General features: G+C 44.0%; 1 long non-coding RNA gene across 1 annotated transcript; it reads left to right on the forward strand.

Annotated features, from left to right (window-relative positions):
* The first annotated feature begins 6,486 nt into the window (after nt 1–6,486).
* On the forward strand, nt 6,487–49,841 carry LOC149874930 (uncharacterized). The gene is made up of 3 exons (XR_016440052.1): nt 6,487–6,589; nt 46,151–46,306; nt 49,713–49,841. It is a non-coding gene; the product is annotated as an uncharacterized LOC149874930 (long non-coding RNA).
* The last annotated feature ends 22,248 nt before the right edge of the window (nt 49,842–72,089 follow it).

A 72,089-nucleotide genomic window follows, 5' to 3' on the forward strand; every position in this document is an offset into this window, starting at 1 on the left:
TGCTGCAATCTGCTTGTGTACTGAATGCTGAAAATAGCACTGCAAGACTATTCATTCTCTAGACAGGTGAGTGCTTTTCTTTATCTCTGTACAATTTAGCTGCAATTAATTAGTGTAATGTTATGTATTATCAAGCAGCTGTTTAATTCACTTGCCATATGTAGATATTTAACAGCAGTTCTACTTCTGAATGTCACAACTTTTTCTTTTTGAATATAGATAATGTGTAAGTATAATATTTTCTTTCAAGCTTCACACTGATTACAAATGCTGTAATTGCATATGGTAAGGGGGGAGAAACCACAAAATACAAAGTGAAACACATGAATATTGTGTTTTGAAAGGTGTTAGAAAGAACAAAAATGCAATGTCAAGCAGATAAAATAGTTCTGTCAAATCTCTTTTTAAAACAGTTTCTAATTTACTTTTCATTCCTGTTGGAATTTGAGCATATTTTTTTAGAATAATTCTTGCTTTCCAAAAGTTTATCAAATGCTTTACCTCTATTTTACCCTTCAATCCCTCACCAATATTTTAAATGGAGCTGAAAGTGACATGTATTTTTTTTTTATTTTACAACAAGAAATTCAACTTACCCATGCCTTGTCATACAAACACTGACTTGAACAGGATGCCTGCTGCATTGATTGACATCAGCATTTTTTTAAGAATTGTTATTTAGCCAAGTTCTGTGACAGAGAGTTATTTTTTATTGTGATAAGTGTTAAAGGAAGTACAGATTTTCTTACTAGAATAGTTGCCAGAGAAGTTTTACAGTGTATAATAGTTTCAAGGAAAACATGAATTAATCTGAAAGCCTTGACATTTTTCCCATGTTTATATATTCAAATTGTGTTTCATTAGACTACAGAGGTTAAAATACATATTTAAAAAAATCATACAAATGCATGAAAAATGAGGGAAAACCATCTCTGACTGAAAAACCAGCTATTCTTTAGATTGAAAAGATACACTTCATCTGAGCCAAGCAGCTAAGGCAGCGGTGGGGAAAATGGCAGATCCAGCCAGCAGCCAGATTCCATTTCCCAGCAGCCACTGGCTGCATGCTTTCTACATCAGCTATAATAGCCCGGAAATTAGATATAATATCTAATAGCATCTCAAAAGAATAATGACCAGATTTAAAAAAAAAACAAGAAAAAATTCTGAAGCAGAATTTAGGTGCCTAAAAAAGACTTACAAAGAATTTGGGCATCTAAATCCAAAATTTGCTTTCCAAAATGTATAACAGCCATAACATCATGGAAGTACCTAAATGCAATAGGTACCTTCTTGTTTGATCTGAAAGTTCTTACCTCAATCCTAGGAAAATTCTTTGAGAAGATCATCAAGGAGCACATATGTAATGGGCCGGCTTCAGGGATGATGCTCAAGTGCAACCAGCACAGTTTCATTAGGGGCAGGTCATGTCAAACCAACCTGATTGCCTTCTACGATCAGGTCACAAAAACAATGGATGCAGGTGTTGTCGTAGATGTAGTCTTTCTGGACTTCAGCAAGGCCTTTGACACTGTCTCCCACCCCATCCTCATTCAAAAACTAGGCAACTGTGGCATTGATGCCTGCACAGTCAGATGGATTGCAGATTGGCTGGGGAGAAATGGGCAGGGGAGTCCCCTAGAGCTCAGTCCTTGGGCCTGCGCTGTTCAATTTCTTTATCAGCTGTTTGGACGATGGGGTGAAAAACAGCCTGTTTAAATTTGCTGATGATACCAAAATTTGGGATGGGATGGGCACACTAGTAGGAAGGGAACGACTGCAGCAAGACCTGGAAAGGTTACAGGGGTGGGCTAACAAAAACAGGATGCGTTTCAATATTGACAAGTGCGGGGTGCTTGGACTTGAAGATCTACAAGGTCCCTTCCGACCCTACTTCTATGAGTCTAGGCCCTTCTCTAGGGCAGGCAAAGTCCAGCCTGCAGACCAGCAGTGAACTCCATTTCCCAGCAGCCCCTGCCTGCATGGTGGCAGCAGTTTTCATGTCCTCAGGCTACAGTGACAGCCTGGTCCTGAACTGGGCCAGAGCCGTAATCTGCTGCCTGCATGCCCCTACCCTGGACCAAGCTGACCCCACCACAAGATCCCAGCAGCTCTGGAGCAGCCCCCTGCCCTGCCCTGCCCTGCCCTGCTGTACACCCTACCGTGTTCCTCCCCCATCGCCCTTAAACCTCACTCCTGAATTCATCCATGCCCTGTGACCTGCCTGGCTGATATGAGGTTGTACCCCTTGGGGTGGGAACATCACATGCCTAGGGGCAGGGAGGAGAGATAGCTTGGTGCCAGAACCACCTCCAGGGCAATAAAGTTCAGGGGGTGGAAAATTTGTCTACACAGAACAAGAGGACTGCATCTTGGGATGCTAGAGAAGAGCAATTTGGACAGCTCATCTGCAGGTAGTGGCCACACATTAATGGAACATGAGCTGGGTAACATGGATCAAAGAGAAACTTGTCTTGGGTGGGTGTAACTTTAAAGCACCTAAAGTGTGCTTTAAACTAGTTTCTGGTGTTAATGTGTGGATAATCCAGGAGTTAAGAGCTCTAGGAGCCACCTAAAATTAATGTGTAACAAGTCACTAACAATTTATGACATAAATGTATAAATATACTCTTAAAGTCAAATTATATAAAGTACACAGTGGTCCAATATATTTTGTCTAATGTAGTGGCTAGAGTACATAAAAGGATATCACCTATTAAGGATTACAGATTTTACAATTAGACCATTCTAGGCTACCTCTGGCACATATTATATGCCAGCCCAAGGTATAGAACCCATCCAGGACTGCTCCAGTCCTGATAGTAACAATTACTGATTGTTGGCATCACACAAGGAACCTTGGTCTGATGCCCACAGTGGGTTGTGGGATGGGTGGGTTGAAAGTTTCCCCATGGTGGGGAAGGGGGAGGGCACTCAGCTTTCTCTGACGGAAATCTTGCAACCCTTACACCCAGAAATTTAAAACTACTGTCATGTTTAAAATGCCAGGTTGGTGGTTTGGATGTTTTACTGAAAAGTAGATGTGGAACCACTCAGGGTGAGGTGGGCCTATAATCCAGATCTCCTATATTTTATAAAATGTTTTACTGAATGGCTGTTATGCAAAGGGTTAATCATAGTGTGCTACTTGCATTTTTTCTGCAGTTGAGGAATTGGGGATTTATGCAAAACGTCTGTGATTTTCAGATAGAATAGAATAAAAAAAGAAGAAGAAGAATTAGGCCTCTTTGAATAATTTCTGAGCAGATACAGTAGACCAAGTCTTATCCTCTACAGACTTCTCAAGGTAATATGGGGACACATAAGGAATCTTGCATACAGGGTGGATTAAGCTTTCATGTAGTAACTGAAGGTTCAAATTCTAATCCATGTATTGGGCATCTAAAAGTACATAAGTGCAATTCTATTCTACTGAAAAATGTATTAATGCATCTACTTTGGTAATACAGCAACATTTTCACCCTTAAATGACCCTGAATGACAAAAAGTAGCAACAAACAGGAGGAGGACTCACCTACCTTTTGCATTACATATTTTTCAGGGACACAAGTAACATAAAATAGCTTCATATGTGCAACAGACAGTGTGTGACAGGCTAGGGAGGAGCTGGCACTGCTGATGGCCAGAGGTGACATAGCTGACTGCTCCTCACGGGAGAGTCTGGGAATATGCAGTGACTGAGGCAGCCTCTGGCCAGGGATCCCTGAGCTGCTAGTGGATCTAGCAGCTGGGAAGTTGTATGGGGCAGGGTGCTGGGCACCTGAGGGCACCTCCTGTGGTGACATGTCACCAGAGGGTCCAGGGTGGGATGGGAGCCCAGGCAGGCTGCCTCTGATGATATAAACTGCAAGGTTGTGGCCTGCATCCCAGGGCACTGCAATATAGGACAGCTACCACATAAAGGACATGGTCTTGCAGGGACAACTGGACTGACGACTGTGGTTGGTCATGGACACCCACTGTACCCACAAGGGCTGGAACTTTATGTGGCACTGCCATCCTGACCAGGAGTGCCCTTGATCCCCCATCCTGCCTGACAGAGCCACGTAATATGTGGGCATTCATGTTCCCACTCTGCTCAAACTGCCTCTGGACCTCTGCATCACCCCAAAGCACCATGAAGTCTCCCATCTGAATCAGGCTCAAGTTGGGGTCCTGAGTGTATAGCACAGATGTGTACATGTGGGTAGGGTTGGGCCTCAATAGGGAAAAGAAGGAGGAGGATGACATGCTGGGTATTTCACCGGCTCTCCGTGCTCCCACACCATGCCAGCAGCATCCATTGCAGAGGCATGGCAAAGGACTGCAAGCTGTGCGGCAGAAGCTATGCCCCACAACACCTGCAGAGCAAGCTGTGGGTAGGGGGTGGTGAGCAGCAGGGAGCTGATGCTGGCCCTGCTGCCAGCAGCCCTGGGAAGCTAACAGAGCTGGCCAGCAGTTGCAGCAGCCTGCGGCCCAATTCAGCACCCACATGGCCCAATAGGGGTGCCCTGGCAGTTGTGTTGCACAACAGTGGCCAAGGAGCAACTCAGGCTTGCAGGCAAGGCAGGTAGAGGCAGCCGGTGGCCTGTCCAGGGGGTACAAAGGGCCTGTAGTGCTCCTGTACAATGTGCAAGCTCCCTCAAGCTCCTGTAAAGTATGCTCCAGGGCACAAAATGGTAGGAGGCTTTTATAGCCTGCAGCCAGGGGCTGCCACAGAGGTAGCTCAGCCCCAGGCAAGGAGAGACCTGCAAATGCAGGTATCAAATTTAGACATGATTATTCATTTTTACTGCTCAGTAATCACACGCATGTGTAGATGCACACCTATACCACACTGTCAACTAATGTGCAGTAACACTTCCTGTATAGATGCGCCCAGTAAGGACAAGCATGGTTTCCAGAGGGCTGGGGCAACATTTTTGGCCACCTTACCGCCTACCCAAGTACCTACCCTCTCTCTTCCACGCACACATGCTCATCAGCCACAAGAGTCTGAAACCTCCATCCTTTACATCACATGCATAAGGATCATCCTCACAATGTATCCAGTATGTGGACCTTTTGGCCCATTTATTTTCTTTAAGTGAACCAAAATACTTTCTAACCTAAATATCCTGAAAATATTTACTTCCAGTTAGTACTCTGTCCATCACATACAGATCTGTCCACTCAAAAGATACTAGTCAAGAAAATGTTCCAGTTATTCTGCTAAAATGAATTTTAAACATTTTTAATTACATTTTAAGGACTTTTATGACTCAGACTATAACTGTATGGCAATAGGGAACCACTGTAGTGCTGTTCAGATTGAGGATTCCTTATTACCATGTGTGACCAAAAAGGATAATGGGCTGGGTTCTGCCTTACATTTCTGGTGGGGAACATCTTGGGTGCTTGGTGTGAGCACATGCTAATGTAAACAGTTGCTGTAAATACTTTCATAAGTACAGCATCTTTTCACACAAGGGGAAAGTGGCAGTCTGGGCCTGGCACTGAGCCTGAGACTGCTCCTTGATTGGCTACACTCGATGTTTTGTTTAATTTTATTGGCTGACTCTTAGTCCCTGTGATGACTGCTACTGTTTTGTAACAGTTTTGGTGTGAGTGTAGCTCACTGCACCAAAGGAGAAAGAGTGAGGTTCTGAGAGAGGAGGACAGAGGGAGTAGTATTCCCAGGGAGGACAGAGTAGGGAAAAAGGAATAGTCTGGGGTGGAGAGAAAAGAGTGAAGTCTGAGGAAAGACAAATGGCACTGCAATGGCCCAATAAAGATTGTTTGGAGAGGTGAGTGGTCTGCTGTGCTATTTGGGATGTCAAAACTCTGATCCCACCTTTCAAGGGAACAACACCGTGCCTCCTTCCCAGGACTTAAGGGGAAAAAAGGAGTGTCTTTGATCATTGGAGTGCTATGGATCATTAGAGAAATCAGGGACAAAGAGCCAGGGCCTCACGTCACAGGCTTGCCACTTGTTAAGTCATGCCAGAGCTGGTTTCAGAAGGTCCTCAAGGACAGAGAGACTGAATAAGGCCCATTCTTGGGGACTCTCAAGGAAGAATGTGTGCTGAAGTGGGGTAGTATACCATGAAGTATACTCGGAGTTTGCAAAACAAAGCAAAATATAGTATGTTTTGTCTAAACTCAAACTACCACTGAACAACTACTGACTTTTATGTGGTTTGCAACTAAAACCAGAACAGCCTAGGTTTATTTAAAAATGAGTCAGGCTTTAGCTTTTTTCCTACCCTGGAAAACGCATAAAGCAGCAGTGTGTCCCAATGCCTGAAGGAGGGTGTTTGTGCCCAAAAGCTTGCAAAGAACTTTCCCCCAACTAATTAGTCTAATAAAAGATATCATATTTACCCAAAGAACCCTGCCATCAGGCTAATTCAGATTCTCTCAAGTCTCAGCAAAGCTCAACAAACCCCTTTGTGCATCTGGTGTCAGATTTCTCTTCAAACTTCAAACTGTAAGTGATCAGACTGCAAGTCAGTTGGTAAGAAGGCACAATACTTTTGTGAACCACATGAACAGCCAGTTCAGTGTGCGAGACTCTTCCAGCTTCTGATGAATACTGAGCTCACACAGGGTATGTGAGACTTACTGCATGTAGCAGCTAAGTCATTCCTTTGTTTTGTCTCATTAACATAAATGTTCACGGACTAGTAGTGTGATGCCCATCCTTACTACAACCAGGCAAGTTGTTATAAGAAACTATTGGGTTGCTGCCAAGATGAAGAAGAGCCATGGGAATGCAGCTGCAAATCTCTCACAGTGAGAGTGCCAGCAGTAAAAAATAAGTACAGAGCACAGGGAGAAAAAGAGCAATGTAACCATGCCATAACAGAAGAGAGATAGGGGAGAGGGGGAAAAAAGTAATCTCACAGAAGTGAATACAGAAAAAGGGGAATGGAAGAAAAATAATGATTCTATCATACATATTTTATTTAGCTGATTCAAATAATTGAATAATTATTATTAAATTGTCAAATTATTAAATGTAATAACTTGTCAGTAAGCTATTAAATTGATTATAAAGTATTAAATTAATATTATAATTTTCCTGTTTTCTGGAGGGGGGGGCAGTGAGGAAAGGAATCAAAGTAGGGGGAAATGGTAAAATCAGGATCTGGGCAAAGAAGGTAATGAAGAATTTTCTGGCTAATCATTACCATTGGTAAGAGAGAGCATTTTTTAAAAATCTGGTGAAAGCACTACATGATACTATGATGAAACCATAACAGCATGTGGCCACAGAAATGGGTAGAATGTTGTATACTCAGAGTGACCATGGCTGAAGGTTCAAGCACAAGAAAGAGAATATTAATTGTGAGAAGTTTAATCTTTTGATTCAATATCTAGGTCTTTGCTTCTTAATTTAAAAAAGTAATAGCCAAGGAGATTTTGAAACATGCATTACATCTAATGGGTGACTCAGACCTTGGGTCTGAGAGAGAATTACTGAGCATGCTCAATATTCATTAAAGTTAGGTGACAGATTCTTATTCCAGTTTTATACTAGTGCAACTTCACTGATACCAAGAGAGTTACTCCAGCTGAAAACCAAGTAAACTAGATGCAGAACTCTTAGAGTTATTTTTATACTCAAGGACAAATTTACTCGTACCTTCCATATTCTTTACAGCACTTTTGCAATCCCAAGCAAGGCAAAAGTTCATATGATCATAAAATCAGCAGATGCAGCTGGTAAATCTAGACTGTAGATATTACAGCTTGATCTAAAGAAGGGACTTAAGAATTTGATTCCCATCCTTTAATCCACAGGTATGAGTTACATACCCAGGCTCTCTAGACAATGCAGGAGGAAAGTAAGATCCACACAATCAAATAGACAAAAGAGCAGATTAACTAGGCAGCTGCCTAAATTAGTCAGTAGGAAATGCTGTGGAGAAGCATATATCTATAATCCCACACACTTCCGGATTTTAGAGGCCTTTCTCAGCCTGAGAGTCACAACCCATTACCTTCTCCTGGATTTACATGCCTATACCCTTTCTTTCAAAATCTGAGCAGAATTCAATCTTTCCTTTCAAGGTATAGAAACAGAATCTACCCTCTCTGTAGCCAGATTTGGGTTCTGTGAGTGGTTGTGATGCAACCATAGCCTTAAGGGCTATTCACAGCCTATGACCTCCCTTACGGCCATGGCCATGTCTTACAAGTGTTACTGTACAATCATTCCCTTGTCAGAGCCTCAGCCTTCTTGGCCCCTGCCTCTTTTCTCTAGCTGGGCCTTCTAGCCTAGGCTCAGTGTGCTGGACCTGGCTTTTGGGTCCCAACTCATGTCTCGATTACTTTAGTCCTAAGCCTCCTGAATCTGTCTCCACCCTGTCTTCAGAAGTGAGCCTTCTTTGACTCTGTCTGGGCTGACTAGCTGTTTCCTCCCTGTTCATGGCACTGAGCCACCTTGGCTCTGCCTAGGACTTCTGGGCCTCCTCAGTGAACTGAGCTTACCTTGGCTCTGTATGGGCCCCCTGATTCTGTCTGTCTCCCACCCATGCTAGGCTTTGACTTCTTGCTAGGCTATAACCTCCTTTAGGCTTCATTCTTCTGTGTGTTTTGAGTCCTTAGCCCCAGCAGGACTCAAAACACTTTCATTCCCTCGGGCACAATTGGGACTTCTGCCAACATCTGATAGCCCCATCCCAAACTGCCAGTCTAAACTGTAAGAAAAGAATAAGCCTACTGGCTGTAACACAAATTAAACCTGCTCTATGTCCAAGTGTCAACAGCTGCTTACAGTCAGGGCAGCAAGGCTTCCCCTTATTCTGAGTTGTATCTCTCTATGGGTCATCATCAATGTCCTACTGGCAGCCCTTAGGGCAATTCAAAAGTTAGCCAGATTTTCTCCTGTGGTTCTTCTGACCAGAGACTTCTCCTTCTGGCTTGCAGGGTCAGCCCCTCGTCTTGACTCAGGCTGTATGCCAGGGGTAGACAAATTAGTTGAAAAGGAGGGCTGCTTACTGAGTTTTGGCAAGCTGTCAAAGGCTGCATGGGTAGCACTACCTCTTGACAGGTGCCACACCCCCTGGTCACCATCTTAGAACTGGAAGCCCCACCCCTTAACACATGACCTTTGCCATCAGAAGTCCCTCCCCTTGCCCCTGGAAATACTCCTTTTAGCAAGGGGTTTTGCCATCTCAGAACCAGAAAAATACCAAATTATATGCTAAAAATCAATCATCTACACCAGTCATTAATTTGATTTTGACAACGTAGACAAATGCAAGGTGCTGCACCTTGGGAGAAGGAATCCACAGCATACATACAGGCTGGGGAGTTCCCCTATTGAAAGCACAGAGGTGGAATGGGATCTTGGAGCAATTATTGACTCCAAGATGAACATGAGCCACCAATGCCAGACCACAGCCAGCAAGGCCAGCCATACCTTGTCATGCATCCAAAGATGCATCTCAAGCTGGTCCAGAGACGTGATACTCCCCCTCTATGTGACTTTGGTCAGGCTGCAGTTGGAGTTCTACATCCAGTACTGGGTGCTGCACTTCAAGAGGGACATGGCCAGCCTGGAGAGGGTTCAGAGGAGGGCCACCCACTTGATGAGAGGGAAGCAGGACAGGCCGTATGAGGAGAGACTGAGGGACCTGAACCTGTTCATCCTCAGCAAGAGGAGGCTGAGGGGGGACCTGGTGGCTGCCTACAAACTCATCAGGGGAGATCAACAGCAAATAGGTAACAGCCCTTTTCTCCCCAGCACCACCTGGGGTGACAAAGAATAATGGTAATAAGCTGATGGAGAATAGGTTTAGGTTAGAGATCAGAAGGCAATTTTTTACAGTTAGAGTGGCCAAAAACTGGAACCAACTTCCCAGGACAGTGGTCCTTGCCCTTACCTTGGACAAATTCAAGAGGAGGTTGGATGATCACCTGTCTGGGGTCTTGTAAACCCAGCATTCATTTCTGCCTGTGGCAGGGGTTCAGGCTAGATGATCTGTTCAAGTCCCTCCTAACCCTAGCTACTATGAAACTATGAAACTCTGATTTAAAAAATATTTTTGCTATGATTTACATGGGTTTGCATAATACCTTAAAATGAAGTCCTACTCTTTTATACTGTGGGGGGTGGGGAGCATGGGGATGGGTATAGATTTGTGGGGGTCTATGGGTGTGTGGAGTGAGGGAGCATGTGTGTATATGTGTAGATATGTGTGGTGTGGGTTGCTATTGGGTTTGTGGGGGGCTGTGTGTGGGGGCTGAGGGTGGCTGGAGTGTGTGAGGTGGAGGGGGTGTGGGTGTGGGGGGATCTGTGTGTAAGATAGTGAGAGAGGTGATATGGATGCATGTATATGTTGGCGTGTGCTTGTGGGACTTGCCCTATGAACACACACACATACACAGGCACATGCACATGCACACTCACTCTGTGCCTCCGCCACTACACACAGACACAAAAACACACACACATTGTTCCTGGCTCCAGGTACAGGTGCAGGCCCCATGCTCTGGTAATACAGCTGGGAGCCACATGGTGTTGGCTACAAAGGACCAACTTGTGGGATCATAATAAATTCTAGTTTATTGGATGGGATGTGAAGTGACCAATAAAATCATAAATGCAAACTTTGAGTTACGGGTGGTACTGGTCACCTTAGCACACATGCACTCACTCATTCAAACCCACGTAGCATATTGTATAATAGCTGCTGTAATGATGGTGGGAGTGCTGGTGTCAGTATACCTACCTGTCCAAGGCCCTGGAGTCTGCTGTTGATAGTCAAGGCAATATCTTCTCCAGAAGGGGGTCACTTGCTTGTCCTTCTGTCTTGGTAGGTCAGCTGCTGGATGAAAGGACGCCACTGAGGGTCACGTTTCACTGCCTTTTATCCCTTTCTGGCAGACTTGTGTAATCACTCATTATTATCTTGGCTACCCAATCTGGGGGTCTCTGTCCCACCTGGGTCTTGAGTAGTATCTGACAGCTGTTAGTCACAGGGGTCTCTGCCTGCTGGTACCTGAAGTTTTGGGAGTTCACCCTTGACTTACTGACTTAATGGCTGTATTGGCATGGCTTACAGGTATAGCAGATAAACATTCATTTTCTAAACTTTTTAGGTGCCCTGTGGGCCAGATAGAATGGCCTGGTGGGCCGGATACAATGGCCTGGTGGGCTGGATCTGGCCTGTGGGCTGTATTTTGCCCACCCCTGCCCTATGCTTTTATGCTACCTAAGCCCTGTCCCTTCCAATCAGCTGGTGCTTCAGCCTCACAGGGGTTTCTCCTTAGAGTCTGACAGCCAATTACCATGGCAGCTTATGATTACTGCTCTACCAACCGAAGCCAGGTTCTGCCCTAATGTCCTACTGCATAGCAGCAAACTCTGCAATAGGTAGTCTTGGCCTTTTATCCTTAGCTGCTTATTCCTTTGCAGCCAAATCACCTCAGGCAGAATTCTCCTGGCTGGCTGCAGGTGAGCCCCTTCACTCTAATGGTTGGCAGAGGTCTCTAATGGACAGCTCTCTGTCTAGGCAACAATATTTCTTTGCTCCTTTCCTTCTTGTGGCTAACCCCCCTCAGCTGTCTGGGCTTCATCTGCTGCTCTTTGCCCCCTTAAGGTAGCAGGAGCTCCAGGCTCTCTGTTACGTACCCCCACACTTCCAAATCCCCCCATCCTCCACACACATAAGCACTTCATACCCATGTGCACATGTAATAGCTTAGTAGTAGTGGTCAAGAACTCAGCAAGATTGTGGGGAATTGAATTAGATTCTTTCCTCTCTCTGAAAGATTTCCAACCCACATTTCCCACACCTATGAAGTGTGATCTAACCACTAGGTTGTTGGCTTCTGGAGGGAAACAAAGTGACACATTCAGTTTTGAAGAAACTGTTCCACTTTGCACATATATATAATTAAATGTTCATTGTCCTCGAGTGAGTGCAAGTTAGAAGGATAACAGCTCTCATGCCTGTTGATTATGGCACTTCTGTGGGATCATTTCCCTGTTCCACTGAATCCTTAGGATTAAAAGAGCAAAATAAGCAGTGAAGCAAGGACTAGAGCTCTCCATTTATTTTATGAATATAATAGGTAAGTTTATCTTAAGAGGATTTTCTCTGAGGCTAATAGTTTAGTATGCTATTGCAAGATTAACCCCATTTTACATAAAACTACAATAGATAACTAACACATGTCAGAAGGGTCTTGTTAGATCGAATTGATTATTTCTTTTCAGTGTAAGTTAAGATTTTGGCAAGATGCCTATAGCACATTGTTATCACAGCTTGCTGAAAAAAGACCTCACTGGTATGTTCCTAGATTTATAACTTATTCCTAAAGTTAAACAGTGTTCTCCAATAATAACAAAGAGATTTTGACATGAACAGCTGGGAAATTAAGTTTTAGAGAATCAATAGATAGCGTTGGATATATATTTCTGTCACTTCAACCTTTCACAAAACAAGTTTGCATTTTCATGAAAGTTGAGTCTGTCCTTGGGGTGCACAGATGGTTCTGTAAACCATATGGCACCAAAATTGCTTTACTGTACGTAGTTGACATGGTAACAGCTAGTCATCATCAAAAAATGAGAAGTATTGTGGGTAAATTGTCTGTTCCTAATGTTCCAGTGAGAACATTTTATTTACATCTGAGAAGCATGTTTAACCAAAATTAGATAACAATTTACAGTATCTCTTTAGACCAGTTTGTCCACAGAGCTAGAATAAATGTAAGTACTTAGGTTGTTTTAGTACAGGGTTGAATGGGAGTAACTGACATGGCATTCACGAATGAATAAGAAGTCATCAACACCTGGGAGATAATAAATTTTCTCATGTTTTCAGCTTGGTTTGAATCATATATCATTATGTTGTTTGGGAGAGTTGAGGTTTAAGGTGAATCCCTTAATTAAAATGTTAAAAGCTTGAATGAAACTGCAGAAATTGCTTTGGTTTCCTTGAAACTAAAAACTTGCAAAAAGCAATCTGTGTTTAATACCCATGCCAATATATTTTTTAAAGAGTGTATAAAGTTGACATCCTCAATTTAAAAATGTTCTAATTCATGTATTAAAATAAAGACCTTACTTTTAGACACAGATTTTTGTTAACTTTTGCCCCAGAGTTTTTATTTGAGTATATCAGAAGTAATAGAAGTAGAAATGGTAATAATATGCACCAGCAGTAGTATTTAATCAAAGGTTGAGTAAATTTATATGATAACTTTCTCAAACTTCATCCTTGGCCTGAAATTTTCTCTATTTGGTGTCTGCCCTGTTTATTTTTGAGACTAGGAATACAGGAAAAATATTTCATAGATTTCATAGATTTCAGGGCTGGAAGGGACCTCGGGAGATCATCGAGTCCAGCCCCCTGCCCAAAGGGCAGGAAGTCAGCTGGGGTTATAGGATCCCAGCAAGATAAGCATCCCATTTACTCTTGAAGGTGTTCAATGTAGGTGCTTGAACCACCTCCGCTGGCAGGCTGTTCCAGACCTCGGGGGCTCGGACAGTAAAGAAATTCTTCCTTATGTCCAGCCTGAAACGGTCTTGCAGGAGTTTATGACCATTCGACCTAAACATCCCTTGGGGCTCTCTGGTAAACAAATGTTCCCTCAGATCCTGGTGGTCACCCCTGATAAACTTATAGGTGGCCATCAGATCACCCCTGAGCCTGCGCTTTTCCAGGCTAAAGAGTCCCATGGCTCTCAGCCTATCATCATGAGATCTGTTTTCCTGACCTCTGATCATGCGTGTGGCTCTCCTCTGGACTCTCTCAAGCTTCTCCACATCCTTTTTGAATTGTGGAGCCCAAAACTGGACACAGTACTGCAGCTGCGGCCTCACCAAGGCCGAGTACAAGGGGAGAATGACGTCCCGGGATTTGCCCGAGAATCATCAATGGATGCAAGCCAGTGTTTTGGTTGCTTTACGAGCCGCAGCATCGCATAGCAGGCTCATGTTCATCTTGTGGTCAGTGATGACCCCCAAGTCTCTTTCTTCTGTAGTGCTATCCAACGTAGCACTGCCGAGCCTATAAGGATGCTGCAGGTTTTTCCTCCCAAGGTGGAGAACCTTACATTTTTCAATGTTAAACAGCATCAGGTTCTCATCTGCCCATTTGCTGAGCTTGTCCAGGTCAGCCTGGATCACCCGCCTATCTTCTGGCGTGGATGCTTTGCCCCAAAATTTGGTGTCATCGGCGAACTTGGCCAGTCCACTCCTGACTTCAATGTAGTCAAGATATATGACATCAATCTCTTCTCCCTCGTCCAGGTGATCGGTCACCTGGTCATAGAAGGAAAGGAAATTGGTCATAGAAGGAAAGGAAATTGGTCAAACAAGACCTACCCGCAAGAAATCCGTGCTGGCTATCCCTTAGGATGTTAGCCTGGGCCAGTCCATCAAAGATGGCCTCCTTAATAAACTTTTCTGAGATCTTCCCCAGGATAGAAGTCAGGCTAATGGGCCTGTAGTTAGCCGGATCCACTCTCCTCCCTTTCTTGAAGATTGGCACCACATTGGGCTTCTTCCAGTCTTCGGGCACTACACCAGAGCACCAGGAGTTTTCAAAGATCCATGCCAGGGGCTGGGCTGTGATGCTCACCAGCTTCTTGAGTACCCTGGGGTGCAGATTGTCAGGGCCGGCTGGCTTGAAGGTATCTTGCTTCTCAAGGTGTCCCTTCACGAGGTCAGCATTTATGGAGGGTAGGGGATCCCCACCACCCGGATCTCCCTGTCCCATAGCAGGCATTGGCATCCCATGGGACTGATGAAAGACCGACGCAAAGTACCTATTGAATAGGTTGGCTTTTTCCCAGGTGTCAGTTGTCAGTTGCCCCATCTTGTTTAGCAGGGGTCCAACGTTGCCCTTGCTTTTCCCCCGGCTCCCCACATATCTGAAAAAGGACATTTTGTTGTCCTTGATGCTTGAAGCTAGTTGGAGTTCAGTTGCAGCCTTGGCTTTCCTGGTTTGCTCCCTGCAGGACCAGACCAGTGCAGAATAATCCTCCTTGGAGGTGAATCCCGTCCTCCATCCTTTGTAGGCTTTCCTTTTGAGCTGTAGGAGGTCCGCCAGGTCCCTGGAAAGCTAGGGGGGCTGCTGTGCCTTCTTGCTGCCTTTCCTCCGTGTTGGAATAGATTTAGCTTGTGCATTGAGGATCGCTTCCTTGAGAAGCAACCACTCTTCTTGAACTCCCATCTCCCTGGGGTCATGGTCCCTAAGGGCCTGACCGACAAGCCTCTTCAGCTTGTCAAAGTCGGCTTTTCTGAAGTCAAGGACTTCTGTGATGCTAACTGACTTGTCAGCTTTACGGTGGATGCTGAATGTGATCAGCTTGTAGTCGTTGTCACCCAGCTTCCCATCAATCACTAGGTCGCTGATTAGGTTGTCCCCCGTAGCCAGTACCAGGTCGAGCAGCGCTTTCCCTCTCATTGGCCCATAGACTTCTTGAGTCAGGCAGAGGTCATCCACGCATGAGAGAAAGCTTTGCGACCACTCGGATTTTCTGAGTGATCTTCCCACGAGATGTCCAGGTAATTGAAGTCACCCATGATAACCAAGGTCGTGGAGCAAGCGGACTCAGTCAGTTCCCGGGCGAACTCCTGGTCAAGCTCAGCACTTTGAGTGGGAGGTCTGTAGTAGATTCCCACCATTGTGTCCCCTGTGCTGTATTCCCCATGAATTTTTACCCAGAGGGTCTCTAGCTGTCCATGCCGGTTGCCAACATCAGCTTGCAGGGACATGTAGCTTTCCTTCACATAGAGAGCTACACCCCCGCCCCTTTTGTCAACACGATCCCTCCTGTACAGGGTATAGCCCTCTATACCCATGGTCCAGTCATGGGTGGAGTCCCACCAGGTCTCCGTTATCCCAATGACATCATGATTCTTTGCAATGAGCAGGAGGATGAGCTCCTCCTGCTTGTTGCCCAGGTTCCTGGCATTAGTGTACAGACAGGCAAGTGTCCCCTTGGGAGCTCTCGCCTTGCCCACAGATTGTGCCAGGGCTGGGGCAGGGGTGGGCTCCCTTAAGTACCTTGGTCTGCTGGCTTTGCAAGTTGCTCAGTGGGCCAGCACTGGCAGTAGTCCCCCCATCCCCCAGTGGGCTTAATTTAAAGCCCGGTGGAGCAGGTCAGCCAGCCTGGCTGAGAAGAGCCTCCTCCCCAGGGGGAGAGGTGGAGGCCATCTCTTCCCAGCAGCTCGCTGCCTCTCTCACCAAAGAGCGGGCTGTGGTCATGGAAGCTAAAGCCTTCCCAATGACACCAGCTCCACAGTCTTTGGTCCTCCTCTCCCTCCTCAGCCCATAGCCTGAGACTGGGAGGATTGATGAAAACACCACCTGAGCTCCCAGACCCCTAAGCCTCACTCCCAAATCCCTGTAGCGCCTCATGACCTAGCTGGGGGTGCTCCGAGCCATGTCATTGGTGCCCACATTACTAAGGAGCATGGAATAGTGGTCTGTGGGCCATAGGAGCTCTGGGATCCTCTCCGCAATGTCTCGGATGCAGGCCCCCGGGAAGCAGCAGACTTCCTGGGCTAAGGGGTCATGGCGGCAGATTGACCCCTCAGTCCCCCGCAGGATGGAGCCTCCCACAACAAACACCTTTTGTTTTGACTTGTGGAGAGTGGGAGTGGTAGCTGTGGTTGAGCCTGGGTTGCATGCAGGAGCTGGCAACTGAGCAGGCTCTGCTGGGGCTGCTAGAGGTGCAAACCTGTTGCTAAGCTCTGGCGAGGGAGGGGCCTTGGTGTGGTGGGCCTTAGGGCCCTCGACCACCTTGGTCCATGCCCGTGACTGGGCAGAGCGGGAGGTCCCAGAGTCCTCCTTAGTCCTGGAGGGAGACGGCGCTCTACCCTGCGGCTCCCGGGGGAGAAGGGCCTGGCAGTAGGAGTCTATCTCCTGCTCGCAGTCCCTGATGGCACGTGGTCTCTGGACTGCGGCCTGGAGCTCCTCGAGTTGGCGCGCCAGAGACCCCAGTGGTGAGCAGACCCCGCAAGGGGAGGTGGCCATGCTCCCAGGCCCCAGAGCCTGAAAAAGGGACAGGCAGCCCCCACAGCCAAGAGCCAGGGGCTCCATCTGCATGGAGCCCAGAACCATGGGCTCCGTCTGGGTGGCCGTCTCTGAGGTGCCCAATGGGGGGGCCGCAGAGTCCAAGCGGACCCTCGGGGTGCGGCGCATGCCCATCCGTGTCATGCCTCTGATAGGCTGAGCTGGGACCGACTACTCTGGGGGTTTTCGCAGGCAGGGTCTCGTTCCCTCCCACGCCCTCTCCTGCACGAACACCATGCTAACTCAAGCGCCTGTTTACGCAGCCTGTTCACCCGGCTCCAGTCGCGTGGCTTCCTGGGGGGCTGGGCCAAGTAGGGGCCTGGGCGGGGGCTTGACCCGGGCCAGCTCCATGCAGCCGCCTCCTCCCAGGGAGCGAGGAGTTTTCCCCTTCCCACCATGAGCCCACTTATCTCCAGCTGTGCTGGGGGTCAGCAGGGGGCTCTGTGGCTGCTGAGGGGGTGTCTGGGAGGCTTTGGGGAAGCGGGGGCGGAGCAGGCTTTCACCCGCACATCTCTCACCACTCCGGAGCCTAACTGAGCTTTTTAACATTTTATCCATATTAAAAAAAATCTTACAGTTTTTTCACTGGAACTTAAAATTTGGTTTAATGGATGTCTTTGTTCTGCTTCTCTTTTTTTTAATATGTCAGTTATTAGCCTTTGAAATCGTAAGTCACATATACTTATGATTTCAAATACTTTCTAGAGCTAATTTTTTCAATTATTATTACAAGGCAGCTGGGACTGAATATATTTTTTCTGTAAGTTCAGAGAAAGCCCTTTTCATTAAAAAATTGGAGTAATGTGGGATGGACAAAACCACAATAAGTTGGATAGACAACTGGCTCAATAACCACAGGCAAGGGTTCTTTCATAAATGGATCCATGCAGAATGGAAGGAGGTTTCGAGTGGAGTCCCACAGTGGTCTGTCGTGGGCCCAGTACTGTTCAATGTATCTATTAATGATTTGGTTGCTGGCATAGAAATGTTCTTGAGCAAGTCTGCAAACAGTATGAAACTGGGAAGGATTATGAATATGTTGGAGAACATGAGCACAATTCAAAAGAATATCAACATATTGAAAAGCTGGGCTGGACCTAGCAGGATGAAGCTGACAAATGTAAGGTGCTAGACCTCAGGAAGAATAATTAAAAATACAAATACATAGTGGGGAACATCTGTCTGGATGGCAGGACTGTGGAAAAGGACTTTTCTTGGTAGACCACAGACTCAGTGTAAGTCTGCAGTGTGATGCAGCCACACAAAAGGTGAATGCGGTTTTCAGTTGCATCAATAGAAGCATTAGGTGCAAGACACAGGAGGTGATAGTGCTTCTCTATTCAGCAATGATTATGAATACTTTCTAGAATTTCTAAATGATTCTCAGTATAATCCTGAGCTCCAAATTTTAAAAATACATGGAGAAGTTAGGGAAGGTCCAGAGGTGGGCAACAAAGATGATTGAAGGCTTCAAAAGGAAGTTATACCAGGAGAGGCTGAAGGAGCTAGGCATGTTTAGCTTGCAGAAAAGGCACTATGGAGAGGACATTATAGCAGCCTTCAAATATTTGAAAGGGCTACCAAAAAGAAGAGGGAAAGCACTTTTTCTTTCTTGCCGCAGAGAGAATGACATGGACCAGTGGCTTGAAGTTGCTACAAAGTAAATTTGGATTGGATATCTGGAAAAACCTTTTTCACAGTGAGAATATTGAGGCAGTGGAATAGACGGCCTAGGGAAGTTGTGAACTCTCCATCGCTTGCAGTGTTCGAGAAGAGGTTGGACAGTCCCTAGTCAGGAATGATCTAAGCATAGCTATGCCTATTTTCTACCATGGGTATTTCCCATGCTTCTGGGCTTTGCTGATTGCTCTCCTCCACTGCCCCCCTGCACCGCACTAGGCCGCCTGGCCATGGCACTGCCCACCCAGGCAGCTTCTCTTGGCCATCCCACCCCTATCCCTGAGAGCACTGCCACTGGCCTCCAGCACTGCTGGCTTGGCCACACGGCTCCCCACTACCCCAAAAACCTCCCACTCCCTTCTCCAACTGGAGGGACAGGCACTTCTGGATGAGGCCTACTGGCAACAATGTAGTCCTGAGCTTGCTGGTGGGACTGAGTTCTGTGTCAGAGCCCCCTGACCTGCCACATGCCCAACACCCAGACACCTTCCCAGTGCTGGCAGGCACCTACATTGTGTCACAGAAACACATATCCATGTCCTAAACATGCACACAACTCCACACAGACACACCTCACATCCCCTTCACACACAAATCCTCTCCACACACCCTGGCTACACACACACACACCCTACAAACCCCCACACCCAGCCCCCTGGGCAGTCCCTAAACCCTGGTCCTCCAACCCCTCCTCCTCATTCCATAGATTTACCTGTATCCAGCTGCTGGGGCTTCTCCTACCAACGGCCTAGCTGTATTTCTGGCCACTTGCGTGCGGGCACACATGCACATGAGACTCCCAGCCTCCAATCACCCTCCCTCTACTCCCCTCAGCCCCAAGCATCTCCTTGGAGACTGGAACACTGCCATCCTGCAGGGAGAAGCCAATGGTTTCTTGGTACAAAGGCTAAAATCTGGATTTTACTCCTTTAAAATGGAAAATCTGCATTTTTTTCCCCATGGGAAAACCCAGATCCTTGGTAATCAGTATCACTTTCTTTAAACAGTTGAAATTTGTTTGTCAGTAGTGTAAGGATGACCAGGGAGCCAATGAACAGGGGCTGCAAACAGGGTAAGAGGTTTGTAGGCAGCTTTCAGGCCAGGACCTAGGCCAATTTGTGCCCCACCCCGCTTTTTTGAGAAGCAAGTGTTTCAGCTTGGCATAAGGAAACTAGGGAAAAAAGGAACTCTTTGGGGCCAATGAAAAGTAAGCAGGCCAGTTCCAGGAGAGTTGATTAGAGAAGGTCTGTTTGGAAGAAGGGCAGTTAGAGAGAGAAGGCAGATTAAGAAACCCAGGGAAATGGCTGGAGGACATCACAGTGCCACTGTCTCTGCTTGTACCTGTGATGTTTATGTCCAAGCAGGACTGCTCACCATATATGCTTCCACCAAGGTCCAGGTTTGGCACTGTGGGGACTGCGGCTTGCAGGTTCCTTCTAGTGACAGCCAGGTCAAGGAGTGCCTGAGGCATGAAAAATGCCTTCTGATGGTTTCTGTCAGGGAACAGGCAAGAGAACTACAGATGGAGGTGGCAAGGTGCTAAAGCATCCTCTGCCATGAGAAGAGCCACACGCGTGATCAGAGGTCAGAAAAACAGACCTTATGATGAGAGGCTGAGGCTCTTCAGCCTGGAAAAGCTCAGGCTCAGGGGCGATCTGATGCCCACCTATAAGTTTATCAGAGGTGTTCACCAGGATCTTGGGGAACATTTATTCACCAGAGCGCCCCAAGGGATGACAAGATTGAATGGTTATAAACTCCTCCAAGACCATTTCAGGCTGGACATAAGGAAGAATTTATTTACTGTCTGAGCCTCCAAGGTCTGGAATAGCCTGCCATTGGAGGTGGTTCAAGTACCTACTTTGAATGCCTTCAAGAGAAATTTGGATGTTTATCTTGCTGGGATCCCATGACCCCAGCTGACTTCCTGCCCCTGGGGTAGGGGGCTGGACTCAATGATCTTCCGAGGTTCCTTCCAGCCCTAATGTCTATGAAATCTATGAATTCACTGATTCAGTGCTGGAGAAGACCTCTGAGATTATGAAGGAAGAAATGTCAGGTGTAACTTTAGAGAAGAGAGAGGACATGGATACCCAAGAGGGAGGAAGCTGGAGGCTTGTCACTGCTGGCAGGAAGCAGAGATCTTCACCTTCACCTGCAGTTGTTAATCTGGAGAACAGATCTACAGCCCTAGCAGCAGAGAAGAAGGAGCATATGCCACTGGTGGAGGAAGACAGGTCAGGCCTCACCAATGTGGGAAGGATTGAGATGACAGCCACCAAGAAAAAGCAACAGGTGGTGGTGTCTGGAGACTCCCTTCTGTGTCAGACAAGGGAGCCATCTGTTGACCTGACCTGTTGTCTTGGGAGGTCAGCTGCTGACCTGAATCTCAGATCTGAGATGTCACAGAGGGACTAGCAAGACTCATCCAGCCCTCTGACTACTACTGCATGCTGCTCATCCATGTAGGCACCAGTGATACTGCCAGGGGAGACCCTGAGTACATCAAAAGTGACTATAGGGCTCTGGGTCCAAGCGTGAGATGGTGTGTGGCTCAGGTTGTGTTCTTGTCAATCCTTCCTGTCAAAGGAAAGGACCCAGGCAGGAGCAAGTGCATCCTGCAGATCAACACTGGGCTGTACAGGTGGTATCCCCAGCAGTGATTTGGCTTCTTTTACCATATGTTCTTCCAAGAAAAAAGATTGTTGGGAATAGATGGGATCTACCTGACAAAGATAGGAAAGAGTGTCTTTACAGACAGGGTCACTAGCCTAGTGAGGAGGGCTTTTAACTAGATTCTGTGGGGGATGGAGCCCAAAGCCCTGAGGTAAGTGGGGAAGTGGGAGACTTGGAGGAACAGCAAGTAGGAATGGTCAATAGGGGAGATGCTCTCATACTTCCTGAGAAATCAGGGCAATCAACTAGTTACTTCAGGTGCCTGTACACAAATGCACAGAGCCTGAGAAACAAGCAGCAAGAATTGGAAGTCCTTGCACAGTCACAGAACTATGATATGGCTGGAATAATCGAGACTTGGTGGGATAGCTCACATGACTGGAACACTATCATGGATGCATGCAAACTGTTCAGGAAGCACAGGTAGGGGAGAAGACGAGGAGGAATTTCACTTTATGTAAAAGAGCCATATGATTGCTCAAAGCTCCAGTATGAAACTGCAGACAGGCCTGTTGAGAATCTCTGGGTTAGGGTCAGAGGGGAGAGCAACAAGAGTGATATCATGGTGGAGGGTCTACTATAGATCACCAGACCAGAAGGAAATGTTGGATGAGGCTTTCTTCAAACAGCTAGGGGAAGTTTCCCAGTCACAGGCCCTGGTTTTTGTGGGGAACTTCAATTACTCCGACTTCCACTAGGAGGGCAATATAGCAGTGCATAGGCAATCCAGGACGTTTTTGGAGAGTGCTGGGATCAACTTCCTGGTGCGAGTGCTGGAGTGGCCAGCTAGGGGCCATGCTCTTTTTTTACCTGCAGCTCACAAAAAGGGAAGAACTGGGGGGGGAACATAGTAGTGGATGGCAACTTGGGTAGCAGTGACCATGAGATGATAAGAGTTCAGGATCCTGAGGAAAGGAAGGATGTACAGCAGCAGAGTAAGGACCCTGGACTTCAGAAAAGCAGACTTTGACTTGCTCAAGTAACTCATGGGCAGGATTCCCTGGAAATCCAGTTTGAGGGGGAGAGGAATTGAGGAGAACTAATTGTACTTCAAAGAAGTCTTACTGAAAGTGCAGGAACAAATCATCCCAATGCTCAGGAAGACAGAATGCCAGGTTGGCTTAGCAGAGAACTCTTCAATAAACTAAATCATGGAAAGGAAATTTATAAGAAGTGGGAAAATGTACAAATGACTGGGGAAGAATATAAGAGCACTGCTTGGGCATGCAGGAATGAAGTCAGGAAGGCAAAAATGCATTTGGAGTTGTAGCTAGCAAGGGATGTGAAGGGTAAAAAGAAGGGTTTCTACAAGTATGTCAGTAGCAACAGGAGGATCAGGGAAAATGTATGAATTACTGAATGGGGGAGGCAACCTTGTGACAGAGGATGCAGAAGAGGCTGAAGTACTCAATGCCTTTTTTGCCTCAGTCTTCACAAGCACGGTCAGCTCCCAGACTACTTTACCAGGCAGCACTGTTTGAGGAGGAGGTGAGCAGCCCTTAGTGGTGAAATAACAGGTTAGGGACTATTTAGAAACACTGGATGTGTATAAATGCATGGGGCTGATGTGATTGAAGATTCATTGGCCATCATCTTTTAAAGTTAGTAGTGGTCAGAAAATGTCCTGGATGATTGGAAAGGTGCAAACATAGTGCCTTAATTTAAGGAAGGGAAGAAGGAGGATCCAGGGAACTGCAGACTAGTCAGCCTTACCTCAGTTCCTGGGAAAATTATGGAGCAAATCCTCAAGGAATCCACTTGTAAGTACTTGGAGGAGAAGAAGGTGATTGGGAGCAGCCAGCATGGATTCACGAGGGGAAGTCATGCCTCACCAACTTGATTGCCTTCTATGATGAGGTGACTAGCTTTGTGGATGTGGAGAGACCAGTGGATGTGGTGTACCTTGATTTTAGCAAGGCTTTTGATGCAGTCTCCCACCTCATTCTCGCAGGCAAGCTAAGGAAGTATGAGCTGGAGGAATGGACAGTATGGTGGATAGAAAACTGGCTGGAACATCAGGCTCAGAGAGCAGTAATCAATGGGTTGATCAATGACTGCTGGTATCAAGTGGAGTGCCCCAGGGGTCAGTTCTGAGGCCAGTTTTGTTCGTCAACAATGACCTGGAATATGGCATAGATTGCACCCTCAGCAAGTTTGCAGATGACATCAAGCTGGAGGGAGTAGTAGATATGCTGGAAGGTAGGGGTAGGATTCAGAGTGACTTAAACAATTGGGAGGGTTGGGCCAAAAGAAATCTCATAAGGTTCAACAAGGACAAGTACAAAGCTCTGCACTTAGGACAGAACAATCCCATGCACCAATACAGGCTGAGGGCTCACTGTCTGGGCAGCAGAAAAGGACCTGGGGGTTACAGTGGACAATAAGCTGAATATGAGCCAGCAGTGTGCCCTTGTTGCCAAGAAGACTAATGGCATACTTGGCTGATTTGGTAGATGTGTTGCCAGTAGGTCAAGGAAAGTGATTATCCCTCTCTATTCAGCACTGGTGAGGCCACATCTGGAGTACTGTGTTCAGTGTTCAGCCCCCCACTACAGGATGTGGACAAATTGGAGGGAGTCCAGTGAAGCACATCAGACTTGGTGTGGGGGCGGGTGGACATGATTAATGAGGAAAAACTGAGGGAACTGGGCTTAGTGTAGAGAAGACAGAGATGGGATTTAATAGCAATGTTCAACTACAAGCACAAGTCTTGGGTATTGCCCAAGTGAGTGGCACCAGAATGGAGCTACACTGGTGTTGAATCAAAATTTGCTTCTTGGATAAACCCTAGTCTGGGTAGTAACCTTCTGTGATAATTTAACACCTTTCAGTGCCCAGCTATAGGGCAACATTATGAATGGCTCTGAGGCCAACATAAGATTAACATAAGACTAGGTATAAAAAGCATGTGCATCAGGTAACCAGCAGGAAGGAGGAAACAGAACAGTCATTTCTGTCCCACGCCTGAACCCCAGACTCCTGGTATGAGTGAGGATCGGATCCTGATTAAGGGACCTTCCCCAGTAACCTTCTGACAGCATTGATTGAGGGACTCCTGATTTCACTGGAATCACTTGATGCATACCTAGCATTGAGGGACTATGAATAAGTTGCCAACCCATGTCTATCTATTGTTTTGAACAGCTCAGTGGCTAATACCCTGGCAGTGCCCAGTTGGCCTGCGACAGAATTGATCTATCTGTTATTATTATCTGTTGTTATTATTTACTATTAACTCTTTAATACTGCATTATCTGCTTATTACATTTATCTTTCTGTTAACTGTTGTGTGTGTGTAACCTATAATAAATTTGCCTTTATTTCACTCCCAACTTTGCCTCCACGATCTGAAACTGAACCAAACAGCCCAGTTGACCTGTGATAAAATTGATACACTCACAGTGCCCAGCTGGCCTGTGACAGCTGTGCAACACTAATAAAGTTTGGGTTAAATTTATCCATGAACCTCTTGGGTACAGACAGATGTTCAGACCCCCATTCTAAGTCATGTTGGGTCAGGGGGATAAAGCCTACCTGCACCACCACTCTCCCTTGCCCCACTCCCCCTCGCCCAGCTCCGGGGGTGTCAGTGAGGGGAAGATGAGGCAGAGGGAGGGAGCATTCTGAGCTTCCAGCTGGGGTTTATTTCCTGGCCTGAGCTGGAAGAGGGGTGGAACAGCCCCCCCACCTCATTGGTACCTGAGGAGGGAGGGGGCCAGGAGTTGTCCCCCCGCTCAGCCTGGGCACTAAACCCCAGCCAGCAGCTCAGAGATGCTTGCTCCCTCTGCCTCCTCAATTCCATAAGGCTCTCTAAAGCAGAGATCCTTCATCTAATACCTCATTTGAAGAGGGTTAATTTTTCACATTATCTGCTACTTTAAAAGCATTCTGCAGCTGTCAAAGTGTGTCCTGGCATGGCAGAGCACTTTCAGGGGCCAGATCATGTAAAAAAAGTAACTTGTGTAAGCACCCCTTATTTTAACAGGCCTTTAATGCTGGCTGCTGATGCCAACAATCTAAGTAAATTTTACCCAATCCCAACTAAGATTTTCTTGATAGACCCCTTGACAAATACCCAAATTACCACTCAAACTGAGGCTGGTGGAGGTTTTGGTTTCCAATTAATGTTATGTGCTGAGTTCAGATTCCTCTATCACCCCATAAAGTTCACAAAAAGTAGCAGAAATTATCTGATCTATATTATGCATCTCTTTATTTATAACCTAACAGCCAAATTTGGTGTTCATATCCCATGCAATCTGAGTGGCGTATGTATACAGAATCTGTCTACAAACAGAAGATTCCAGGTAGTGCTAAACTTCTATTTGTCAAGCAAAGTTTAAAGTGGTAGTTAAAAACAGATACTATTATTATTCCCTTTCCCACTAGACAGCCTCAGTTTTACTAAATAATGACTTAGCCATCACACATATGGTTAATTTAACTAAAAGCTCAGGGTGCTGTACTGAATCCATTCATAATACAAGTTCTAATTAATGACAATGATTCATGATGATATTGTAACTCTGGAGTTGGACAGCTACAGAGTATCAGATAGAATTAATATAAGATTCACATAATACAGTCCAAAATAACATTACCTGTAAGGACAATACAGTGGGGCTAAATCTCAGCCATGAAAAAGTAACATTAAAATGTTTTAAAATAAGGTTTCTGTGGAGTGTGTATATTGTGATTAGTTATTTATTTTCCTAGCTAATCTGCAACCTAGTAAAATTGTCTGCACCATATATTTTCTTGCTTAGGTCCATTGACTCTAGATAGATGAGAAAGAATAGTGATGGCATACCTAAATAAACCATATTAATTTAGGAATAAAGCTGAGACTCTAGCTCTCTGCATGCAGTATGAAATGCATTTCCTATAATGCAACATTAATTTGATATAAATTCATGTGAGATGATGATAGTCAAACCAAAGGCAAATAGAAAATTGACTCTATTTTAGGGCTAAATTAAAGAGTGTTTTGAGACCCATTGTTTCATCCTGAAGCAAGATGCTAATTTCATAGAATTCACAAGCATAACAGAATAGCAACTATCTTTTCTTCTGATCTCATCACTCCTGAGTATGAGTAGGTATTAACTTTAATATATGAGACCTTTCACTCATGAAAGTCAAACTATACCTCTGTGTGCTTTAGGAATACAGGACACATATGCTCTCTGTCCAGAACCATAACAACCAGCAAATCTTGATTAGGGAATTTGTGTTTTATATAGTAGATCTGAATACTATATGGAGGGGAGATATTGATGAAAGTGGAACTTAATGCTCACAGATAAATAGCTAATACTTTTCACATTATGATACAAATGCAGGGCTGTGTTATATTATCTTTACTCGTGTAAATTGGCCCATTGATTTTTCAATAAGTTTATCTTCTACAATAAAGGTTTCAGAATCAGGCTTAATATATATATATATATATTAATGACAGTGCAAAAACACAAATGTAAAAAATGCCACACTACTGCCACTGTTTCTGACAATTAAATAAATAAACTCCCATTACTGCTCTGGTACAGAATCAGACTCCTACTGACATTTTTTTATGGAGCTCAGTCTTGTTGGGCATTAACCTGTTTTTCTCTGATCCAGAAAAAATACTTAGAAGAAACTGTGCAAATAGCCCTTTTAGATCATAGGGAAGATCATCCCTGACTAAACTACCCAGCAAAGTATCTAAATCAGTGGAAATTCTCACATGCTTAAAATTAAGCACATTGTATTGTGCTTTGTTAGACTAGGATCAGAGTCTTCAGCACGGGAGGATGTTGCTCATAAAGAACACAAACATGGCTGTGTGTTTACTGCACAAGTTTTCTCTCCATGCTCTCCTTCTACACACCAAAAAATAAAAAAAATAGAGGAATTTCCTTGTTCTATGAACAAGCCTTCCATACTTGGCTCATCAAAATAAACTCCATGGTACATCTCCCTCACCCAAAAAGGAAAATCTATGAAAACATTAATGATAGCAGTCCTCATAACTTAGAAGACATAGTCAGAAACATTTAAGCCCATTTCCAAAACAAATAGTTGGCTTTGGTGCTTCTGATACCCTTTTTGCCAGTCTATAACAGCCCACACTGGACACTTGAAGCTACATTTGAGGTTCATTAACATATTAGATTCTGGTCCTTGTCTAACAAAGCACAATACAATATGCTTAATTTTAAGCATGTGAGAATTTCCACTGATTTAGACACTTTGCTGGGTAGTTTAGTCAGGGATGATCTTCCCTATGATCTAAAAGGGCTATTTGCACAATTTATTTTAAGTATTTTTTCTGGATCAGAGAAAAACAGATTAATGCCCTAGGAAGGTTAGCTTATTTCAACCTGCTCTTCTTTCAGTCATTTTTTGAATACTGTAAAATATAGGGTTTCTTCAAAATGATTTTATGCCAGGTGTTTTATATGTCTTTCCTTACATGTAAATGTTTAATCAATTTTAATTATCTTAGCCTCACCTGAGCTTTCTATATTCCTCTCTTACATTTTAACCAATAGTTTATTCAAATGTTTGTGAATCAGTTTTATGTTACTGGTTTTATAGCAGTCATCAAGAAACACATTTTATTAACCTAGGAAAATTAAAACAAGGGGGGTTTAGTTTGTTTTTCTGTTTGGGCAGCTAATCTCATTGCTAATCCTTTTTTAAAATCAAATCTGAACAAAATAAATTAATTGGATAAAGTATCCTACCACTTGGTTGATTAGCTTCAAAAATGAAATGTTCTAATTCATAAGAAAAGATTTTCCTCATTCAGTAGTTTAAACTCTTTCTTGATACTTCTTCACTGATGCTTACAGAAATTGTCATATGCATTCATGAGGTCGTTTTGTGACAAATGACCTGGAAGATTTAAATTTGCATAAAATCATGTATTTTCCCATAATATATACACTTCACATTAAGTGCAGCCTGATTGGGCAGAGGGATTCCAGTATCTCCCGTAGTGCCAATTCATTAATTCCTTACTCCTCCATAGCCATTTTGCCTTTCTCCTAATCCCACATCAATTAATTCTGTACCCCTCAGCCCCATATCAATTAAATGTATGCCCTATCCTGGCTTGGTTTACCCTATAAACCAGTAGGAGGATTGGAAAACTGAGTCTGTGGGGAAATCCTGTCCATATTGGTCAAGGCTGTGTTAGGCAGGTGACAAGTTGTAAGTACAAGGAATGATTTTTGCCAATTACATCTATGAACTGTTCATTTAAATATTCTATGCTACAACATCCTCTTTGTACAATTAGTTGGTCCTCCCTCCCCATTAGCCATAGCTGCTTGTCTGTTTCATCTTGGAATAGTCATTTACTGTAGTTACATGAGTACAACAGAGGCAAAACCTATTAAAAACCTTCAAATGCTACTGAAGTAATAATAAAAAGAGCTATATTGTATATTATTCTTGCACCTTGCCTCCCAAAGCACATTACAAAGTGTGAAAAATACTGCAGCAACTGCAGAAACAGAATAAAAAATACATCCTTGCTCCAGAATTTCTAACTCTGTATTCATTTTCCGTGAACCTTCATAAAAGTTACATTTTCATCTTCTGCAAGATTGTTCACATAAAGAAAATACCTTGTTACTATACCATGAAGGTTTGTGCTGGAAAGGTTAGCATGGACAGCTTGAAATCAGTTTGATTTCTTCCTTTTTTGTTAATAAAAATGTCTGTTATTCAGACCAGCTGCCTAGCTCCTTGAAGCCAATGGGAATTTCTGTGGATCAGGGAAGCAGAAAGGGTAGCATGGATTTAGAAGATAAAACAAATACAATGAATATTGAATAGTGAATGGCATAATGGAAGCAAATGTTTTGTAAATAATCCATAGGGCAAAATACACACATACAAAAGACACAATCTTATTTCACTTTATGTGCCCAAATGGAAGTTTTCCATCAACCTAACTGCATTTTTGGCACTTATGCACAGTTTGCAATTCTATTACTATGCAGTGTGTAATTGTCTGCATGGCTATCAAGCATGCACAGTAGGTTATATAATGGACAACAGAAGCATAACAAGCAGGGTTTGTGCCTTAAGCAAATCCTGCAAAAGAACAGGGCAGAGGACGTGTGGTTCCATAAGTGGGGGGCACATGAGTGGAAGGATAAGGACATGCATGATTGCAAAAACAGAGGAGAGGCACACAGGTTCTGAGACCAACAGTTGAATGCGGGTTCTGAGTTTGTGGGTGAAGAGAAGATACACCTGGAAACTCCCAAACAGCCCCTGGCAGTGCTGCTGCTAGTACTGCTGCCACATGCTCTATCCATCCCTGGTCTTGCTCTTAAAGCAGTAACACCAGCATGTCCATTCACTGGCTGCTGCTTCTTCAAAAGCAATGCAGACTCTGCAGGGATTAGGGGATGATTATGATGCCTGTCCTAAATTGGTAACCAGAGCTGCTGCCCTTCTCACCCACTCCTAGCTATGCTTCTGCTGGACACAACTGTGTATATGCATGCCTGAGTGGACCAGGTGGAAAACTACCCCATGTTTTAACTTCAACAGCTGAATGGTTAGAGCTTTTGCCCAGGAAGCCAAAGACCTATTTCACCATTTCTTGTGCCAAGGGGGTTTACACCTAAATTTCTTTGACTGCCTGTCACAGCACAGTTGTGACAACTGAAATTATGTCTGTATGATAAAGGTGCTTGCTGAAGGCTCTATGAAGATTAGACCAAGTGTTTTTTTTCTGTATTTGTTTAGATATTAATCTATATGTTGTTGCTAAAAGCCTAATTAAAGTTCAAGATGTAGTGAGGCCTTGTATAAAGTAAGGCCTAGTAAATTTAGGAAAGCCTAGAAGTAGTAAAGCCCTGTGATGCAGTTAAAATTACCTTATCAAAAGAATGCAAGGTTTGTACTGCTATTGGTCAGTGTAAGGACAGCTGAAGTAAAAGGAATCTGAGCAGTCATATGTTATCAGTGCCCTTCAGAAGCTATAAATTAGCTGGAATATCTCAAAACCATTCAGAAGGAAAATACAGCTGTGTGAAAAGGATTAGTTAGCTGTTGCCTGGATCAGTGGGCCCGTGGACTGCCCTGGAACTGCATTCCAGGGTCCTTCCTGGTACCCCTTGGACAGTGCTGATCAGGCATGCCTGACTTTGCTGAACTTTGTGGAAAGAGAAACTTTCTGTGCATCAGAGGGAACGGCCAATACATTACCGACACAAATCTGTCTGTCAAATTTGTCTGTCATTGTTTATCTTATTACTACATGTAGTTGTGTTTTTGTTACATCAATAAACCTTTCTTACTTTTCTACCCCCACCATACTCTCAATCCTGAACCCTCCACAGGCGGCTGTGACAACAGTAACCACCAGGCTATAGTGGGTTACTAATTGGGGTACAATAGACCCTCCCCCATTAAACAGCAGTGTGGGATTGCAACCCGAGGAGAATTATTATCACCGATTCATTCAGTATTTCACTTGTGCTTATAATCTTTCACAGTGTTGGATTTGTTCTCAAATTCCATTGACACAAGCATATAGGTTTCCCCTTCTAGGATTAGGAATCAATATACAGCAGTTTGGAGACTACACCCTGGCTATTAGGTCAGAGAATTAGAAAGAGAAGGATAATTTAACAGTGTTAGGGTGGAATGAGACCATTTATAATAAGACCCAACTTCAAATGAACTGGACTATACAATCTCAGGCACCCCCTGATGTCCTCCAGCCCATTCTCTATAGACCTGTACATGAGTTTTGGTCCTTTTTCTGTTACTTTCAGAATGACACATATAGAACAGACGTGGGATGGGAGAGGAATTGTAATTTTTCATTATCTTATCAAGCAAATATTACTATTTATGCTGGTAAAGGAATGCTTAGTGTTGAATTCTCTGATGATTACTGTAAAACCAGTCTTCCTTAGGTCATTCTGACAGGAATGTGTTGTGCCCCATAACGCCAGTGCACCCTTGACCTGCAAGCCTGGATCGGCATGACCGGCTTGGTGCGAGGAGGGGGATTTATGACCAGGCAGATGGGTGATAACGGTGAGCAGGAGTCAGTGTGATTTAAACACAGCGTGATGGTTTCACAAAAGATTTATTTTACTTACGCTTCTGATGGCTTGCAGCGTAGGCAGAGGAACTGATTGATTTAGTTACAGCATGCAGATATCATGTTACCCAGCATTTACAGGGTGGGTAAGACAGTTGCTTCCGAGCGATTCATATAAGCTGTTGCAGTCTGCAGATTACTAAGAGCTCTTGATAAGAAAGGTATCATCAAAGATAAAGAGATAAATGGACCGGTAAGACGAGATACGCCAGCAAGATAATGTAGGCGGAGAGATGCATGATTTGTTCTTCTTGAGTGTATACACAGTTCTCTGCTCTCTGCTTTCGGCAGAAGTTCCTTCAAAGTTTTATCTGACACAGGTGACCAATTACTATACGCCAATTATAAATAATTAATGAGTTGGCACTTGTGCTTTCTTTGTTTGCTTAGGTTTCATAAAAAAGGGGGGGTTATTTTTAATTGGGTGGTACTGGTTCTGTTTGGTCACAGGATGGCACGCATAGTATATTTAATTTTACAACTTCATTAAAGTAGTTTCATTTTTATCTGGTCACTATGGGTACTGATATCTCTTGTGCAGAACTGTCAAGGCCAGTTTCTCTCTCTAGTGTGGGAACTCAAGTGATTTGAAATGAGGCACAGATAGGGGTGTGTATATGCAACACTGTTAATACAGAGGGATAAATTACAGCCACAGAGTTTGTTGTGTTAGCTTCTGACCCTTTGCCATCTGACCTTTTGCCATCAGCATCTGAAATCAAAGACTTTGATCTTTGACAGAATGTACTTTTTATGTGGGGGTAAAGCATACCTCTAGCTCCTACGCAACTGGACTGGGCAGTGTGGTATCGGTTTTTTAGTACCCGGAGTATGGATTTTGTCTGACCTACCTGCACATGTTTGACCTAGGAGTATAGATCCTACTAGTCTGCCCTAAATTAATGATACATCAGGCATTTTTGGTTCAGCTTTTCCGTGGTACAGGGCAGCTAAGGCTTTATGTGACATCAATAGTGTAACTCTTTTCTTACAAACATTTGTCAATGAGTCTGTTGGGGCCTTGAAAGATATCTCTCCGAAATTATACTCACTCCACCAGGTTGCTTTACAGAACTGTATGACACTTAACTATCTTTTGGCTGACCGCGGAGGTACCTGTGCGATAATAGGGACCGAGTGCTGGACCTGGATTCAGGACAAGAGTGAGTCTCTCCATGCCCACATCAACTCCATTCAGCGGGCCTGGACAACCTTTGAACAGACCAAGGATTCGAACTCTGGTTCTTTATGGAACTGGGTGACTTCCTAGTTTCCTGACTTCGGACTCATAGCAAAAAGAGTTTTGTATATCCTCTTCCTTGTGATGATAATTTTTGTTGTACTGTTTGTTTTCTTGCAGTGCAGTTGTATGTGTTGTAAAACTGTTGTAAACATAGTCCGTGGCTACAGTTATTATTCTATTCCCATATAATTCTCTGACGAGCAAAGGAAAAGGAGGGACTGTTGTGGGGGGATTTTGCAATATAGAAGTAAAGCCATTTCTTTTACCTTTAACCTCAATACATAGAAGCGGACACAGCACGTACTAGACGGGTGAAAAGAGAAGTGCTGTTTAAGGGCTACTGATAAGATATGTAGCTAGCTGAATCCGGTCAGCAAGGAACCTTGAAAGAGGTACAAGGATTGGGTTTTTTTTGAAGTAGACTACTTGGCAAGAGTATATAGAGCATGCAGTCACGAGGGTTAAACTTCGGTGTTCACATGCACAATGCCACCTGATTAGATAGAGTAGCAGTTTAGTTAGTAGTTGATTGGGTATTTTGACGAGCATGAGCTAATGCTAATGTACTAAAGGTATAAAATAGTACTGTATCTGATAACCGGGGTCCCTTCTCGGAGGCACCTTGCTGCAGCGAATAAAGATTCTGTATCTGACTCTGGGTACTTGCTCTGCGTGATCATTGCCCCAGCCTAGAGCAAACTGCATGTGGCTTACAAACATAATTCGTAACATCAATGAGCAACTGTTGACCAGGGCATCCAATTGGAAAAAATCTAGGAGTAATGGCCACAAACTCCTAGAATTAGCAAAAGAATTAGCAAAAACTTCTTCACAGTCAGGATGTCCTGACTGTGGAATAAGCTCCCTCCAGAGGTGGTAAAATCTTCTACCCTGGAAATCTTCAAGAGGAGACTAGACAGTCACCCTGCTGGGATCACATGACCCCCCCAGTTATATTTCCTGCTTGATGCAGGGGGCTGGACCCAATGATCTGCCGAGGTCCCTTCTGGCCTTACAGTCTATGAATGCTTAACCAAGATCTGTTGGGAAGCAGGAGGTACAGATTTGGAGTGGATGAAGGGGGAATAAGCTTGAATTTTCAACTCCCAGGATACGTGCCCTAGCTGCTAGGCTATTGGACAAAATAGTAAGAGAGATCTTCTGCTCCTCCATCCTCCCTCATTCCGGCAGGTAGTTTATGTTCCACCTGCTTCAATGTCAAAAACTGCCATAATACAGTGATACCATTTAGGTATGTTAAATGAAACTGAATTTAGCTCAATGTCTTTGCAAACCATAGGGTAAAATAAAGTAATAAAGCATGACAAAACATTACTTAACATCTAATAAATATACCTTTACTCTCTTTTTTATCTGCATTTTTGCTTCTGTGATTATAACAGAGGCATTAAAAATGAATAAAGCTTTTTAAAGCAGTCTTTGAGTCTTTCAAATTATATTCAAATAATTTGCCAAGGTCTTATAGTAAATGTTAAGACATTAACAAGGGAAAATATAACTAGGATGCATGTAACATTTTGATACACTGCTATAAACTTTCCATCAATATATTCATGTCATATGCCAGTTATATATTGTTTTCATTTACTATGTAATATACATTATATATATATATATTTAACTTATTAAATTCCTTAGAAGAAAGAAATAATGGCCCAGATTCAAACCTGGTATATGTGAGTACAGCTTCACTGGCATCAACCCACTCTGGAAAAACCTTTCTTACCCTCCAATTCAACCTTCCCCAAAACAAGGTGTGTGTCTTATTTGGGAGGGTATAGTATGCAAGAAAATATTGTGTATCAGGTAAGACATGAAACATTCAATCTTTCAGTTGACTTCACATAGGTGTGAGAGTCCAATTGCACTGAGTCAATTAAAAGATCAGGGCCTTAAGCACAGCACATGCCTTTTGTCATGGATTCCAAGAGCCTTATTCAGTCTCTTGGAACAGCACCCCAAAACTAACTCAGGCATAGCTTCTAGGCTAGGGACAGATATTCAAAAAGCTTGCACCTTAATCGATTCAATCTTTTAAGGTTAGTCTAACCTGGCTAGGCTAAATCACTTTTGTAACCAGATGAATATCCCAGAAATGCAAGCACATGCCTGCAGTGGCTCAGGGTAAAAGCCGAAAGGGTATTAGAGCAGCCCTCCCTTCCCCAGGGGTGAGCTGAGCTGCATGTGGCCAGGCCCCAGCAGGATGCTGTGATTAGGGAGGGGGGTCCCCCTCCTTGATAACACAGCATTTATCTGCTCTGTTATCAGCATTTAACACCCCATCAGAAAACAAATGTTCACTCATTACAAGTCCTTCTTAAACAGCTTTTCTCCAAAGAAATGAACGCAGGGACATTACCATCTGAGCTGTTGATTACCTCCAAAAAGCCATAAGTGGACACTGCCCTATTTGCTTTACACAGCATTAGTTAGCATGCCACGTGCTGGCTATGGTCCCTGCTGTGGAAGAGAGGAGGAAGGGATCTCTGCTTAAGCAGCAAGTGGTGAAGAGGGGAGGGGCTCAGGGGATGCCAGCAGACACTGCTGTGCCTGAAAGTCTCTGCCAGAGCTCTGGCCAGGGAGCAGAGTGGAAGAGTCAGTCCTGCTTTGGAGCAGAGAGCCTCACCCAGCTGAGAGAGCATGCTGGCATACTGGAGGAGTCTGGTTTACCTTAAACTTTCAAAGGGTCTGGGACACACATTGCATAAACTTTTTTGACCCAAATCAGTTCAGTTTGATACTACATTCAAACCGGTTTTAGCCATTTTTACACTGGTTTATGTGCATTGAACATCTGTTCTCTTACAGGTTTAAACTAGTGACTGATCACTTAAACTGGTGTATGTGTAATGTCTATCCCTAGCCCTAGCCAATCCTGGAGACTCTAGTTCCTTGGACTCCAAAAGACCCAGCCTTTTGGTTCCTGATCACATCGGTTATCTGTAGTTTCTTCAGAGAAACTTCTGACTTAGCGCCTGGAAAGGGACTTTATCCCCTCAAAGGGAATGTACCCAAAGACACATGAAATGAAGGAGACAGCTCTTCTTAAACACAAACAACATTTATTGGTCAACAGCCATGCACCAGGCAGAGGTCTTGGGCCCCAAAGTCCAGGTTAACTCAGAGATGCCTCCATTTCACACTATTCCATCTCAATGCTTACAGGTCCCAGTCCTCTTAACTTTATCTCTCTTCCCTCTTCCCCTTTTCTCTGGGCATCTCTTTGTCAAGACTGAGGCTTTGAAGTCCCTCCCTGACACAAAAAAAAGCCAAGAGTCTCTCTAGGTGCTGGACTTGGTGTGTCAACATACGCAAATTAGTTCAATGTTGCTTGATGATACATTCCTCCAGAGCGGAATACTTAGGTAGATCCTCACAGATCTGCTTCCAACACCATTATCCCTTTCTTTCCCCAGGTACAAACTAATGAGAAAAACTGAGACATGCAACATAAATATAATTCACTCAGAAAAAATGCATAAAGTAACATCATCTATAACATATTTAATTCTGAAAACCTTGATACACAGAAAACTCATTATATTTGACATAAATTCTAAAAACAGAGGGCTTACAGTAGATTTCTTTAACTGTCAGTTCCCTCTCTTCTTTCAGAGGAAGTAGAATTCACTTCTAAGGGCTCCCATGGGGAAGAATTCTATTTCACCCAATGTACATTTGTACAAAGTTCAGTTTGCAGCTAACTTTGAGTTACCTGACAGAAGTGTCCCTAGTCTAGGAAAAGGGAGACATCTGCATGTTTCTTTTTGGAGGGCAATCCTATTACTATAAAAGAAGTGAATAATAGAATAGATCTTACACTGTTGGATGAATCAATGCTGGTTGCAAGTTTAACTTTGGTCATCTACTGAGTGAAATAGAATTAATCCCTAAATATCTAGTCAGTGAAACAGAATTTAGTTTTAGTCTTTGGTACACTTTTTAAAATGTCTGTACCTTTATGCACCTTCAAAATATATTATTTTAGCTAAAATCCTTCCATACCCTGCTCCCTTTCCTTATCCCATAACAAGAATTTTTGGAATGTTTTAATACCTGGTAGTAACTAAGATCATCTTCTGTTTTTCCATTTTATGCTAACCATCAAAATAAATGCCTCAGTGAATTGCATTACAGACTAGCAAAACAGCTCTCCCTTGTACCATATAGTTTAGAATGAGCTATATTTTGAAGTTCTGAAATCTGATATGTTACAAAGGCAAACAAACCTGTCGCCAACTGTACTCTGATAGTTTTCATCATAGTGAAATCACTCATTTAAATGGATGAGTTTAAAATGATACAAGCTTCACAATACATCATTTCAGGTTTAAAAAAAAAGTGGATATGTCCTGAAAATCAGTAGCAGGATTTATACTTACAGCTGTAAAGCTAGACTTTTCACCTTTGAGAAACAACACAAATGAAACTACCTATGGGTCTCAATTCAGAAGCTAAGAGAAGAAAAAGCAGAAAAAATCCAGGAGTCAAGGGGAGTGAGTGATGGAGAGAGAAGAAATTCATTTTTTTCCATTTCCCCCTGCTGTTTTTACCTCCAGTTCAAATTTCTTTGAACACGGACCCAGCACTACCTAAAATGCTCTTGTTGCCACTTCCATTGCCCAACAATAACATCAGTCACTAGCACTTAAAGTAAGGCATGAATTCCTGCTATTATTTCAATTCCACAATCTTTTGGAATCTTTTGCAGCTCTAAGAGGGTCTACAATCTGGGTGGGCTGCAGCAAGAAATCATATCTGGCTGTGATGATTTTGCTTTGTTTAGTATCAGTTACAGACCTCAGATGTGGAATTATATTATAATGAAAAAATGCATATTCTCGTGGAGGCAAAATATATGACTATCAAAAAAGGTACAGATTTCTTTATAGAAAAAATAATTAAAGAGTAGTTAAGTAGATACATCTAATATAGCTTCAAAATAAGTGTCAGTTGCTGCAGTAAGCATAAGAGGGAGAACTGAAGTGAATGATAATGCATAGCAAATACTATTATTATTTCTATTATTTAAGATTTTTATTGAAAAAGTGTCTAAAAGTCTCTACCAGGATAGTGATCATATTGTGACAAAAAAAGTTCTTAACCATAGACGTTAACGTACAAAGACCTTATTCAAAGCCCATTGCAGTAACTCTGGCACCTTTAAGGTGATAGGAGTGGGAGGGGGAGGACTACAATTTCAAGGTCCAATTTAATATAAATTAGAGCAAATGTAAATAACAAAGGGTGCATCTACACGAGACATTTACTGCACAATTGCTTAATTAACAGTGTAGTAAATGCCTCGGTTTCTACACATTTGTCCCTATTAGGGCATATGAAACTAATAAATTCTACAACACAGCAGGACTTGTAAATACAAGTCCTACCCTGTTCCAGATATTTTTTTTCATGTGCAGTAGCGCACCTGTAGATGCTGACCTGGCTGGCTGGGGTACAAGGGTGCTTCAGTGCAGGTGCTGCCTGCTGGCTAGCCCCACACTGAAGAACTCTTGTGCCTCACTCAACCCCTCCACAACATATTGAGCTTGGTCAGAGCAGCCCCAGGCTGTCAGGCTGCCCCCACAGGCCTCCTGCCAGCTACAGCTGCTGTGACCTGGCTCAATATGTTGCAGTCCCAGCACACATGCAGACACACACCTGGTGGCAATACGCTCAGAACTTATTGCTATGCATTAATAGGCATGTGTAGATTCACCCAAACACTAGAAGGAAAAGAATTAAATATTCAGCTGTAAAGAGATGTACTGTATAGGATAGCTAGGTGCATTATGCAATGACTTGAAATTGTAAGCTTTTACTGTATTTATTGGTGAAATATGGGAAGTGTTACCTTCTGGTGTCAGGTATAAGAATCTCCTTCTCATGCGAAAAAAGTATATATGTTCAACCACTGCTATAGCCAATTGGTAATGGGACCTTCTTGAGAAATGAAAGATCAGGATTTAGATGCCTTTTGGCTATGGGGCTATCACTTAGATCTCCAAATCTCTGGATCTGTCCTCCTGGGTGTCATGTGAAAGTCAGCACTATTACCATTCAGCAGTTAGGCACCTACTCTCAGAAGCACATCAAAGCCATTTGGATTGCAAGTAAATTGAGAAGGCTAATGCATATCCCACAGTGAGATGAACACACTCCACAGAGAGTGTTCAAAAATGTCCCTATGCTTAGCATTTTTTGGGTGTTTCTAGGGGCACCTATACACATGATGGAAATCTGCTCTGATGCATGCTAATTAGCACGCATCAGAGCAGACTCAAATAATCAAATCTGCTGGATTGTGTTAATGTGCTCCAGCAGCCTTCATGTCATGTGTATTCAGCGCCCCCACAATTCAAAATGAGCCTCAGTTCAAGCACCCCCACTGCCATTCGGAAGCACAGGATGCTGAATACATGTGATGCTGTGGGGGCTTGAATTAAAGTGGCTCTGAGAGCTCCCCACAGCCTAGAACACATATACAGATGCCCTAAGTGTCTTCAGGCTTTCTAGACTATTTTTCAGAGTTTCCTGACTTTCCCCACAAACTGTATAGGAGTCCTAAATGCCTAAACCAAGTAATATTACATGAGATTAGCATCTGAACTAAGGCACCTAAGTATAGACACCCGCATAACCAAATTAGATTTGGTACTTAGAAAAGAAGCTTAAGTTTTTCAAGAGATAACTATACATTACTGTCAGGGATAATATAAATAGGAGATAATAGAAATTGGCATGGGAAAGTCATGACCTGGGATTTTTTATTTATTAAATAAATAATTTTAATATCAATTTTATCTTATCAAAATATATTAAACCTCTCTAATGGCCATGTTAAGGTAGCAATCTGTGGTCAAATGCATACAGAGACACTTCTTGTAACTAAAGACTGAAACCAGGAACCTTACTACCACCAAGTCACCCCCTATCTTCTGGAATAAATAAGACTTACTAGGACCAGCCACTAAAGGATGATATACTCACAAACTTAAACCAGCGGAGCATAGCCCCACAATTCATTAATACTTCTATTTTCACCTCATTTTAGTAATTATTAATTGAATAGCTAAATGATTTTCTAAAGGCAATGTTGCATTACAGAAAAATCACATACTTCAAAAAAAAAAGGAAAAAAACCACTCCAATATTAGTTATAGAAATCTGTCATCATAGTGTAGATTTTTTTCACTCCTAAACAACTGCATTACTTCATCTTCACCCACAATTTCAGCAAATATCTTTAAGTCTACGAGCTGCCCCACTCAAATGCTAAAAGTTTTGCTTATTTGTATGTCCTCTGCTGGGTTGGAACTTACATTTTTTAAATGTAGTATATTCAGCTAGCTCTAATAATACTATTTTGCAAACCCACAATTTGCATCTAAAAATAAGATAGCTGAGTCTCCATCTGAAATTTCTAGTGCCTGGAAATAATGTGTAGATACAAATGTGAAGGTGCAAAAATGAAAATAAAATTAAGCTACCTTGCAAGACTATCAGGAACATAATAGTTAAGTCTTGTTCTCCATGTAAATTGAGTCTCACACTTCTGGTTTGCCAAATGCATAATCGTTGTACTGAGGCCTGTAAGCAATGTGATTCAGTCACATCATTATTAGCTGTGTTGAAGGTCACACTGAAAACAGCTTTAACTTGAGCAAAGCCCCTTCAGCACATCCACACAGTGAGGATTTGTGTAATATGGTTTCCCAAAGACAGGAGCAACCAACCATCAGAAAAAGAAGAATAACACTGAAGAGTACTTGACTACTGATGTTTTTTAAAGTACAGTAGTTGTCAGTCATCACTTGAGAGAGGGGGCAGCTTCTAACTGGGAATGTTGTGCTATGTTTTGTATTTTTAACATTTTAAATTTTCCTGTTAAAACTATTATTTAACAGTGATATACTAGTACTATCTACAGGGCACCTAGGTCAGGGCCAGACTCTTCATAGACATATCTAGCCTCCTTATCCTGATTTAATGAATAATATATCATAAGATGGAATGCATACATTATAATACTGTTCTTGAGAATTAAATATTCTTTAATTTTTTTGGTATTTCACATAGAGCTTTAAAGAAATCCACTCCATACAGGAATGCCAGTCACAGGTTTGGTAATAACACCCCACCTTGTGCTGTGCTTCTTCTGTGCTTCATCTGACTATAATGTTAAAATAACTGCTTGTTTTAAGTATATCAGCACTCAGCACAGATGGCAAAATTGCCCAGCCTGCTAGCAAGATGTAATCTGGTGCAAGATAAGGGGGGCAGAATGAACAGAATATAGAAAAAAATAACTCAATTTCATCATTCAAAAACGTAAATCACAGAGCAGCAATATTCTTTCTGAAACTACTTAATGATCAGTTACTAAAATAGCAAAACTGAGAATGTCACCCATACAGCTGCAGCTTCTCAAAAAGGATTTCAAATAATCTTGCTCTTATTTCAGACTTTCATTTAATATGGTACATACTGCAATATCACCTGGTTCTCTTTGCATGAACGTATTAAAATATTCACTTGGTAGAAAGATATTACTTATTTTACATGTGTGTGTGATGTTAAAATTGTTTAGTGGGAAATTTATTTTGAGCTTCAAAGAGGGATAATTTCTGGAGCCCATACTTGAGCAAAATCCCAAATGACTTAGCTGTGACGAGAAGTGTTTGTTTCATAGAATCATAGAAAACAGATTTGGAAAGGACCTTAGGAGGTTATCTAATTCAACCCCCTGCTTAAAGCAGGATTGTCCCTATATGTTTGTTTTATTATAGTGCCTAGGGTTACAGATAGTCAAACCCCAAAGGTTTAAATTGAATATATTCATATGCATACTGAGTTTAGTTGAACGCTAGAGAGTTTGCACATTTGTTTTCAATTGCAGAGTCTAAAATTACTCATTTGAAAACCAGATCCTTATACTGTAGTTCCCTTGGTTCATGAAAGACACTTGAAGAGGGAACTTGAGAACATCATTAACTACAATTCATCCTTGATACTTTCATCTCTTCAGAGCTTATTTAAACTTCAAAGCCTTGACCCATTCAAATGATTTAAACGGGTGCTCTGAACTTGAACAAGATACATGACAACCAATAAAATTGCTCATAATGTGTGCTTTCTTTCCTGTGATGTCTTCTAGATGGAAGCAACAGAAAAAATGCTAAAATATCTGGAAAAAAGGAGAGATAGGAGAATTAATTGCATGAAACAGTGCAGTGGACTTTAAACCTGAGGATATTTTCATCCCAGCCTAATAAGTAGTCACTTTACGTGTTCAGCATTTGTTCATACACTAGAATTTTTCCATAGAGTCCTACACTATAATGATAGTCTCCCCAGTGGCCAAAACCACACAAAACCCCTGAACAGGAAAATGGTGATATGGTTCTGTTGTATCCACCTATTTAGACTGAAAATGGAAAGATGGACCAGGTTGTAGCCACTCAAGGAGACAGGAACACACTAATTTCTTTAATCAGACCCAGAGATCTTTCATTTTGAGGATGGGAATTCATATTCAAACTGTCTTGCTTCCTTCTTTTTTTCTTTTCTTTTCTTTTCTTTTCCATTTTATCCTTCTCCTGATCACTTCCAAATAGCCTGCCATGCAAGAAAAAGCATTACTTTAAAAAACTGAGCTAATACCAGTGTTGCTACTCCTTGCAAAATTATCATTAATCTTATAATGCTGTATTTTTTAAGTTTGAGTTCCTCCAGTCATATGAATGCAGGAGAATCACATTTATCAATGCTAATAATTATCATCATTATCATCATCTAGGCCTTATAGTAATGTAAATCAAGTGGATACTAAAGATGAATATATGCAGATAGCAAATTAATATTATTAAAAGACAATTTGGTGTTTTTTAGAGTCCTACCCCACGATTTTCAAAAACCTCAGACTAGCAATGTTTAATGCAGGGGTGTCAAATATTCAGCCCATGGAGTTTTTACTTGGTCCACCAGGATAGTGGTTAGCTGCCAGAACTTGGGCCTGTGGCTGGAGAAGATTGACCTTCCACAGAATCCAGATCCCTGGGCCCTGCTGGACATGACTGTTGGCAGCAGGGAGGTGAACAAGGGCTGTGCTGATAGTGTGGCTCTTCCTACCATTGCTGGACTCTGCTGCTAAACCCACATCCACCACTTTGCCCTGCCCCTGCTAGACCCCACCATGAGCACCAGTTGGCTTTGCCACGGCCAAACCTGGACCTATGACACAATCACTGCTGGACCCTCCAGCATTGCAGCTCCTGGCCCCACGGATCCAGCCCTTGAAGAAGCCCAGCAATTTGGATGTGGCTCAGAGAAGTCCAGTGCTGATCAGACCCTGGGCCTGTCGTGAGTTTGACACTTCTGTTGCAGTGCATAGTTAGATGGTGAGCCCTAGCACTGTTATTTGGTCTGTCTGTGATGGTGGCAAGTAGTAAGCTCTTTCATATGGCCTGCATAAGGCTATTCAGAACAGAATTGACTCTAGAAGGCACACATATTCTCTCTCTCCCTGGAACAACTCACTTAAAAGGGTGTGGGGAGGGGTACAAAATAGGCAGTCCTGCTGTATACACTGGCTAAAAGAACTAACCAGTCATGCAAGGAAGTGTATTCCATGTCCTCTAAAGTAGCAGTTGGCTGTTTTATGGAGGTAAACCAAAATAATCCAGCTTGGGTCTAAGGTCTAAGAACCGAGTTACTGCTGTCACCTAACCACAGCCCAGGTAGATCCATGGCAAACCCTATAAAGTATCATTGTAAACTACTCTGTCCCCAAGGTAGCAAGGAAGCTGCGCGATATGTTTTGAGAAATTAAAATTATTTTGTATCTCCACACAGTACATCAGGAGTGTTGAGTAGTTCTCGACAAAAAAAGTACAATTTTGATTGTATTATAAGCTGAACCTTTAATTTCCAAAAGCATTTTCATACTTTTAAAGTTCTCACAAAACTTCCTTACAAAACTGATAAAAATTCATGAGGTTAAATTGCACAATTTTTTCTAGAAGGTAAAACTGAAAAGTTATGTCTGATTTGCAAAAAAAAAAGGGTATCAAAATTTGGAATACTTAGACATTTGTTTAAAGTTCATTTCCTCCTTAATGGCCCGCTCTGGTTTCCTTTTGGAGCAGTATTATCATTTCTGTTAATCACTCTAGACCAGATTCTGATGTTCTTACTTCTATTGAATAGGTGTATAGGAAAAAGAGACATAGGACTGAAAAAAGGATTTCCTTATTTATCAAATCCAGTTCTGTCCTATGTTATACTCATCATTTAATCCCTTTTATAAACAAATCAAATTCCATCTCTAAAAAAAAGGGTTTTGTTTTACATTTTAATTCATTAGTCAAACTGGAAGACTGTTGAAGAACTTGTTCTAATTTCCAAAGTGTACATATAGCTAGCCACCACATTGGCCCTCTTCCTCTGGTACCTCACCAGAGCACCACGAGTGCTCATAGAGCCGTGCCAGGGAACTGGCAATGACCTCGGCCAATTCCTTAAGGACTCTAGGGTGGAGATCATCCGGGCCGGCTGACTTGAATATGTCCAACCCCTCCAGAAGCTCCCTAACTAAATCCTCGCTAACCCGTGGCCCGGGTGTGCCTCCCCCAGGGCCCGAGGGGGGCCCAGCAGAGAGGTGGCTGTTCTGGTCCCTACTTAGGAAGATGGAGGCAAAGAAATCATTAAACATGTTAGCTTTGCCGTCTGGTGTGATGACCAAGTTTCCCATCGCGTCCTGCAAGGGCCCCACATTACCCGGGACTTTCTTTTTACCCCCTATGTATTTAAAAAAAGACTTCTTATTGTCCTTAATCTGGGAAGCTAGTCCCAGTTCCATCTCTGCCTTGACCTTCCTAACTACCCCCCTACATCCCCGAGCAACTACAGAATAGTCCTCCCTGGTGATGACCCTTTCTTTCCATTGGGTATAAGCATCCTTTTTAGCAAGGAGACATTCCCGGATGCTTTTGGTGAGCCACGGAGGCTTGTGTGCTCTCCTGCTTCCTTTGATCCTCGTTGGGATTACCTTCGTTTGGGCTTGGAGGATCTCATCTTCCCCCCAGATCTCATAAACTGGCCTATTATTGCCTAGATCAAAGATTTTCTCTTTTCTTAACAAGAAAATATGGATGTTATATTGGCCATCAGTCAGTTACACAGTATCTTTCTTTATCAACAAATTTATTAAAAATCTTTCCAAGTGTCATAGGCTGGCCAGTGGGCTCACTGGCAGCCCTGAACTGTTAGCTTGAGCCTGAAGGTCTCAGGTGTCATTGGTGGAGACAATTTTCCTTCCCCACCAATCAGGGTAAAGCAGAAAGAAGGCAGTGCCGACCTGACCCTGGGGTGAGGTGAAAGAGAGGACCTGAAAGGGAACTAACCCCTCAGGTTTTTCTATTGGTCCACTCCCAATCCAGGGGTGGAGTCTTAAAAAGCCAGCATTCCCAGCACATGGGAAGCTTTTTTGAGGGATGATGAAGAAGGGCTGAGAAGACCTGGTAGAACTCACTGGTGGGGCAGAGCAGTTGCCCAAGAAAAGCCCTGAAGATGCCTAAACTGAACAGGGAACAGCAAGGGGTTGTGTCCCTGCCTGGCTATGGAGGGAGCCACAGCAATGGTGCACAGGTCAGTGCACAGAGGGTCTGGGTGTGTGTGAGACCCCAGCAGCTGCATGAGGCAGCACAGGTCCCCAATCTTGCAAGAGGCAGGAGCTAGGCCATCAGTGCACAGATTAGTGCACCAAGCCTTAAAGCTGATAGGTCAGCACAGCTGCACCATGGGTCCCAGTGCACAGGGTGGTGCATGGTAGGCTGAGAGAGGCCTGATAGGCCGCGGAGGCTGCACTAGGCAACTTGAGTCTTCCTGCCATGAGCAGTGACTGGACAGGTCAACCATCCCTGTGAGGGAGGATGCTGGGAGACATGAGTTACCTGGAAGTGGGATTCCCACAAGGGAGGAGGGACCTTCTTCACTGTGGGGGATCAAGGGGAATCCCCTAAGGAGGGGGGGACGATTCATGCCTGGGCACAGAAGGGATTCTAGGGTTCATGTTTGTTAAGGGTAATGTCATGTTTATGGGCCCCTCTCTTAGTTCAGCAACCTGAGAGAGGGTAATTATGTTTAATTAGGTAATGGGATCTTTCCTGGGTTTGTCATTTCTTCTTTGGACACTTCTGCTGCACCAATATTTGCAGTCTGGTTATTTATGCCATTGCAATTCTGTTTATACTATTGTGTCCCTATTGTTGTTATATAAGAGGATTTTAAACTGCTTATGTCTGAATCTATTATATTGGTTATTTCTATATATGTGATGTAACTTTATTGTGTTCTGTTCAATTATTGTCCTGTCACTGCCAGGTATTCCTGTTGCTGAATTGTGATTAACCTGAGTTTTGTTGTTGAGAGCTTCTTTGCCTGTTGAGGGGCAGGGGCTGGACACTGAACAGGAGGCCAAAGAGGACTGAGCCTGTGCCTAAGACAAGACTGAAAGAGTAAATAAGAGTTATTGCTGAGGTAAATCTATATCTGAAAGTAATATATGCGTAAATATATCTATTTAATATTTTATATATGTGTAAATATATGTATAGAGAGAAATATTTGAATGTAAGTTTAAGGTTATATATTTTATGTTATGTTGTATCATTAAACATTTAAATAGTTAAGTATTACTGGGCATTCTGGTCTTGGCTTTGTTCTGTAGGGTAAGGAGGTGAGGTAGCCTGCAGATAAGCCACCACATTCCCACAGCATTCCCATACCCACTGACATCCCTTTAATTGGAGAGGGGCTACCCTCTGCATACCATCTGGGTTACACCACCATACCTGCACTTTCATTTACTTTTTTAATATATATATATCACAGTAGTATTTTATTATGTGAGAAGCTCAATTAAAATCAATGTGAATTTTGTTATTGACTTCAACAGAAACAGAATCAGGTCATTAAGGAGGAGGCAGAAGAATTTAAATAAAACTTTTTATACATTCTCAGGCATTCCTGATTCTTGTTATTCCAGAGCTACAGAATCAATAAGATTAATCATAGAGTAAGTTATAACTCAATGTGAGTAAGTATCACATTTGAAAGGATTATCCCTTGCATTTGACAGGATTATCCCCCTCAGTGGAAGTGTTGCTGTAGTCTTCACTATGGACTTATTTAGCTTATTTTTATCATGCCAGCACTAAGATCTGAAGCCTTTTTCAGCAAATTATATTTCATTATCCTTCTATCCAATTCATTAGATCAAAAGTGCAATCACAGAGCTCCAATCCTCCCTCATTGCTGCCAATGATGAGATCAGAGTGGCAAGTAATAGTTTTAGACACCATCTTCTTAAGCATCGCTATGTAATATAGACATTTCCAGCACTGCAATATTTAAATTTTTCAGCCTGAGATGACTTCTGCAGTTTTGATTTTCTAATACTCTGCTGACATCTTCTGGAATACTGCACTGTTTGACAAGTTTAAAGCAGAGTATGTTTTTAGATAATGATGGATCCTACAGAAGAAAAAAATGCTTGTGTTGCTATATATAAACTATATACAGTTCTCTTGTTTTTTCATATTCTTATTTTTTTAAAGTATTGGTTTTTCCTGTATCAGAATAATGACCCCTAAAATGAATGTAAAATGAAGAACAGAACTGAGTGTAAAATGAAGAACAGAATGAAGAGATAGAAAACCCAGTTTCATGAGGATCACATATTGACTGTGGTTTTCATTATGTTTGACATTGTCCTTAAAGGCCTAGTTCTTAGAGTCTTGTGGTTATATAAGAATCTAAGCTTTTATTTAAAAACAAACTGGAGTTAGATCCTTAGGTTCCTGTGTTCAGCATTTAGGTATCATCCGCATTCACAAGTTCACTGCTTATATATACCCACATAATCCTGTAGGTGCTTAAACTCTCTCCATATCTAAAGTGTAATGGTAAAATTCCCTAAACATGTAAGTTTCCAGTGCTGAGCATGTTCATAATTACCTAGGTAACAGAGTTGTCCTGGTCCCATCTCATTCCTAAGACCCATCAAATAGACCCTACTAGGCTGTCCCTGGCCTATTTCACCTGTGGGGCCTCCTCTGGTAAACATAGACAGACCATGTTTTACTTGACTGTATTTGAGTGTCAGGATGTGATACTCATCCAGTACGGAAAGGGTGAAGTCCTTAGATGAAATGTCAGTCCCACTTAGAAATTAGGCCCCAGATGAACATGTGTGCGTTGCCAAGGGTCAACAGACAAAGCTGCTCAGTGGCCAAAGCATTGTAAAACTACATGAAATCTCATATGCTTGTAAAGAGACCAAATGCATAACTATTTTCCTTTTATTTCTACCTTAATTTCAGTTCCCAAATTTTAAAGATCTGTGGTACACATATAATAACTTGGGTGTATCTACATGAGATGCTAAGTGTGCAGTAGCCTAATAACACCACGCAGTAGTGTGATGGGCAAAACCCAGGCTAATACTCTACTGCACAGTAGTATTAGGCTACTGAACAGTTACCATCTGAAAAAACCCATGCACCAGTGCTACTGAGCAGTAGCACATAGTACTGCACATTGATTTTGTACTTGGTTATCCAAGTACTAAACTTAATGAACAGTAACTACAGTAACATTAATCAATATATGATTAACACCTCCTGACTTTTTCTATTAGCTTTTATGCACAACCTTGCAAGATCAAGTCCTTCATGAGTACTATCTTACCAGGCTTGGGGTATAGATGCCACAAATACTTTTAACATTCTAAGGTTCTTTATCATTGCTTCTCTTTATTTATTTTGTATTTTTACTACTTTCCAATTAATTATATTAAAATGAATTGGGCCTCAAAATTCTATAATTAATACAGAATTGATCTATACTGAAAGAAGGCAGTATAGGCATGGCATTTCCCGCACAGATGCCCTAAAGCATGTAAATAAGTGTAAGAAGCATATGTTAAGAGTTTGGCAGTTGGTAGTGTCGCACCCCATAATGCTGGTGCACCCTTGACCTGCGAGCCTGGGTCGGCAAGATCGGCTTGGCGCAAGGAAGGGGATTTATGACCGGGCAGGTGGGATATAATGGTGAGCAGAAGTCAGGATGATTTAAACACAGAGTGATGTTTTCACAAAAGATTTATTTTACTTATGCTTCTGATGGCTTGCAGAGTAGGGAGAGGAGCTGATCGATTTAGTTACAGCATGCAGATATCATGTTACCCAGCATTTACAGGGTGGGTAAGACAGTTGCTTTCGAGCGATTCATATAAGCCGTTGCAGTCTGCAGATTACTAAGAGCTCTTGATAAGAAAAATAACGTCAAAGATAAAGAGATAAACGGACCGGTAAGATGAGACAGGGTACGCCCCCCCCCAAAAAAATATACGTAGGCAGAAGAGATAACATTCGTTATGCACAATCTGTTCTTCTTGAGTGTATACACAGTTCTCCGTTCTCTGCTCTCTGCTTTGGGCGGAAGTTCCTTCAAAGTTTTATCTGACACAGGTGACCAATTACTATACGCCAATTGTAAATTATTAATGAGTTGGCACTTGTGCTTTCTTTGTTTGCTCAGGTTTCATAAAAAAGGAGGGTTATTTTTACTTGGGTGGTACTGGTTCTGTTTGGTCACAGGATGGCGCACGTAGCATATTTAATTTTACAACTTTACTAAAGTCAGCTAATCTCGTTACTATAGGTACTTTATCTTTTGTGCTGGGCCGTCAAGGTCAGTTTGTCTCTTTTGTATGAGAACTCAAGTAATTTGAAATGAGGCACAGACAGGGGTGTGTATATGCAACACTGTTAATACAGAGGGATAAATTACAACCACAGAGTTTGTTGTGTTAGCCTCTGACCTTTTGTCATCTGGCCTTTTGCCATCAGCATCTGAAATCAAAGATTTTGATCTTTGACAGGCAGGAGAGACAGAAGAATGGGAAGAGAAGGCAAAGAGGAAACAGCGGAAGGAAGAAAAACATCATAATACTGATGCACTAGACATCCTAGAGTGGCTGAAAAAAGTCTGTTCACTTTAACGCTGCTTGCACTAATTCTAATTATCTGCATATCAGACTCCAAATTATGAGCTTCTGTTTTTATAATCATAGCAAGTAAGTCAAGATATTTCACTGAGACAATAAAATAACAGTTAACCCATTATCTTGTGATATTTTTGCCTCTTGACCTAGTAGTTTCTAAGCAACAGAATATGCCTCCACAACCCCGTACTGTATTCTGGCATGAACAAGTGTCTTCATTATAGTTAATTCACACTGGGTATGTATTTTCCTGAGAATGCAGCTACATATGTATACATCAGGAGAAATTTGCTCCTGACTGGAACGGTTCAGTTCAGGGATATTTCTGCCCTGCTCTGCCCTACTAAAGCAGCCAGCAAGAGCTCCAGGCTCCCCCAGGTGCCAGTCTTAGGCTGGCAGGGGGTACCAGGGACAGACCTGTGCTCTTGGGAATGGGGACAACTGTCCTGCCTTTGAAGCAGCTGCCTCACAACCCCACGCATCAACCAGCAGATCAGGGCATGGGGCTGAGAGGCAGCTGCCCAGGGCAGGGAACGGTTCTCCTCCACCCTGCTGTCTGGGCTTCCAGGAAGCAATTTGCTCCTGGTCAGTTGTCTCCACATACATTACTGTGCATTAGCTACTGAGTAGTTAATCTATCATCTGTACCTACAGGTACTAGCCAACTGAGCAATAGACTAATTTACTGTGCAGTAAATTCCACACACATGTAGATGGCATAATTTTACTGTACAGTAGTTTAGTCCACTGTGCAGTAAAGTGTCTCATGGAGATGCACCCACTGGGTCAGATTGTGAACCCCATCCTCTAGTAAGCAGTTACTTAAGTGGTCTGGGCAAGTAACTCTTCCCCAGTGGAACTCACAAATCTACCTTTTATTTATCCTAACAGAGATAATCTAAGTGCTCTGCCATTAACAAGATGTGGGGTAGAGCCAAAAGTTAGATCACATGAGGACATTTAGTTTTAGATTAGAATTGCCTACAAAGCATAGAGGGACCTACCAAATATTTGAGTTAAGACAGTGATCTAGGGAGTAAACCAAAATAAAATCCTTGCAATTTCCCACCTTTGAATGTAGTGCAAAATAAATGGCCATGAAACCAAATTTGTTATTTAACACCCCCATAGTAGTTTTCATGTGAGTGGGGAAACTAAGTCTATAAATCCCTAAAACCATCAATCAAAACTGAATGCACTGTCTTCTGTATTTCTCAATGCATTTAACATTATTTCTGCTCTTCAGAAAAGTTGTAATTTAAACAATACCCTACAGTAGATTTGTCTTTTGATGCTGTAGTGACTATGTGTTTTGAGGACATGCTTTATTGCCTTCCTTTTCCACAGTGAAGGTTTTCTATATACTAAAGAACAACTGTGACAGGATTTAGTGACAAAACTACACACAAAGGAGAAATTGGCTTAAGATTTCTGCAAGCCGATAAGCACCCTTGTAGTGGGGATGGGACTTAAATACAGAACCACTCCTCTTACAATTCTTGGTATTTCTGTTGGAACTATAACATATCTCTACTCCAACATTTTTTTAAAATCATACTGTATGAGACTATAACAGTGCAAGGTGCAGAAGGTTGGGAAAGGAGGCCTTGCATGCTAAAATTTTAGTATGCGGGGTACATGTTTCAGAGAAGCCATCATAAAGCTCACACTGGGGGCATGTAAACAAAATGGTTTTGGACATGGCACTTGTGCCCCAGCAGTCAAGCGCCCTTATGAAAGAGAAGCCAAGCAGCCAAAATGGTAGAAAGAGACTAGATAGCACCTGCAGCTGCTGCTAAGAGGAAAAAAAATAACTGCCTCCACCAACATCCCAACCTGAGTCTGGGGTAAGGAAGTAAAAGTCTCACCTCTATGATCCTACACAGATGGCTGGACACAATGGGTACATCAGATACCTATGAAGAGAATGACAGGAGTCAATATGTTGTAGTATGAATTTTTGCATATTAGTTATCATGCTTAAATGACAATAGTACTGAACTGATCAAACTCTATAATTGTATTAGCTTTATTTTTCTTTGTTTTTTATTAACAATTTTATGAACAACTAATACTCCATTCTGTGCTTGTTCCCTGCTTGACATAAGTAGATGGACTTTGTGTGCCCTGTGTACATGAGTACCTGTGTGAAAGGGTGAATGGTGAAAGAATGGTAACTATTTGCATGAAAACAGAAGACGATTTAACTGACTGTGTAAGCAACAAGGCACCAATGTATGAGTTACCAGACAGCAAACTAATTAAGCTAGTTAATGGATGGCTGAAGGACTTGTCTGTGATCAGGTACAAAGAAGAAGGAATTTTGCATATCCTGCCATTTGAACTACACAATACTTCAAGGCAGAGATACCAGCTACAATGGTTCAAGGACACAATGCTTCAACACAGAGATACCAACTACACAATGTTTCAAGGCAGAGATCAAGACTGAAATACCAACTCTGAGATACCAACTTTACTGAAATGTCCTCAAGTTGAGAAACCCAGAAGATGATAAGAAATAACCTCTAATTAAAGACTGAGCATGGAAAAACCCCAATGCTGAACAAAGACTTGATATCCCTACAAAAGTGAGACGCAGGCAAGTTAAGATGGGGAACTCCACTCTCTGCAGCATTATGGAGCACAGGCACATCTGTTCTTTCCCCGTTCCCATCACCCTCAATGAGCCTGGAACGGGCCATTCAGTGCTGGCACAGAGTGACTTCTGTTGGTAACTATAACTTCTTACTGGAGTGGTTTTGTCTGTTTGTCTATGTCTGTTTGTCTGTGTGTTTCTGTATGTTTGTTTGTATGACTGGTGTGTCCAAGTTTATGTATCTGCTTCATGTAATCAATAAACACAACATTTTGCTTTATCCCCTTTTTAAGGTCTCACTGTTAATTTGAGCACTGTTAATTTGACAATTTTATGTAACAATGTGAAGGTAAACACACTTGGGTCATAGCAAGACATTTAGGGTAGGATTCTATGTTCTTTGACCCTTCCCTACTGCACTATTCTGTATCTGTTTTATCCAATGTATGTTAAATGCCATGCTCAGATTCAAAGGATGTCTACAGGAGAGACCGTTTAATGCCTGTGCTGTTATGATTGTTAGAGCACTCTTCTGGGAAGAAAGGTGCAGGTTTAAACCCCAAGTGAGATGGACTTAGGACCAAGTTTCCTGTTTCTTTGACTAGGGCTCTAAAACTCTTGTTATTGGACAAAAATGTGGGAGGGCCAACACTTCTTCATGGACTTCTGCTGAGGTATGCATATATGTGCCCAGATCATGTTTAGGCTATTGTACCTGCTTAGTCAGCCTGTGCATGTCGTCATGTCCAAAGGGCAAAGGCAGATTCTAAAATACCAGTTAGACAGCTAAAAAACTATTATTTAAGTGAACACAATAGAAGCAGCCATGCTGCTATCGGGAGTTCCCCACTCCATGACTCTCAGGGCTAGCCTCCTCAACTGGCTCGAGTCCAGGACTTAACTTATATAGCTCTGGCTTGAGTCCTCTTCTAGTCATGTGTTGCCCCAATCATCTGACCTAATTATAGGGTTGTTCCTTAACCCCCATTCTGCTGGCTGATTGTGCTGTAAAGACTCTGTCCTTAAAGGGACTGGACTGCTCTTCAGTAACAGGGCCAGGGTTCCCTGTTACAGAAAGAAACACAAAAGAGCACATCTCCCCTACTTGGCAAATTCTGGATATCCTCCTCTCTGGACTTCCACAAAACATAGAAAAATGTTCCGTGCTTAGCAATGAGCAAGATGCAACTCTCAGTGACAAACTGAGTCATAGTGAGTCTGGAGAGAAATGTGCAATAGAACATGAACAGGACATAGGTATTTAGTGAAAACCAGTGAATGGAAATAATGCACTGAAGTAGGGTTACCAGACACCTGGGTTTTTCCAGACATGTCTTCTTTTCGGATCTCTCATCTCACTCCAGGCAGTGTTTTGAAATCCAAGTAAATGTTTTTGCTCTGTTCTGCTGGTGGGAGTGTGGTGAGGTCAATACAAGGTGGGGGGCATAACATGCATCTCCTCCACAAATGTGGCTGGCATGCAGTAAGTCTGTGGGGGCTGGAGGGCCAGGGCTTGGGAACTGTCCGGGGGGCATCTGTGGTGGGGATGGGTAAGATGCCTGCTGGTGCTCAGGGAAGCTATCTAAGTTCAGGAGCTAAAATAGGGAGAGGCAATGGGGCAGGCATCTGCTCCTCCAGCAAGAGAAGGGGGCAACAGGTCCTTTAAGAGTAGCAGGGAGCTCCATGGCTGAGCTGGCAGCACAGGGCCTGATGCCTGAGCTCACAGGGGTGGAGGAGTTGGGAGACACTGCCTGGGGGAAAGTGGGGGCCATGGCCAGGCCACTTAGTTGGAGACCCAGCTGAGGGCACGGGGTGCCAAAAGCCTCCCCTTCTCTTCCCTCCTATCCACACTGGGGCAGGACTCTCTCTGCTGCTGCTCACATGAATCAGAGTCACTGTGTTCCATCCCTGTCAAGATGGAAGTAGTAGGGGGCCCCCTTCATCAGGGCTGGAGGATCACGGTGATGTGGGTCAGGAGTGAGGGGCACCTGTAGGGCTGAGGGAGTTGTGGCTTGGAAATGAGAGAACAGGAAGAGTTGGGGACTTGTGGCTCAGGAGTATGGAGCACTGGCAGCCCCAAGGGACTGCAGGTCAGAAGTGAAGACCACCAGCATGGGCTCGGGGGGTGAGAAACTATGGGCCAGGAGGGAGGGGCACTGTCAGGGCCAGGGGCCTGTGGGCCAGGAATGTGGGGCAGCAGCAAGGACAGGGGGCTGTAAGTTGGGAATGAGGTGTCCCGTCTGACAGGTGTCCTCTTTTTTGGAACTGGAAATATGGTAACCCTAACTAAAGCAGTACTCTTCAGCTAGTCAACCATAGGTAGTAGGTACTCAAATATGTCTAAGAGAAGCCCCTTTAATCATACAGCGTAGATTCCTAGAAACCAAAATTTCATAGATTTCATAGATTGTAAGGCTGGAAAGGACCTCAGAAGATCATCAGTTCCAGCCCCCTGCACCAAGCAAGAATCATAACTGGGGGCCAGGTGACCCAAGAGAGGTGACAGTTCTGTCTCCTCTTGAAGATTTCCAGGGTAGGTGAATGCACCACCTCTGGAGGGAGCATATTCCACAGTCTGGACCCCATGACCATGAAGAAGTTTTCTTAACATTGAGCCTGAATCAGTCTTCCAGGACTTTGTGGCCATTACACGTGGTTTTCCTCTTGAGTGCCCTGGTGAACAGTTGCTCACTGAGCCCTTGATGTACTCCCCTAGTGTAGTGGAAGGTTTCTTACAGGTGACTGCTCAATTCCTTAAATCAAAGGAGAGAATAGAAGAGATTTGAGCACAACCTCTTACTGGCCCACTATTTTGAGGAGCTGCTTTTCCCCAGCTTACATCACTTAGGCCAATACCCAGGACTGTCTGTTCTAGATATACCCATAACTTTTTCTATGTGGTTCTATCACAACTTTGTAAGATCAAGTCCTTTATGAGTGCTATCTGACTAGGACTGGAGTAGAGCAGAATATGGTTTGAAAGACATAGTTTCAAGGAATTGTTTTAATAAAGCACTGTATAAACATTCTACAAGTTCACCAACTTATAGAGTTAATCCAGGGGGCCCTTTCTGATATGTATTGTACAAAAATAAGGGAAAGTGCACTAACATAGATTCATAGATTGTGGAGTCAGAAGGGACCACAATGGATCATTGTTTTTGACCCCCTGCCCCTGGCAGGAAAGAGGACTGAGGTCAGATGACCCCAGCCAGGTGACTACCAAGCCTCCTCTTGAAGACCTCCAAGTTAGATGATAGCACTACCTGTCTTGGAAGCCCATTCCAGATTCTGGCCACCCCTACTGTAAAAAAATTCTTCCTAATGTCTAGCCTAAATCTACTCTCCACTAATTTGCACCTATTACTCCTAGTTACTCCCTGGGGAGCTCTGGTAAATAGCAAATCACCAATTCCCTGTTATGCCTTGATAAACTAATAGGCTGCTATAAGGTCTCCCCTCAGACGTCTCTTGTGAAAGCTGAAGAGATCTAGATCTCTCAACCTCCCCTCATAGGGTCTTTCATGGAAGCCACTAATTATGTGAGTGGCCCTCCTCAGAACCCTCTCCAGATTCTCTGTGTCCCTCTTGAAGTGCGGAGCCCCAAACTGGACACAGTACTCCAACTGTGGCCTGACCAATGCCGCATAGAGGGGGAGCCATCACCTCCCTTGATCTGTTAGTCATGCATCTGCTAATACATGACAAGGTGTGATTGTTGATGGCCTCGTTATACTGCCGGCTTATGCTCATCTTGGAGTCAACTATGAATCCAAGATCTCTCTCAGCCTCTGAAATGTTGAGGAGGACTTCCCCCCAGCCTATAGGTGTGCTGAGGATTCCTCCTTCCTAGGTGGAGTACCTTACATTTATCTTTGTTAGATTGCAGCCTATTTTATTCCTTCCATTGATCCAACCTGTCCAGGTCAGACTGTATCTGCTCCCTGCCCTCTGGTGTGTTAACTTTGCCCCATAACTTGGTATCAACTCCGAACTTGGAGAGGGTACTCTCCACACCCTCATCCAAATCGCTGATGAAGATATTAAATAACTCTGGTCCAAGGATCAATCCCTGCAGGACCCCACTGCTCACCTCCTTCCAGGCCAAGAATGACCCATCCACCACCACTCTTTGAGTGTGGTCCTTAAGCCAGTTGGCCACCCACCTGACTGTGTAGGTGTCCACACCACAGCCTGCTAGCCTCCCTATGAGAATGGAATGCAAAAGTGTGTAGATGACATCAGCCTCAGCTCCTGTGTTAAGGCAGTGTGTAACCTGGTGATAAAAGGCTATAAGGTTTGTCAGGCAGGATCTACCTGTGATGAAACTGTGCTGGTTTCTGTTCAGCATCATTTCACCTGCTGGGCCTTCACAAATGCACTCTTTGATTATTTTTTCCAGTATTTTCCTAGGGATAGAGGTAAGACTGACTGACCTACAGTTAACAATTACTCTCCAAAATGTATTGGATTTTTTTTTAAAAAATTGAACTGGAACACATTTGGCTGTTTTGCCAATTTCTAGGCAGGAAGTCTATTGAAGCTAACGTGTTATAAAATTAGGTATAGACCAATGCTATTCTACTATCACCTTTTATGATCAAGACCACTTGCAGCCGTTATTTGCCCCTTTTTATATTTGGGCCATTGCTCTCCAGCACTTCCTACTTTCATTCTTTGTGGAAGCCAGCTTTTCTAATCTTCTTCTTTGTATCTCCAGTCCATCTCCTTGAGCATGGCTTTTCTGTAATGATTATGCATAGTTCTTCTCTTACCAGTCATCTTCTGGGATCTCATTGTTAACTACTTAAGCCAAACACTGAGCCAAATTGAAGAGCCAAGTTGTTTTCTATTAATAAATCCATTTTAAAATGCAATAAATCAGTTCCACCACTTGATGGAGCCGTTATCAAGTTGCCAGTTTTCATACCCATACTCAAAATTAATGAGTGAAGCTATAGCTGTCACAAGAGGACTGAACATATGCTGCCTTCTGGAAATTCCATAACTAAGTGAGCCTGGTTTACTTAAGAGTGGATTACATCAGTGTGCCAGCCTTGTAATAAATCATTATCCTATTATCATAATGAATACAACTGAGTTCAGTATATGACTATTTTTGGAGCAGTACCTTGTTACTGATATTATTTGGCAAGTGTGTATTGTCTATAACTTAAGGAACTGGCTATGTCTTCTTTCCAAATCTTTCCAGAGTAAGAGAGAACACCAGTTATTTACTTTCTTTGCTGGAAAGATATAGTGTTGCCAGTATATGCATATTTTATATTTGTGTGTATGTAAACATTTTCCCCGGGGTATGTGTGTGTTGGGTGGAGTGTTGGGCGATAAACATGCTTGTTAGTCATAAACTCAAAATGAGAAGTTGTAATAGCTCTTAATTCAAAGGAACTAATTCCTCTGGATGCTCTTGTAAAAAATTCTTACCTTGTTTTTACAGATTACTTCAGCATCATCTAACTGCGCTGAATCTCATGTGCTTAGAACTTACAAATGGCTCACATTTAAAGTTGAAATATAAGCATATATTTTCAGGGTTTTATCCATTTCTGAAGAAGGAGACTTAAAAATGGCATAACACACTGAGCTACATTTGATTAATATTGTCTGCATACCAGTACATTACTAGTAGTCACTTTCAGGTTTCATGGAAGGTGACCTACTAAATGTAAAGAGAATACAAGTAATTAAAAAATAATGGGAAGCTTTCCTATTACCTACAGACTATTCACCATATGAAATTAATAGGGAAAACATTGAAGGGCTTATTTCAGTTTCTTGTGTGCTTGTAAACCTAAATCCCACCTTCTTCTAAGGGAATTGATGATTGAAAGTGCTCAGTCACTTCAAATCATTTTGAAGAAATAGCTGATCAGCATTTTTTTTTTTTAATATACTGCTAAGTTAAATGTAGGCGGAAATTGTGGTCTCTACCATGAACGTTAAGTTCATATATCACCTTTGCACAGTGAATGAGGGGACTTTTGAATCCACTTTGTGTTCTTTTGGCTCTTTAACAACAACATGTCTTGAAAGGCTCAATGCTAAGAAAAATTTAGGCATCTAGTTAGTGGGCACTTAGATGAATTACATTTTTTGCTCAGTTGAGCCCCTGAAAATGCTCTACAGCCATGACATAGCATACATGCATGGCTGCAAATTGCTTTTAAAATGACTGATCATGTGAAAACGTAATTCTCTTTAGATCAGCTATTAGCAGAAGGCACTATAGAATAGAGTGCCTTATGGAACTTGTATTTCCATGAGGGTTAATTTTTCATGTTTTGTGTGGCTGTCAGTGAGGGAGGGAGGATGGAGCAGCACACAGATGTCAGGTGGTCTTTTCCTGCACAGAATTGGAGGGTGGGTGGAACAGAGAGTGGAACAGAGCTCCCTTGCCTCATTGGGCAAAGCTAGGCTGGGTCCATGAGGTGAAGTGATTCTGTCATACCTCACACCCCTGCACAAACTCCAGCCATGGCAAAGTTGAGCCAGCAGCTGCTGGTGACTAGTGCCACTTTAGTTGGGGGGGAGGCACATGCCCCACCAATGACCAGTCAGTGACCGGCCAATCTTGCCAACTGGGGGGCAGCCGCAGTACTCTGGAAAATGTCCGTGGCACTCCTGGAAGTGGCTGGGGAGTGGTGCTTCCACTCCTCAGTCAGCGCTTGAAGGGGGGACACTGGTGTGCCTGCTTGCCCCCCCAGCCATCATCTAAGAGGGGAGCATGGCCTGTAAGAGAATGCACCAGCACTCTCAGGGGATGCACATACACCCCCATGCATCCTATGCATAACCCCTGGCTGCTGCTACATTCAAGATGCCTGGGCAGGGAGTAGGAGAGGGTAAGGAAACTATCCTCAGTTTCATCAAGGTTGTTGAATATTTTATGGTCTTGAGTCAGTGTCTTCTCTAAAAGGTACTGGGAGAGGCATGCTCTTTTATAAAATTTCATTCCCCTTTGTCAGATGATCCTTCAATTCTCCTTGGAATTTTATCCCAAATCAAAGGTATAAGGACATTAAGGAAGGCAATGGGTCCCCAAAATCAAAACAGTTTACAATATAACTTACATACATGCTAACAGAGGTGTTAGTAGTAGATTTAGCACCTGGGCAAAACCCTGCAGCTGGGGATGGTGCAAAGGACCACAAAGTAGGAGAAGGGTGGATCAATTTTTCTTCCCCTGGGGATTCAAAATCCCCATTTCTTACTGGTGCAGAGCAGCCTGCCCAGCCCCAGATGTTGCTGCTCCTGCAGCACTGTGAACTGCCTAAGAGATGACATTCTGACCTGCTATGGATGGGGAGCCAGGGCTTGTGCCCTACTCACCAACCCCAAATTCTGCTAGTGCATATATAGCAGAAGTCTGTCCCATAAAGAGCCTCTAGTTTTAAACAGGATTCTTATCTTCTTAGGGAGAAAGTCAGGCTGGATGGCACCTTAAGGCACCTATAAATGTGCTGGACACCTGCCCTGACACATGCTAAATAGCATGCTCTAGTAGCCTTAGCATCACATGCATTCAGCATCCCCACACTTAAAAATGGTGGTGGGGGTGCATTCACTAAAGCTCACTGAATAAGCTTTAGTTAAAGCAACTCTGCTGCCATATTGGAGCATGGTATGCTGAATACACAAGACACTGGGCATGTCTACATGTGAATTTGTGTGTGCCTAAATTTAATATGCTTTATCCTAAGGTGCATTAAGGTCATTTGGGCAAGTGTCTACATGTGCATGACTTATGGTGCCTTAATGTGGCTTGCTGGGCAAACATATTGGCAGCATGCCGTGGGCAGCACCCTGGATAGCTCCAAGAAGCCGATGGCAGCATAGCCAGGTGGTGCAGCCAACTTCTGGCCAGGGGGTATAGGAGCCTTCAGTCCCCCTGGACGTGATCAGCCCGGCCCCAGCTTTAACCTCCTCCCCATGTTCCTCCCTCCCCAGTGTCAGTCCTGCACCCATGGGCCCTGCACTGCTGCCAGGTGCTGCCAAGAAGAGAATATGATGGGTGCTCTTCTTCAAGGTACAGTTGCTGGAGCTGGAGCAGCAGTTCCTGCAGCAGCAGTACCTGTAGGTGTGCCAATGAACTTGGGACTAAGTTGGCAGAAGGGACAGGAGACTCAAGGGCTCATGTTTAAGCATCAGGGAAGGCCCCCCTCTCACAAATCCCTGATAGGGAAGGGGACAGTGCAGCATGGACAGGGGATTTGTTACTGGCACCCCTGCACCTCTCTCTCAGGATGAGTTTGCTGGATGGGCAATGCAGCCCTGCAGTGGCAGGATGCCTTGCTGCCCAGGATTTAGGTGCCTTCAGGAAGTTGCTCAGCCTTGGAGAAGGAGGGCCAAGGAGACAGATGAGTCCCTGCCCATGTTTCAGAGTTAGTAGGGTCAGAAGGGACCTGAGCAGACCATCAAGTCTAACCCCCTGCCATAGCAGGAAAGAGTACTTGGGGCAAACGACCCTAGCAAGGTGATTGCCTAGCCTTGTCTTAAGGACCCCCAGGGTAGAAGCCAGCACCACCTCGCTTGGAAGTTGGTTCCAGATCCTAGCTGCCCTGACAGTGAAGTAGCACCTCCTGATGTCTAATCTGAATTTAACTTCTGCCAGCTTGTGACCATTATTTCTAGTCACTCCTGGTAGTGCTCGGGGGAACAGGGACTCCTCCATTGCCTGCTGGTCCCCTCTGACTAGTTTGTAACAGGCCACTAGATCCCCCCTCAGCCTTCTCTTGTGGAGGCTGAACAGGTTCAGGTCCCATACCCTCTCCTTATAGGGCCTGCCACCGATCATGTGAGTGATTGAAACTAGCCTGCCTGGAATGAGACACACAGGGCCTCCAGGAGCTCACGCTGCCTGTCCCATGAAAAGTGTCTGGCAGGGAGGCCAGGTGCTTGCCCAGGATGGAATTGGGTGGAGCAGAGAAAGCCATGCCAGGTGCTTGGGGCAGATGCAGTCACAGCCCACCTTCTGTCCTGTGTGGGAGCCCCAGTGTAGGCTTCTAAGGGCACCTGAATCTCTAGGTGGCTCCACTCCACAGCCCTCCACTCCAGGACTCACAAACAGAGATTGAGACTGTTGTACATAGTTTTGACAATGGAAAGTGCATTTTTGTTGGTGGTGGTCGCTGAGGAGGATGGTGGAAGGGTTTTGCTGTTTGCAGAGGAAGGGGGAGGAGACTGTTGAGGGGGTTGGGGGAAGGGATGGGGTGGGCCCTGTGAGGTAAATGAAGCATTTTTTGTCTCAAAAATGTGCCTGGCCTGAGAGTAGTGCTGGCAGTGGGGCGGGGGGAGGGGGAGAGTTAGGCAGGTGTGGGCAGTGGGGCAGGTGGGCTAGATGGGGGAATGTTCTTTGAAGTGGTCTGGCAGAGCCTCCTGCACCCAGTGCCCTGGCCCCCACTGGTTGATGCGCAGCTTGCCTGGGGCCTCACCGGGGGGAGCGGGGGGCACCCCTGCCACTGCCACCGCAGTGCCCTGCTGTCTCCACCTGGTGTGCTCCCTCTTCCCAGGCCTCTCAGAGCAGCTCTCTCCAGGCCTTGAAAATATTTTGCAGAACACAGACTGCTACAATGACCATAGGGAAGTTGTTCTCAGCCACTTCAAGGACAGCAGTGTGAGATTGCCAGTGTCCTTTGAGGTGGCAAAAGTGCACTCGATGAGGGTGTGGGTCTGGCCAAGGCACCTATTAAACTGGGCCTTGAAAGGATTGAGATGCCCAGTGCAGGGCCTCATCCACCATAGGAGGAGTGGGTATGCTTGGTCCTCCAGGCTGCAGGTCCTCCAGTCCTGATACAAAGCGCCCACTCTCCATCAGCATGCCCTGTCCAGAGTTCCTCAAGATGCATGCATTGTGTGTGCTGCCTGCCCAGCCAATGCTGACCTAGGTGAAAGTCCACTGGTGATTGATGACCACCTGCAGGACCACCTAGTGGAACCCCCTGTGGCTATAGTAGGGTCAGTCTCCATGGGTTGGGCAGGTCACCGGGATGTGTATCCTGTCCAGGGTCTTAATACATTGGGGAAACTGCAATACTTTGGGAAACCCTGCCTCCACTGCTTGGGGGTTGCAGATGTGGAGGAGAGTGTCCACCAGCACATCCTGCCGGGCACCTCCATGATGGCTTCTCCAGAAGTGGCCTTGCCCATCCTGAACAAGTTCCCCACACATGACAGACTGGCAGGAGTAGGCAACTTGACCAGATCCAGGTGGGTGTCACCAGGGAGGGCTCAGTGTATGCCAGTGTCCTGGCACTCCAGGTGGGGCCAGAGATGGCAGAGCAGGTCAATGAAGGTGTCCTGGGTCATCCTGAAATTGTGGACCCACTGCTTGTCATCCCATTCATGTTGCACCAGGCTCTGCCACCAGTTCTGACTGGTGCAGTGGGCCCAGTAATGGCAGGCCTGGAGGGCCAGGAGGGTGATGCAGCGGTGGTGGTAGCCTCCTAGAGCCTGTCATCACCATGTCTGGTGGCAGCCACATGGTGGTGCAGGCCCTGGGAGAGCACATAGCAGGCAGGCAGGTGGTCACTGTGTGTGGGGGAGCCAGGCAGAGTGAGATGGCTGTGGCCCAGGTGACGGTGACTGCAGTGGGACAGCAGGGCGACTGAGGCAGCCAGCAGGATCAGGACACTGTCCCTCACTTCCAGGGCCAGGGGATGGGGCAGTCATAGAAGAAGGACACAGAAGGGGCATGGACATAGCTGCCACTTCCTGCCTCTTTGCATGCTTCAGTGCATGAGCGCATCTGGATACTAGAACTAGCTACCCAAAGATCAAAGTGCAGGGCTGCATTTCAAAGATGGTTGACAAGTGCTGGTAATGGGTCTGGCTTCAAACACGGCTACCAAGTGCTCCAGGGGCTGGAGCTCCCCCTAGTTGCCACCGGCGCATATGTTAGGGCTGGAGGGAGCTGGCACTAAATTTAGTTCCAGGTCACTGCATGTACAGACACCTAGCCAAAGTCACTTACTGTGCATTAGCTTAATAGTCAGCAGATGTACATCATGCTTAAATGTACATATAGATGTACACATAGTCTCCCTGGGATGGGAGGGAATGCTGGAGGACTATGCTCTATTTTGCTCGGAGGAGCTACAGCATGTACAGCCATTCACTCTCCCAGGAGAAACTTTCCTAGGAGTGATTTTACCATGCTTGTTCCCAGTTATTTTTATCAATGAAAAAAAGCTTGAACATCTGTACACTTGTAGTTTTTCCTGAGAGAACAGTGACTCTCTCAGAAAAAAACCTGAATGTCTGTATGATACCTGTCTCTGAAGCATTATCTTTACTAACTGCAAGAGAGCTATGGGGAAACTAATATTCATAAGAGGAGATCATTCCAAATCAGCTTTTCACCTAGGATGATTAAATATGTATGTTAGCACAAGGAAAAAATAGCAAATTAAAAATGAATATCTTAAATATTACTCCTCCTGCAACCACTGAGGAGCCTGAACTTCCTTCATGATTGTAGGAATCAACAGAAGGCAAAACCCTTATATTCTACATAAACTGTATAAATCTCATTTCTCATTTTCAAGTCAGAAACAATCTGATCACCTCTAGATTTTTGTGGTGTTTATAAAGTTCCCATTACAATCAAGTCTGATTGCCTCACAAATGTTATCCATCAACACAAGTGAGAGTAACTGGCAAGCATGTGGATACAAAAAAGTGAAATTAACTTCCCCATTCATTCCAACTAAGTGACGTCATTGGGATAATGGAGACCTGGTGGGACTCCACCCATGACTGGACCACAGATATAGAAGGCTATACCCTGTACAGGAGGGATCGTGTTGACAAAAGGGGCGGGGGTGTAGCTCTCTATGTGAAGAAAAGCTACACGTCCCTGCAAGCTGATGTTGGCGACCAGCATGGACAGCTAGAGACCCTCTGGGTAAAAATTCATGGGGAATACGGCACAGGGGACACAATGGTGGGAATCTACTACAGACCTCCCACTCAAACTCCTGAGCTTGACCAGGAGTTCGCCCGGGAACTGGCTGAGGCCTCTTGCTCCAGGATCTTGGTTGTCATGGGTGACTTCAATTACCCGGACATCTCGTGGGAAGATCACTCAGCAAAATCCGAGTGGTCGCAAAGCTTCCTCTAGTGCGTGGATGACCTCTACCTGACTTAAGAAGTCTATGGGCCAATGAGAGGCAAAGCGCTGCTTGACCTGGTAATGGCTATGGGGGACGACCTAATCAGCAACCTAATGATCGATGGGAAGCTGGATGACAGTGACCACGAGCTGATCACCTTCACCATCCTCCGTAAAGCTGGCAAGTCAGTCAGCAACACAGAAGTCCTTGACTTCAGGAAAGCTGACTTTGACAAGCTCAAGAGGCTTGTCGGTCAGGCCCTCAGGGACCGTGACCCCAGGGAGATGGGAGCTCAAGAAGAGTGGTTGCTTCTCAAGGAAGCGATCCTCAGTGCACAAGCTAAATCTTCCAACATGGAGGAAAGGCAGCAAGAAGGCACAGCAGCCCTCCTGGCTCTCAAGGGACCTAGCGGACCTCCTACAGCTAAAAAGGAAAGCCTACAAAGGATGGAGGAGAGGATTCACCTCCAAGGAGGATTATTCTGCACTGGTCCGGCCCTGCAGGGAGCAAACCAGGAAATCCAGGGCTGCAACTGAACTACAACAAGTTTCAAGCATCAAGGACAACAAAAAGTTCTTTTTCAGATATGTCAGGAACCGGAGGACAAGCAAGGGCAACGTTGGACCCCTGCTAAACCAGATGGGGCAACTGACAACTGACGCCCAGGAAAAAGCCAACCTATTAAATAGGTACTTTGCATCAGTCTTTCATCAGTCCCATGGGACGCCCATGCCTGCTATGGGACAGGGAGATCCGGGTGATGGGGATCCCCTACCCTCCATAAATGCTGACCTCGTGAAGGAACACCTTGAGAAGCTGGATACCTTCAAGTCAGCTGGCCCTGACAATCTGCACCCCAGGTTACTCAAGGAGCTGGCGAGTGTCACGGCCCAGCCCCTGGCACAGATCTTTGAAAACTCCTGGCTCTCTCATGTAGTGCCCAAAGACTGGAAGAAGGCCAATGTGGTGCCGATCTTCAAGAAAGGGAGGAGAGTGGATCCGGCTAACTACAGGCCCATTAACCTGACTTCTATCCTGGGGAAGATCTTAGAAAAGTTTATTAAGGAGGTCATCCTTGATGGACTGGCCCAGGCTAACATGCTAAGGGATAGCCAGCATGGGTTTGTTGTGGGTAGGTCTTGTTTGACCAATTTCATTTCCTTCTACGACCAGGTGACCTATCACCTGGACGAGGGAGAAGAGTTTGATGTCATATATCTTGACTTCAAAAAAGCCTTTGATCTGGTATGCCATGATCACCTCTTGGCCAAACTGGCCAGTTGTGGCCTTGGCTCCACCACGATCCACTGGCTGGGAAATTGGCTCCGTGGTCGGACCCAGAGGGTTGTAATTGATGGCAGTCACTCATCGTGGTGCCCTGTGACCAGTGGGGTCCCTCACGACTCTGTCCTTGGACCCATGCTGTTCAACATCTTCATTAATGATGTGGACATTGGAGTCAGGAGTGGACTGGCCAAGTTCGCCGATGACACCAAACTTTGGGGCAAAGCATCCACGCCAGAAGATAGGTGGGTGATCCAGGCTGACCTGGACAAGCTCAGCAAATGGGCAGATGAGAACCTGATGCTGTTTAACACCGAAAAATGCAAGGTTCTCCACTTGGGAGGAAAAACCTGCAGCATCCTTATAGGCTCGGCAGTGCTACGTCGGATAGCACTACAGAAGAAAGAGACTTGGGGGTCAGCATTGACCACAAGATGAACACGAGCCTGCAATGCGATGCTGTGGCTAGTAAAGTGACCAAAACACTTTCTTGCATCCATAGATGCTTCTCGAGCAAATCCCGGGACGTCATTCTCCCCTTGTACTCAGCCTTGGTGAGGCCGCAGCTGGAGTACTGCGTCCAGTTTTGGGCTCCACAATTCAAAAAGGATGTGGAGAAGCTTGAGAGAGTCCAGAGGAGAGCCACGCGCATGATCAGAGGTCAGGAAAACAGATCTTACGATGACAGGCTGAGAGACCTGGGACTCTTTAGCCTGGAAAAGCGCAGGCTCAGGGGTGATCTGATGGCCACCTATAAGTTTATCAGGGGTGAACACCAGGATCTGGGGGAATGTTTGTTCACCAGAGCGCCCCGAGGATGACTAGGTTGAACGGTCATAAACTCCTGCAAGACCGTTTCAGGCTGGACATAAGGAAGAATTTCTTTACTGTCCGAGCCCCCAAGGTCTGGAACAGTCTGCCATCAGAGGTGGTTCAAGCACCTACATTGAACACCCTCAAGAGTAAACTGGATGTTTATCTTGCTGGGATCCTATAACCCCAGCTGACTTCCTGCCCTTTGGGCAGGGGCTGGACTCGATGATCTCCCGAGGTCCCTTCCAGCCCTGATGTCTATGAAATCTATGCAATCTTATTAGGCCAAAGATAACTGTTTCTCAGGCTGTTCTCTTTTGAATGCCTTTTAGAGTGCAGCTTGCTTTGAAACTGGCATACCCAGTCCCAGGTCCTGATGCACTGGGAAGAAAATGTCAGTAAATTAAAACCACAAAGAGAACCAGAGGAGGACTGAGATTCTGTCAAGCACATGATACAAAGATGCATGTAAAACATGCAACCTTGACTGGAGCAGTCGAGTAACTAGGGGTGCTCCACAGGAGTACCAGCCCCAGATGCTAACTTAGGAGGGGCACCAAAATAATTGTCTAACCACATGGACATGGATACCCTGCTGCTGGTGTTTTAAGAGCAAAAAACAAGGTGGTCAGAGAACATGGCAGTGGTGAATGTAGCGGCAGTCACCACTGCAGTCACAGCCATAGCAACAGACACATCCAGAACTGCAGCTGGGGATTGTTTGGGAGTTCCTGGCATGAATAAGACTCTTAACGCCCCCCCAAGCTCTTGAAATTGCATGCCTCTCCCTCTCCACATAGAACCCACACTTCTCCTCTTTTCTTCTGCTTTTCTGAAGGTTTTTAATGGGGCCCCAACCCTGCTTGTTACGCCTCTGGCTTACAGTATTTAGATATGTGCTTTCTGCTAGTTTATAACTAGGGTTAGATTTTATTAGATAATATTTGTCCCCGTGGCAGGGCACTGTTGGTGCCTGCCATTGTAAGGGCTGGAACAGGCAGCAGCCAGGTGCTTGAGTATGGTGGCCATTTTGAGACCCTGGATAGATATGTATAGGGTGAAGTAGCAATTTGCTGCTGTCAGATGTGAGACATCAGCCGGCAGACTGAGGCTCAGAAACAGATAGAAGGTAAAGGCAAGAGCTTATGGCGATGGCTAGGAGGCTCTTGGTCCTGAGCATGACCTAAAACTGCACCCTGCTAGGGATGAGTGGCCTGGTGGGGCTCCTAGTGGCATGGGAGCCCCCAGGAAATGCCAGGCCAGTTACCACCCTGGTGAAAGGTGGGTTGGGGCACCTTAATAACCCCAGCTCCCACAACTGGGAGGGTAACCCCATCGTAGGGCCCGAGAAGGCGGACCCATGTCACAGAGTGTGGGCTAGATGCTCAGAAGCCGGACTTGAGGCACCCTCAACTGGTCAGAAGTCAATGCTGGGGCCAGGACCAGAAGGGTCAGAGGGTGGAATAAGCTGCCTGATAGGAGGGATCCATTTGGGGTCCAGACTGAAGGGTTATGGGGCCCAGTGTGGGACTGGAGATATCAAGAACACAGATGCCAACTGTGAGGCATGGGCTGCAGTGTAGGGAAGGTTCAGAACTTCAGATAGCACATTCTGGCATCAGGCCGGGAAATGTGCAGCCTCCCACCTAATTAACACCATAATAATTTTTCATCAAGGCATGGTAGGTGAGAGAGATGGGCGGTTAGCCCAGAAACAGGTGGGTGGGCCAACATCAAACCAGCCCTGGAAAAGCCCCCTGTTACAGTCCCCATTCTTGGATGGCTACAAAACTTCATAGACATTTGCAACATTTAATTTTATTGGAATAGTGATGCCTATGTGAATGAGACCCAATCTATGTTGTAGAACTTAACAGCTAAGGATGATTTTATTACTGCAGTTACCATCTGTTTTGCTCTTTAATTACATTACTGTGCTTAATGTCATTTTTCCCATTATAAGCACTTGGAAGAACATTAACTTTTACTCACTCAAGGAAAAGATAACAGTATTTGGCATCTGCAGCTACTGCAAAGTGAGCATTGTGGGTATAGTCTCATAAAATAACATGATGGTAACAAAGTGATATTTGCCTGGTCACAAAGTAAGTGATAAAATTGATATCAGTGAAACATCAACACCAGCTAGATATATTTTACTTGCTTTGGCTTACATTTCTGGCTTTTCCAACTTCTATGATCAAGTACACCTGTAAGAGTCCATATTTTATTAACTATGCAGACAGATCTGAGAATAGAATTGGACTACAGGAAAATTCTGTTTACACACCAAAAAAGAAAAAGAAAAAAAGAAAAGAAAATGGAAAGAAAAAAGGTAAGTACACGACATTTTAGAACAGGAGTGGAAAAAATATCTGGCCCACCAATTAATTGCATCTAGCCCATGGGCTCCTGCCTGGGGCACGCTGTGCCACACTTCTGCCCTCACCCAACCCATGTCCTCTGATGTTACCTCCCTAGCCTCAGCAAGTGCACATAGTTTCCTGGCAGGGCTGCTCCCACTGCTCCTTCATATGCCTGGATACTGCTCGGCTCCTTCTGCCTCCAGCAACTCCTCCTCCTCATCCTGCCCCAATGCTTATAGTGAAGGGGTTGTCAACTGGGGGTATGCATACCCCCGGGGGTACTTAAGAAGGCCCTAAGGGGTCAGCACTTGTGGGTGGTGATGGAGCATCACCACACATCATCCCGCACTGCTGTGCAGGTGCTTCTTGCTCAGCCAGATGCAAGGGGTGGAGCAAGTTCTCACATGGTGGCTGCCACCACCCGCATCCAGCTGCATGCCACCACCCTTCCCTCCCCCACTTTCCGTCTGGCTGCTGCGGGTAAACTGCTCTGCATCTAGCCACCAGGGGTACACTAATCCAAAAAAGTGATAGTGCTTATGGTCCTTAATGTTCACACAATAGGCCATATTCAGCTGGTGTACATTTTTGCTAACTTATATTAGCTGAGAATCAAGCTGATGAGTTTTGAAATATTAATTACATAGTTTTAGAAAGTATTGTATTAACCTTGAGTGTCTTTACACATGCTCTGCGGTGGGGATCTTGGGAGCTGCCTTAAAGTACCTAAATCATCTCATGTATTCATCTCCCCACACTTCAGTGGCAGGGGGGGCTTTAATGAAAGCTCATTTGATAAGCTTTAGTTGAGGCACCCCTTCTGCCATTCTGAAGCATGGGGATGCTGAAAGATGTGATGCCAAGGCTGCTGGAGCATGCTAATTAGCATGCTTCATCAGATTTGATTAATTGAGTCTTCCTCAAAGTGTTCTAATTCGAACACATTAGGCACATGTATAGGTGCCCCCTGATGTTATCTGTGGTACATCTTGGATGGGATCCTGAGCCTAAATAATTGTTGTAATTCTTTTTCCTACTACCTGATGACAAGACATCTGTACATTTTGGATTAGTATTCAGAAATTCCAACCTCAATCCAATACTTATTTCTCTAATATTTTCTATCTCAATGTTGGTGTGGAGAAATAAAGAATGTATTTCATAAGACAGCAAGGACTATCAAGTATCCAGCCCCCATTCAAAGGCAATAGGAATGGAGCACAAAATTACCCTTTTTGCCCTTAATCTCCCCACTTGTGAATAATATCCGGCCCCAGTTTGGCCTGGCACTGACTGGATCTTCCTTGATCTCCTCCCCTGCCCTTGCTCTTTATCCTTTGGAAGACAACCTCCTTTCTACCATCTCCAAGAGATAAAAGGCCCAGACCTAATGAAGGCTAAAGAGTAAATGATGCAGCCTTACTCACCACTTAACTTGAGTAATTGGCTGCCAGTGCTTATTTTACAGATTTCTGAGTGAAACCTCAGGTTCAAAAAAATTAAATGAGCTTGAACAAAAGACTGCTAAGCTCTTCTTGTCATTAGGTGGCAAGTAACCTACATATATTAACCTTCTGAAGCTAACTATCTACTCAGAACCAGAGCAAAAAGTATGTTTATAATCAGAGTTGTCGATCCATCATACTACTGTAATAAAATCCTCCCAGTGGACTGAAATTTTAACTGTAAAATAATTGCAAATGTAACATCTTTTATAGAAAAAAGCAAATCCTCTTCGAATAAGAGAAGATACAAAGATTCAGAACAAATCTAGAAGAAGAACAGCACTGCTGAAGTGATATTGAAATCACTTTCATATGGAAACCAGGAACCAGGGTTTTGTTTTGTTATGTTTTTTATCTCATAGAAATATTTTTATATTAAATAAACAAATGCACTGATTTACTGCAAAACTGTTATTTTTTCTTTCTTTGCATCTGCCTATGCATACAAATCTAGATCAAGGCCCACAAAGGGACTCAGATGGGGTGATCAGAGGCATTACCATGGAACAAGAGAATTTGAATACCCAGGGGGTCCTTTACCTGCCAGGTGATTTTTTTTATATATATATTTCTATACACAGTGTTTTCAACCTTGGAAGCACAGTCTTTGAAGCTTCATTTTTGGGTATAAGACAAGAGTTGTAGAGGCTGCCCTCCGGAACTCACTTACAAGAGTGATTGCCAATGAGGTACATCTGATACATACTCCTGGGGAATTTACTAAGCTGTTTCCATCCCTAAGTACTGTACTTCATCATGCCTAGAAGGCAGATGTAATTACAATTTGTACTGTTGCATGACCTAATAATCATTTTGATTTTTCACTGACAGTGTCAGATTTAGCTACTGGGAAAAGTATACAAAACTTTAAAAGAATCTGTTACATCTGAAACAAGACACAGAAATCATTAATATCTCAGCAGTGCAAGTGAAGTTAACATGTCTGTTGTCCCTCCAAAAAGCCTAACAAGATCTCTGGTGGAAAAAAGGGGGCAAAACCACCTAACTTCCTATTCACAAAAGCACCAGAAGATAGGCATCTAAGTGATTTAGCACTTGGGGTGGGGGGGAATTAACTATGGAGAATGATCCTGAATTTAGATGAAAAAAAAGTAAAATTAAAAAAAAAGGATTTAGGCAGATGGTTATCCCTAAATGTTCAAATATAATGAGATCCTAAAAATTGAGAGACTGGCTTAAACAGATTTAAGAAGATGAGAATGATTATCATGATTATCATGATTGTTGTTGTTATTATTATCACGCATCATTATTATCATTATCACACCATCAAAGGATGAAGCATCCATGTCCTCTGTACTAATACAGGACAGGAACAACCGCCCCCACCAAGGAAGAAACAATGGGTGATTTTCATGGGAGACTCCCTGCTGTGGGGAATAGAAGGCGCCATTTGCTGTCCAGACCACTTTGCTCAAGAGGTCTGCTGCCTTCCAGGATCTAAGATCTGAGATGTACAGTGAGGATCCCAAAGCTGGCCCACCCTATGGACCACTATTCCATGCTTCTTGTCCACATGGGCTCCAGTGACATGG

The sequence above is a fragment of the Crocodylus siamensis genome, chromosome 1 (genome assembly GCF_052110815.1).
Source record: "Crocodylus siamensis isolate JL-2025a chromosome 1, ASM5211081v1, whole genome shotgun sequence".
Classification (NCBI taxonomy): Eukaryota; Metazoa; Chordata; order Crocodylia; family Crocodylidae; genus Crocodylus; species Crocodylus siamensis.